General features: G+C 36.4%; 11 protein-coding genes and 1 long non-coding RNA gene across 20 annotated transcripts; 6 read left to right on the top strand and 6 right to left on the bottom strand.

The window, feature by feature from the left end:
• Nucleotides 1–274: 274 nt before the first annotated feature.
• On the bottom strand, nucleotides 275–2245 carry LOC116182516. Its single transcript, XM_031503050.1, has 7 exons — nucleotides 1663–2245; nucleotides 1416–1610; nucleotides 1242–1358; nucleotides 1037–1150; nucleotides 758–987; nucleotides 457–619; nucleotides 275–408 (listed from the first exon to the last, which is right to left on the bottom strand). Exons 1-7 carry the CDS (start codon nucleotides 1913–1915, stop codon nucleotides 311–313), a joined length of 1170 nt encoding a protein of 389 aa, XP_031358910.1. The 5' UTR covers nucleotides 1916–2245; the 3' UTR covers nucleotides 275–310.
• Nucleotides 2246–21074: 18829 nt separating this feature from the next.
• On the bottom strand, nucleotides 21075–23276 carry LOC116182503. 3 transcript variants are annotated; one of them, XR_004147539.1, is made up of 4 exons: nucleotides 22883–23276; nucleotides 22620–22836; nucleotides 21663–22565; nucleotides 21220–21416 (listed from the first exon to the last, which is right to left on the bottom strand). XR_004147539.1 is itself a non-coding variant. In XM_031503033.1 (3 exons), the coding sequence occupies exons 1-3, from the start codon at nucleotides 23022–23024 to the stop codon at nucleotides 22106–22108; spliced, it is 819 nt and encodes a 272-aa protein (XP_031358893.1). In that variant the 5' UTR covers nucleotides 23025–23276; the 3' UTR covers nucleotides 21220–22105. The 3 variants fall into 3 exon arrangements, 1 of the variants encoding a protein (XP_031358893.1); XR_004147540.1 differs by lacking the exon at nucleotides 22883–23276 and adding an exon at nucleotides 21075–21146 and having other exon boundaries at nucleotides 21203–22565; nucleotides 22620–22842; XM_031503033.1 differs by having other exon boundaries at nucleotides 21220–22565.
• Nucleotides 23277–31054: 7778 nt separating this feature from the next.
• LOC116182505 (uncharacterized protein K02A2.6-like) lies at nucleotides 31055–39907 on the top strand. Of its 5 annotated transcripts, none has more exons than XM_031503036.1 (3): nucleotides 31055–31238; nucleotides 31724–32465; nucleotides 36949–39907. In XM_031503036.1, exons 2-3 carry the CDS (start codon nucleotides 31726–31728, stop codon nucleotides 39752–39754), a joined length of 3546 nt encoding a protein of 1181 aa, XP_031358896.1. In that variant the 5' UTR covers nucleotides 31055–31238; nucleotides 31724–31725; the 3' UTR covers nucleotides 39755–39907. The 5 variants fall into 5 exon arrangements, with proteins under 5 accessions (XP_031358896.1, XP_031358895.1, XP_031358894.1 ...); XM_031503035.1 differs by lacking the exon at nucleotides 31055–31238 and having other exon boundaries at nucleotides 31309–32256; nucleotides 32308–32465; XM_031503038.1 differs by lacking the exon at nucleotides 31055–31238 and having other exon boundaries at nucleotides 31856–31996; nucleotides 32308–32465.
• A 282-nt stretch (nucleotides 39908–40189) lies between these two features.
• LOC116182515 lies at nucleotides 40190–41017 on the top strand. The gene has a single exon (XM_031503049.1). The coding sequence runs from the start codon at nucleotides 40190–40192 to the stop codon at nucleotides 41015–41017; it is 828 nt and encodes a 275-aa protein (XP_031358909.1).
• A 126-nt stretch (nucleotides 41018–41143) lies between these two features.
• LOC116182514 lies at nucleotides 41144–41998 on the top strand. The gene has a single exon (XM_031503047.1). The coding sequence runs from the start codon at nucleotides 41144–41146 to the stop codon at nucleotides 41996–41998; it is 855 nt and encodes a 284-aa protein (XP_031358907.1).
• A 453-nt stretch (nucleotides 41999–42451) lies between these two features.
• Nucleotides 42452–44374, top strand: LOC116182506. Of its 2 annotated transcripts, XR_004147542.1 has the most exons (3): nucleotides 42452–43719; nucleotides 43793–43952; nucleotides 44143–44374. It is a non-coding gene; the product is annotated as an uncharacterized LOC116182506 (long non-coding RNA). The 2 variants fall into 2 exon arrangements; XR_004147541.1 differs by having other exon boundaries at nucleotides 42454–43719; nucleotides 43793–44374.
• Nucleotides 44375–49194: 4820 nt separating this feature from the next.
• LOC116182512 lies at nucleotides 49195–51420 on the top strand. 2 transcript variants are annotated; one of them, XM_031503045.1, is made up of 4 exons: nucleotides 49195–49524; nucleotides 49576–49664; nucleotides 49701–49749; nucleotides 49859–51420. In XM_031503045.1, the coding sequence occupies exons 1-4, from the start codon at nucleotides 49227–49229 to the stop codon at nucleotides 51058–51060; spliced, it is 1638 nt and encodes a 545-aa protein (XP_031358905.1). In that variant the 5' UTR covers nucleotides 49195–49226; the 3' UTR covers nucleotides 51061–51420. The 2 variants fall into 2 exon arrangements, with proteins under 2 accessions (XP_031358905.1, XP_031358904.1); XM_031503044.1 differs by having other exon boundaries at nucleotides 49576–49749.
• LOC116182513 lies at nucleotides 50062–53013 on the bottom strand. The gene is made up of 3 exons (XM_031503046.1): nucleotides 52870–53013; nucleotides 52752–52810; nucleotides 50062–52701 (listed from the first exon to the last, which is right to left on the bottom strand). Exons 2-3 carry the CDS (start codon nucleotides 52757–52759, stop codon nucleotides 51174–51176), a joined length of 1536 nt encoding a protein of 511 aa, XP_031358906.1. The 5' UTR covers nucleotides 52760–52810; nucleotides 52870–53013; the 3' UTR covers nucleotides 50062–51173.
• A 598-nt stretch (nucleotides 53014–53611) lies between these two features.
• On the bottom strand, nucleotides 53612–55865 carry LOC116182508. The gene is made up of 2 exons (XM_031503041.1): nucleotides 55718–55865; nucleotides 53612–55636 (listed from the first exon to the last, which is right to left on the bottom strand). The coding sequence occupies exon 2, from the start codon at nucleotides 55622–55624 to the stop codon at nucleotides 53735–53737; it is 1890 nt and encodes a 629-aa protein (XP_031358901.1). The 5' UTR covers nucleotides 55625–55636; nucleotides 55718–55865; the 3' UTR covers nucleotides 53612–53734.
• Nucleotides 55866–56424: 559 nt separating this feature from the next.
• LOC116182509 (putative nuclease HARBI1) lies at nucleotides 56425–59180 on the top strand. Its single transcript, XM_031503042.1, has 2 exons — nucleotides 56425–56925; nucleotides 56986–59180. Exons 1-2 carry the CDS (start codon nucleotides 56714–56716, stop codon nucleotides 57857–57859), a joined length of 1086 nt encoding a protein of 361 aa, XP_031358902.1. The 5' UTR covers nucleotides 56425–56713; the 3' UTR covers nucleotides 57860–59180.
• Nucleotides 57826–58983, bottom strand: LOC116182510 (myb/SANT-like DNA-binding domain-containing protein 3). Its single transcript, XM_031503043.1, has 5 exons — nucleotides 58564–58983; nucleotides 58464–58508; nucleotides 58332–58412; nucleotides 58198–58275; nucleotides 57826–58144 (listed from the first exon to the last, which is right to left on the bottom strand). The coding sequence occupies exons 1-5, from the start codon at nucleotides 58952–58954 to the stop codon at nucleotides 57885–57887; spliced, it is 855 nt and encodes a 284-aa protein (XP_031358903.1). The 5' UTR covers nucleotides 58955–58983; the 3' UTR covers nucleotides 57826–57884.
• Nucleotides 59181–60753: 1573 nt separating the features above from the next.
• On the bottom strand, nucleotides 60754–62213 carry LOC116182507. Its single transcript, XM_031503040.1, has 6 exons — nucleotides 62079–62213; nucleotides 61886–62027; nucleotides 61669–61828; nucleotides 61448–61620; nucleotides 61131–61400; nucleotides 60754–60851 (listed from the first exon to the last, which is right to left on the bottom strand). The coding sequence occupies exons 1-6, from the start codon at nucleotides 62124–62126 to the stop codon at nucleotides 60754–60756; spliced, it is 891 nt and encodes a 296-aa protein (XP_031358900.1). The 5' UTR covers nucleotides 62127–62213.
• Between the last annotated feature and the right edge of the window lie 7407 nt (nucleotides 62214–69620).

Raw genomic sequence — 69620 nt, 5'->3', positions numbered from 1 at the left:
ACTTTACTGAAACAGAACGTGTTTGGGCAGCATTGCTGTTAAACACGTTCTGAATATTAAAGTTTGCTTATAGTTTTTGGCGTTACTATTCAGTTCGTTTTACTCCAACTACCCGACACGTTCCTATACTTCCAGGTGATATATGTAGGAAATTTTTTTTAATTAAAATTGTTTACTAAAAAACCCAAAAGCTTCTCGCTAGGTTGCCTGATGGAGGTACTGATGATATCTAAAACCAAGTAAAATTTTAAAGCAATAAATTTATTCAGAAATTCACAGCGCTACATAAGTATATGAAACTAAAAGGTATTTATTTCTTGGATCTTTCCAAGCACCGTCTTAACCATTTCGTAATACTGCCTTCTACATCCTTCAATGTTGCAGAAGGGAACAAGTGCATTGATGATTCTTTAAAAGAAAACAATAAACTATGGCTTCACACATAGAAATACTTACTTATTAGAAGTTCATTCAATTTGAGTTTAGTAAAAGGTTCCTTTTTGCGCCTTCCCAAAAAGCTAAATGTAGTACCACAGAAATTGTTTGTAATGAGCTTCTGTGTTGCACGAAAAACGAAATCATACGTGTCCTTCCCACCAATATGAGACACTTCTTTAACCTAGCCAAAACAAAGAAAAAGAAATATTAATTATTATGACAGTATATGATTCAACATTTTAATGTAAATATGCATGATATAGTACCAGATATGAAATACAAACTTTTTGGAAAATGACAAACCAAATATTCCACTTACGGCGCTCTCCATATGTTCTGGTGTACTTAAGTACATTTCCAAATCATTTAAATGCTCCTGCGAATCTATTGGTAGATTTGTCATAATCACAAAAAAGGATTCTGCATTATCATCAACGTTCTCTTGAGTTTGGGTACTATTCTGTGATTCCAAATTTGTTATTCTATTACTAATATCCATAAGGATGGATTGCAATATATTTTGTTTTTTAATGATTTGCTGGAGATATTCTTGAAAGTGAAACAATATAATACATTTATAATTTTACTGTAACCTTACTAATTGTTTGAGTTTCATCCTGACCATGGCCGTCACCTTTCCTTGATATTGCTTTACTACTTTGACCTTGCATTGTAGTTTCTACCATTGTATCATCTCTTGTCTGAGAGTTTTCTGTAAAAACATGAGTTAAAAAGGCATGTCATCTGCAGACAGGAAAGTAGATAGTTATGAGAAGACATATACAATGCAATTTAATGCTCACCTTTTCTTTTGTTCGGTGTATGTAATTCAGGTAAAATTAGTTCCTCACACTCCACATCTATTGATGCCGCACTGCAACTACTGTGTTGAGGTTCATCTGCGCGTCTTTCAAACGTTTCTACAAACAAAAGTGGAATAACAACATTGAAAGCAAAAAATGTAATTTTTTCCATACCTCTTATTGTCAGTTTTGGTGGTTCCGGTAATACTGACTCTTCATTTTCCTCGTCAATAGACGAAAAACTAAAGGTTTTTCTGAATATCTTCCGTTTTCGCGATGAAACAGTGGTAGCACCAGCTTCAGCACTTGACTCTAAATCTGAAGTTGTCATAGCAATCTGTGACTTTCGATTTGCTTCTTTGAATGTATCTACGTAAACAAAGGTTTAGAAATACTTGAAAAATTTTATGCAATACAATACCATATGTGGCATTCCTAAAAGGTTCACACGGAAACTCGAGCCATGTTTGGGCGTTAAATGATTCATGCTTTTCAATTGCAGTCCTGGTCAACTTATCGTTATAAGGGGGCCAATAACATTTGTCCTTATGTATCCACGATGTAGGTACAACGCACACCGAATTTTCTTTAGGGAATTTGACCACCGACCAAGTTGAGTTTAATGAATCCATATCCATAATAAACAGACAAAACTGGTGATTAATTAGCGACATTAAAGTTGAAACCCATTATTATCCAATGTTAATCAGAATAATTACACAAATCCTCCTTTGTTAATTACTGATAATAAATTGCGCAAAAGTAGGAGGTGTAGATGGAATATTTTATTTTCCTTTTACATCAAATAAAGTACTTCATCAAATTTGATATCTTCTGATAAAGAATGGACGAATTAAGCAACACTCGTCATTAATTCTTAGAAAATTTATATTCAGTTCTCAAATTCTGAATTAAAATAAGTATTTTTATGACAAATTTTGTATACAGTGTTGGACTCATATGGGAAACTGTTATTATTGGATTTAGGAAAAAGTTATTCTTCATAAAAAGTTCTGCATTATCTAAAACCTAAAATGCAATCATTAGATATTAATTTTTTTAAGCCGTATACGAGGTTTGTCAAAAAATATTAAAAGTACAATACAGAAAAATGTTGTAGTTATTTAAAATTGAAAGTTATATTCAAACATGCAATTACAGCTATTTAGCATGAAAATTTATAACTACAAATAATTTAATAATGTAAAACGTAAATAATCACCAAATCTTAATTTTTATGCTAAATAGCTGTAATTGCATATTTGAATAACTTTACAACATTTTTCTGTATTGTAAAAAATAAAGGTACTTTACTCTTGAGTAAGATTAATATTTTTTTACAAACCTCGTATACGGTTTAAAAAAATTAATATCTAATTGCATTTTAGGTTTTAGATAATGCAGAACTTTTTATGAAGAATAACTTTTTTTCCTGAAACCAATAATAACAAAGTTTCCCATATGAGTCCAACTTAAGTGAGCACACTGTATAAAACAAAAATTAAATGCTTCTACGCCTTCGTACCTGGGCCTTACTACATATCTATTTTTTTAAGCACAATGAATTTCTAAATAAAATTTTAATAATTTTTAAGATTACTTTCTTAAAGACTAAATATTCATTATTACACTATTCCTTTGAATGTAATAATGGTATTACCACAAACCCTTCATTATAAGGCATTTTAAAAAATTTACAGCAAATTAAATTTACATTCCACATTTCCGAGGGGTTGACCGCTGGGCAAATGTGGTGTACAGTCCCGAGGAAATGATGAGCAAATGTAGCAAATGTTGGGTAAATGTAGCGAATGTTCAGGAAATGTGGCAAATGTTAAGGAAATGTAGTAAATGATGAGGAAATGTAGCAAATGTTTAGGTAATGTGGCAAATGTTAAGGAAATGTAGAAAATAGTTTAGCAAATGTTTAAGAAATGTAGTAAATGTTTATGAAATATGACATATCAATGCGAGTATCAATGATTTGTAAATGTAAAGATAAATGTATATCAGACGCTTACAATTCGTGAAAATTATGCAAAAAAATGTGTTTTAACATTCGTTCATGTAGTGCAGTCGTAAATCATGTGCTAGAGTCCTTACCCTATACACCGAAAAAGTAATAGAATGATTGTTACATTTCGATTGCATACATTGCTTTTTTTGTTTTGAAATTTAAGAATCTCGGAGAGACTTCATTTCGAGTTCAATTGCAAAGATTATTGTTTGATACATAATCACAAATTTTTATGAATTCAATCGGATTAATAGAACAAAATTCTTATGGGAATTTTTACTTAGATTAAGTACAGTCAAGAAATACGACAAAGGCTATAACAAAATGTGACTTAATTGATTTTAAATGTTGTGATACACCTGCTCAAATTCAAAAGTTCAAAGAAAATGCCTACGGCTATGTGTAGTCCAAGCTATTTTCGAGAATAATAAGAATTGAAAAGGAAATATTGTTCTACGAATTATTTTCATTTTTATGAAGTACATAGCAACAAACATATATGTATATATGGCAACAAATAACAGTCGTAACGAGGTCGGAAATAAAGGTGGTTTATTTATGAATAGCATTTAACAGTGAGTCACCATGCCTCGCTCTATGCTGTGCATTTTTACTGCGATAGCATTTTCTTGAAGTATCAGTCTGACAATGAACTTCGTTCTTCATTCATAAAGTACCCTTATTCCCGTTTTTATCGTTGAATGCGCGGGTGGGTGTGCTCGTAAGTGTAACAAACAATGGCGGTAACAGCAAATATTGAGACAATCTCTGATTGGGGAGATACGGAGGATACATTTATCAATTCCATTGAACAAAAACTAGAAGTCCAAATTCCTCTATTCTTAAAAAATATAGTAAAAGTGTCCGGTTTAGCAAATAAAATCGGGATTAAAAATTTATCAGAGGACGATATTAATAGGCTAGAGGAGTTTGTAAAAGGCGAACTTGTCGACTTGATCGATAAAGAAGAGTATGAAAACTATTATGGGCCGTTGTTTAAGAAGAAGCCTACAAATTTTAAATTTCTTATGGGACACAGAAAGTTATTACTAGCCATGAGTGAATCACAACGTGAACTAACTACAACTACGTCTCAGCAACAAAATAAACGCAAAGTCAAACCTAGCCGAGAACCCAGCATTGCTTCGACGTGCAACAACACAAACCTTCAAATGGCTGAAAATTTATCAAAATATAGTACCAAAATAAAACAAAACATTGTGTCTTGGGTTTTGTTACTAAAAAAAGAGAGCAAAATCACAGAAGATGAAGAACGAGAATATACCACTAAAATAAAAAGCATAGAATACCAGTGTTCACCAGATGACGACGATTTTATTTGCTGTTATATCCCATGTTTCATTTGCGATGCGAAAGTAAAGGTATGCATTGCTTTTGTACGCTCGATTTTATGATTGGTATTTTATCTTAGCACTTAGAAATCAATTCCTGCATTAGATTTGTTAAAATTATTTTATGTATAAAATTTTGCTTTTGCTTAAATACGTCAGATATGTCAGAATCTATCTCAACATGTAGTTACTACATATATATCAAGTATTATCGGTATTACCCTCTGTAATATCATATGTACTAGGTAGAATAATGCACTCTGATTGACGAGAATTTCGTATACATAAAATAATAACAATTTTTAACTCTTTCCGAGACTCTTTCGATCTCATATAAAACGCTCACTTTGTAATGTCCAGATACCAATTACAGTTTTTGGATACTTTGACACAATTCCAGCGCAGCGAGGATTTTTTTAAAGTATCCTTGGAGTGTAATGTGTATCTGAACATTACTAAGGTACAGAACTATAAATATATAACTACTTGGAATACATTATCAACTTGTGCCCGGCGCCTGTTAACGTGTACTACTTCAATTTTAGGTGAAAAAACTGCCTAAGAATCACAACACCCATTGGTCTTTTTCGAATTTTTATCAACATGTTAACAAACATTTGAAAAATAAGGACTCAAATAAAGATAAATTCCAGGATAACTCTAAGCCAAAATCTAAGCGCACGATTCGCCAACCCACACTACATACATTCTGTTCTGAACCGTCTACTAGTTCTTCCTTTATACCCACCATCTCTAGAGTAGATGAGAAAATAGGTGAAGACGCACAAGAAACAAGATCAGATGTTGAAGTCGTAGTATCTGCTGTCTTATCATCAGAAGAAGAGGATGAAGATATCATTCAACCAAGAAAAAAAGCAAACAAGCAAATAATTTTATCAGACATTGAAAGCGGTACCGAACAGGATTTTCCTCGGGATTTTCAAACAGACGGAATTGTACATGAAGGGGCTTACAGTTCTGTTGAGCAATCGTTACACCAGCCCCAACAACAACCGACTTCGGTCCTTGTTGAAAACAAGTGGTTATCTCCGAAATACTCGCGCTGTGAAAGAAATCGACGTGGCCGCAAAAATTCTTTTGATGATGAAAAACAGCTGCTTATAACCAATTTTTATAAGCCACTAAAAGACATTGAGAAGGTGTTAATCGAAAATAGTCAATTAAAAGAAATAATTCAAGAACAAGCCAAAAAGTTCCGATTATTGGGTGACAAGGTTGGCGGTGCATCGTTAACGGGAGCTCCTGTGTCAATTTTTTTAAATATTATGCTTGATACAGCTGCTGCCAATGCTTCCAAAACGAAATCAAAAAACAGATTTGACGAAAGTGTAAAAAAATTCTGCTTGTACCTATTCTTAATTGGAGGGAGAATGCTATACGAGACATTATATGCAAATTTGAAAAACGTTATTCCTTCAATAACAACTTTACACCGTTCTATTACTAATTCAAATATACAAGAAGGGGAATTACGCTTTGCAGATCTGAGAAGATTTCTTGATAGTCGTGGATTGCCAAGCGTCGTGTGGATAAGCGAAGATGCGACAAAGATTACAGGGAAAATAGGATACTCTTCACACAATAACTTGGTGGTTGGATTTGTTATTCCACAGCATAATGGATTGCCACGTGAGAACTACTTCGAAGCAACTTCGGCACGAAGAATCCAACAGATCTTTGTGGAAGGAGAACGAGCTCAATATGGGTACGCAATCATGGCCCAATGTCCAATTGATAAAACCCCTTCGTTTTGTCTTAACATTTTCGGTACTAATAACAAATTCACGCATAATGATGTAATACAGCGATGGGAACAAATGAAGGTATCTGCACGTCGGTATAACATAGAACTTTTGGGTTTCTCGTCAGACGGGGACACGAGGTTGCTGAAAGCGATGCGGCTCACAACAAAACTTTCTAACCAGGTAACAGAAAAGTGGAAGTGGTTTCACATGCCATTAGATACTGGCAATATTTGCACTCAGGACACAGTTCACATCGGAACAAAATTAAAAACGCGTTTAATCAATCAAAAAGTCACGCTCGCTCTTGGAAATTTTATAGCATCATCGGATCATCTTAAAACTCTAATTGAGACTGTGTCTAAAGATAAACACCTTCTGACCTTAGGAGACCTAAATTCACAAGACAAAATGAATTTCCGATCTGTTGAAAAAATTATTGCTCCTAAAGTGTCTGAACTTCTTAAAAAAAGTGTTCCAAACAGCGAAGGAACTGTTGCATATCTTAAAATACTCAGATCTGTACTTGATGCTTTTCTCAGGAAAGACCTTAGTCCTGTAAGGCGATTGCAACTGATTTGGTATGCGGTCTTTTTTCTTCGTATATGGAGGAGTTGGGTAAGAAATTCCGAGTCATACACAGTGACTGAAAATTTTATAACTCTCAATGCGTACTTGTGTATTGAAATGAATGCTCATGCCCTGATTAAGATCATCCGAAAATTTAGGGAAGAAAAACTTGATACGGATTTTGCCACTTGGCTCTTCAGCTCTCAACCATGTGAGCAAATTTTTCGCGCTACCAGATCACTCACGTCAACGTACTCTACGATAGTTAATTTTAGTTTAATGGAAATGTTGAACAGAATTAATAAAATAGAGACTATTGTAAGTATTATGAGTGATTTGCGCGATACATTTGTATTTCCACGGGAAGGGTCATCTAGAATGGGAACTGCACATAACTCGATTGGTATTGTGTTCCCTTGTGATGAAGAAATCGAGTCAGTATGTATGACAGCATTGCAAGAGGCGATAAATGATTGCAAGTTATTGGGTATATATAACGATCGAGATAACGATGATACTCAAAACCTTTGGGAACAAATTATGATATTTGACGGGAGTATTGATTCACAACCGTATAAATTACAGGATCCAGATGCATTGGATTATCATTGTGTTGACTTAAATTTGTCAGAAGAATTTTCATATGAACCGGCTACGAATGATGTGTTACGCCAATTTGTTGACCAACAGGATGATAGCGAAACAAGCGAGGATCAAGAACAAGATGATGACCATAGTGATTCCTTAATCAACTTCCAGGATTTGAATTTCGCTGACGTTCCTGTTGAAGAACCAATTCATGAAAGAAGCCCCTATGTCAAAATCAAATGCCAAAATGGTCAAATTAAAACGATAAGAAAGAAAACATTGTGTTGGTTTTTGGACGATAATGTGAAAAGGTATTTAATGTGGCAGTTAATTAGTATTGTTGTAAATTGGATATATCAGGGTTGTAAAAACAAAAGAGGAGAAATACGCATTTTTTAGTAGTAATGTCAATTATTTAATTTGTATCGTGAAAAGAAATATAAAACCCAAAAGAAAACGGGTAGTTTTCAGCAAGCTTTGTTAACATTTTATGGCGACCGTGACAGGACACCGGGTTTGAGTGTTTTGGCTACGATATTTGTGTTAAATTGACATTTTAGTGGTGCGTTCGATTTCCGCGAAAAATGGAGCAACAAAGGCGATACCGCGACGTATGTCGTGATAGCTTTATGCGGGCCACCGACAAGCTACGGGGGTTATTAACTAAAACTCCTATAGATAGTGTTGCGTTGAAGGTGGCGGTTGAAATGCTGCGGCTTAAGCATTCAACTTTACAAAAAGCCGACGATGAAATAACAACGCTGTTGATGGGTGAGGCGGCCGACAGAGACGTCCTGGGAGCCGAACAAGCTACTTGCGCAGAATTCATGGAACAGTTCCTTGAGTTACAGCAGCAGGTGAGCGACCTAACCTCCAAGCCATCGACAGCAGCCGTTCCTTCCAGTGGCATCGGTAACAATGGGGTAAATCTTTACAACATACAAGGTAGGAGATTTATTACCGAAAGATTTTAAAAAATTTGATGGGAACGTGCGTGAATGGCTCGCGTTTTGGGCACAATTTGTGAAAATTCATCATCATACAGAACTCGATGAAATCGATAAAATTAGTTACTTAATACAAGCCACAGTTGCTGGCAGCCGTGCACGGCAGGTCGTAGAAAGCTACCCTGTGATGGCCGGTAACTATTCAAAAATTATAGACTCGTTAAAATCGCGGTACGGTCGAGAGGACTTGTTAATCGAAGTTTATGTACGCGAATTGTTGAAGTTGATTATTCAGAACGCGACTTCGACGCGAGAAATTGACTTAGTATCTCTCTACGATAAATTGGAAACTCAGTTGAGAGCGCTGGAGACGCTAGGCGTAACCACCGAGAAGTGCGCAGCAATGTTATTCCCACTTATTGAGTCGTGCTTGCCAGAGGAACTTCTTAGAGTGTGGCAAAAGGGCCGCGAACGCGTCTATAGCAAATTTATCAGATGCAATTCAGCGTGAAGAGATAAAACCTGCTAGGCGTTTAGCCAATTTAATGGCCTTCCTAAAAAGAGAAGTAGAGGGCGAGGAGCGCATTGCACTCGCTGCTGAGGGTTTTGGTATCTCTTCGGGAGGGAAAGCTAGCGTACGTAAACAATCCGGGAATGACTCGTACTGTAGATTAAGTCCTACGTTTAAGAAAAAGGTGATATCGCAAAACGCTGAACCGATAGCGACAGCCGCGGGGTTAGTAGTCCAAGATGGTTTGAGCTGTGTTTTTTGCGATAAAAATCACGAAAGTACAATGTGTGTTAAAGCTCAAAATTTTTCGCTAGAACAGCGCAAAGATATAGTAAAAAAGAAAGGGGCATGTTTTCGATGCCTGCGGGGTGGTCATAGCGTCAAGAGATGCCGCGCCACCGTAAAATGCATTATTTGTAAAAAGGAGCACGTACCCTTAATGTGTTCTACATTAACGGATCTGCAAGTAGCATCAAAACCAGAAGCAAATAATGCGCATGACAAATCGAAAGCGGCTAATCTACCTGAACAAGCCAAATCTGAGGATCTCGCGAATTTCACGTCAAGCCACGTTTTTCTGCAAACTTTTAGAGTCAATATTCGACATAACGGTGGCGAACGTGACGTGCGAGTACTAATCGACAACGGATCTCAAAGATCCTATATACTAAAAAGCACCAGCGACGCGTTAGGTCTTGAAGTAAAAAGACACGCGACGATAGCGCATGGGTTGTTTGGTGGAACAACAATAGAACGTAATCATTCTTGTTACGACGTTACGTTGGTAAAGGGAGATTACTCCCGTACAGTAGAGGTATTGGATCAACCGACTATTTGTCATCCTATTCCGCCGGTATTTTATGGACCGTGGATTAAGGAGTTGAAACGTATTGGGATTTCTTTGTCTGATGTAAAAGATTCCTCGCTGATAGAAATACTTCTAGGCGCAGACGTGGCAGGTCATATTTACACAGGAAAGAGGGAAGTTTTAGAATGTGGAATGGTAGCGGTTGAAACTGTATTCGGATGGACGCTCATGAGAAAAATAGACAGCCAGCGATTTAAATCAAACATGGAAATATCTTGTCTAGTTTCTGACAAAACAGTGACTTCGCTGTGGGAACTCGACGTACTTGGGATACGAGATCCTGTCGAGAAAAAACGAAGCGAGGAGGAGTTTCGAGAAGTAAAGGAGTGCTTCGAGAAAACTCTACAAGTTGACGGAGAAGGGCGTTATGAAGTGCGACTTCCGTGGGTAGCGGATCACTCTCCTTTATCCAGCAATTACGAGATTGCAAAAAGGCGATTGAGTTTGACATTAAGAAATTTGGAAAACACCCAACTACACCAAGCCTACGACCAGGTTTTTTGTGAATGGCAATCGGTAGGAGTAATCGAGACAGTTGTTGGGGAGGTGGATCATCAACGAGGGCACTATCTGCCACACAGGCCTGTCGTGAAGGAAAATTCGACAACAAAAATTCGTCCGGTGTTCGACGCATCAGCGTGTTCGAAAATTTCACCGTCGTTAAATAATTGCTTAAGCAAGGGTGTCAATTTGATAGAATTGATCCCATCGATAATTCTGCGATTTCGTGAACTTAAAATCGGAGTGATTTCTGATATCCGAAAGGCGTTCTTACAAATTGGAGTTCACGAACCGGACAGAGAATTTCTAAAATTTTTATGGGTTGATAAACAGGGCAATGAAAAGGTTTATCGACATAGAAGAGTAGTTTTCGGTGTAAGTAGCAGTCCGTTTTTGTTAGCAGCTACAATCGAACATCACCTAGAAAAATGTCTCGAAAAATGCGACACACCGAATCCCTCTTATTCAAAAGACACGATCACGCGGTTAAATCAGAGTTTCTATGTGGATAATTGCGTGACCAGCGTAAAGGACATGGTGACTCTCGATAAGTTCATAAAAGAGGCCACCGAAGTAATGGCGGAAGCGAAGTTTGATCTTCGAGGGTGGGAGCACACGAGTTTGGACGAACCTCCTACTCACAGCGTTTCTGTGTTGGGTTTGAAATGGCATCGAGAGAAAGACGTATTGACAGTCAACGGCTTTTCAATCAAAGAATTGATCCAATCGGAAAAGTTCCGCGTGACGAAAAGACTCATGTTATCCATCGCTCAGAAACTCTACGATCCTATAGGGTTTACCAGTCCCGTCACTCTAAGACCAAAAATCCTGTTACAACAATTATGGGAAAAACAACTGCAATGGGATGAGGAAGTCGATGAGGTGACGAGAAAAGCGTTTATGGAATGGGCGGAAGAATTAAAATACTTGGAGAGAATTGAGATACCACGGTGGATTGGGTTCGAGTCGAATACATCGCAACCATGGAGTCTACATGTATTTACAGACGCGAGTAAAAAGGCCTATGCCGCAGTGATATTTCTGCGCATAGAGCAAGAAGGAGAGGTAAAAATACATCTCCTAGCGACAAAATCGAGAGTCACGCCTATCAAGCCAACTACCATTCCTAGACTGGAACTCTTGGGCGCTACGATCGGTGTTCGTTTGTGTGACACAGTTAAAAAAGACTTACGGCAACGATTTAGATCAGAGTATCTAGGACAATTAAAAATCGCCTTGAAAAAACGACTCACCCGGGCTATTAAAATTGGCGAAGTAGTGTTGGTCGGTAGCGACAAAACAAAACGCGTAAACTGGCCTTTAGGCCGAGTAGTGGAACTAATCCCCGGCAAAGACGGAATTGTGCGGGTAGTGAGAATCGATACTGCGAACGGGCAGTTGTTGAGGCCCGTCCAGCGGTTGTACCCACTGGAAGTGGATAGTGTAAGCATCAAACCGCAAGGGGAGGACAACGTCGATCAGCCTGAGGGAGAACTGCAAGTTGATACTTCTCATCAAAAAGACAGCGAAGAAGTGAGCGACGAAAGTGACAGTGCGGGAGTGACGAGCACTAAAATGCTCAAAGCAGAGTACCCGAGTTACGTACCAAGTGCGGCCGACAAGTGCGGAAGCCGGCGAAGTACAGACAATGAATGTACAATTTTCTTTAGATTGTAGTTTTGTTCAGTTTTAGTTAGCATGCGTAATTATAGTTATAGTACTACGTATATTTGTCAGATTGAACTCAGTTTGTGTGCGACGCTCATTGATGTCATGACGTCACAGGTGGGAGAATGTTGTAAATTGGATATATCAGGGTTGTAAAAACAAAAGAGGAGAAATACGCATTTTTTAGTAGTAATGTCAATTATTTAATTTGTATCGTGAAAAGAAATATAAAACCCAAAAGAAAACGGGTAGTTTTCAGCAAGCTTTGTTAACAAGTATCATCTAATCTAATACATTCTATTACCTTTTAGGTTGAGTTCTGATCGTCTGCTGCGCGTTAGAGCAGATCAGAATTATAACAGTCGCAGTCCGAGAACTGAAAGTACATCTGAAACTCACCCACTTAAACCGGTTTTAGAATCATATTATGCGGTATACTATTCCGAATCATGGTATATAGGTCGCGTAATAACCCAGTCTGAAGATAAATGTTACAAAATCAAGTTTCTCCAGTCTCAACTCAATACATTCATATGGTGTTGCTGCATACTGTAAACCCGCCCATTTTTAAACCAGTTTTTGTACCTGGATATTAGGGTTGAGGCGCTACGCGCGTCGGACCTGAGGAGACGACAATTAAACGTTAAAGCAACAAGTTCGTGTTTCATTATTGTTCACATGTGAGATTACAGTTCAAGTTTCCTATCTCATTAACATTTTGGTCCTTCGAGCCGGATTAATACAAGTGAGTACAAGTGATAGATGGCGAAGACAACGACCATTGCAGTATCCACCTTTGGGTCCAATGCGGCGATTGCAGCTATCTTTTCGAGACAATAAACCGAAGAAAACTGACGAGTAACGAGATGGCAGTCAACATCTACAATATCTACAATTAACACAGCAGTCTGCAGTGCGGTAGTCGATTTCCAATATCTGTAAGTTTCCTTTATACCTTTCATTACATTAACATTGCCTTCTATTTTTTGTACAATTCAATATTATACTCTCATTATTTCAATATCTTTAACAATGGTTAAATTAGATACCCTACGACAACAGCGAAATACGCTACATGCTCAAATAAAGCGTCTTCAATTGTATTTCAATGATGCAATTAAAATCAATATTTCAAGTGAGGTCGTAAGCGAATTGCAGCTTAGGCTAGGAAAATGTGAACCGTTATGGGACACATTCAATGAATTGCAAACTGCCATTGAAACAGCATGTTATAATGATCCAGAGCAAATTGAGGGTGAACTAGAGGAACGAACACAATTCGAATCCAATTATTATTCAATAATTTCAAAGGTTAAAAACGCAATAGCAAATCACTATAGCAATCAGAATGGCAATTTATCTCATGTTGGTAATTCATCTAATACAAACTTCGAAAATCCAAGATCCGTTAAACTGCCCACTATTAAATTGCCTACTTTTAAGGGTAATTACGACAATTGGTTAGAATTTCATGATGCTTTCAAATCAATCATTCACGAGAGTACAGAAATATCAGATATTCAAAAGTTTTTATATTTAAAATCATCTTTGGAAGGTGAGGCATCACGTCTCATTGAATCAATTGAAGTTTGTGCTAGCAATTACAATGTCGCTTGGAACGTTTTAACAGATCGTTTTGAAAATAAAAAATTAATTGTACACAATTTGTTAAAGGGAATTTTTGATATTCCTAAAATGACTAAAGAATCACATAGCGAGCTACGATTACTTTTCGATACAATAACAAAGAATTTGAGAACAATGAAGGTATTAGGTAGGCCAAGTGAAAGTTGGGACGATATCATAATCTTTTTAATTACCTCTAAATTAGATCGAATTACATTACGTGATTGGGAATCCCTAAAGTATGCTAATGAATTTCCAACAATGCAAGAAATGAATACATTCCTCAGCGATAAATGTAAACTATTAGAAAAAATTAATTTGAACAAAGAAAATCACGAGCAAAAGGTAAATCGAGATGTAAATAGTAAATTTAGTAACTTTTATAAGGGAAAAAATGTCTCAAATGTGTATGTCAGTAATAACGCAAAACAACTTGAATGTTTCTATTGTAGTGGCGATCATGCTATTTATAAGTGTTCGGAATTTTTAAATCTTTCATCCAGGGCAAGAATTGCAAGTTCAAAGAAAAAAGGATTATGTTTAAACTGCCTGGTTCCATATCACACCGTCAAGGATTGTAAATTGTCATGTTGTAAAAAATGTCATGGAAAACACAATACCCTTCTGCATTTAGACAATAATAGCAATCTACCTGAAGCGAGTACCTCGTCTAATAATGAAGACGTTACAATTGCAATGCATTCTTTCCAAAACAGGTCTAAGTCATTTGTATTGTTATCCACGGCTTTAGTCTTAATTACGGATAGCCAAGGTCGTTTACATAAATGCAGGGCTTTGCTTGACAATGGGTCGCAGAGTAATTTTATTACAGACAATCTATGCAATAAATTAAAATTGATAAAGGAAAATGTTCGTTTTGCTATTAGTGGAGTCGGACATTCAATAATACCTTTGTCCGATCAGGTCAATATCACAATTAAATCAACGTGTACCAATTATTCTAATGAGATAAAATGTTTAGTCATAAAACAAATTACAGAAAGAATTCCTTCCTGTTCCTTTGATAAAGCAGATTTAAATTTACCAGATAGCATTAAATTAGCAGACGATAAATTCAATGAAAGTAATACAATAGATATTTTATTGGGAGCATCCGTCTTTTGGGACATCTTGATAAATAAACAAATTACATTAGGGGGCGGTAGGCCTGTACTGCAAGATACAAAGTTTGGCTGGATAGTCGGTGGTAATATGCAATTCAAATACGATAAAGTTAATGTCAATTCTTCTCCAATGTCCATTACTTGTACTAGCATTGAAAATAAATTAGATGATATGTTGATAAACTTTTGGAGAATTGAAGATGTCACTAGTAACAATAATAGTATGTCCATTGCTGAAAAATATTGTGAAGATCATTTTTTGGAAACCTATAAACGTGATGTGTCGGGTAAATTCGTCGTAAGCATTCCATTTACAGAAAATTTACACTTACTAGGTGACTCTAAACAAATTGCATTGAATAGATTTTTATCATTAGAAAAGAAATTACGATACCAGCCACAATTAAAAACGGAATACGTTAAATTTATGCAAGACTATATTAATTTAGGGCATATGTCGGAATCGGATAGTAATACAATTTCAAATACGCCTGAATATTATTTACCACATCACGCTGTAATAAAGAACACTAGCATTACAACAAAAGTTCGCGTGGTTTTTGACGCATCCCAAAAAACAAGTTCAGGTTATTCATTAAATGACGTGCAATATCCAGGCCCTAATTTGCAAAACGATTTAACGTCCATTTTAATTCGTTTTAGACAATATCAATTTGTACTTGCTGCGGACATTTCTAAGATGTATCGCAATATTTTAATAAATACAGATCAAAGACGTTTCCAGAAAATTTGGTGGAGATCAAATCCTGATGAACCATTGAGATGTTACAATTTAAATACCGTTACGTATGGAACGTCATCTGCTCCATTCTTAGCGATGCGTTCATTACAACAAATAGCCATTGACAAGAAAGACAATTATCCAACAATTAGCAATATTATACGACACGATTTCTACATGGATGATTTATTAACAGGTGCTGATAATTTAAACGACTTAATTCAAATTCAAAACGATATTTTTACAATTACGTCAGAGTACGGTTTCGAGCTACGACAATGGCTATCGAACAATCAGGATAACTATCAACAATTCAAAGTCAATGATAAGTTAGAAGCTAATATTTTACAATTAGGTGAAGGCGAAAGTAGCAAGACGCTGGGCATGCTTTGGAATGCTCATAGCGATAGTTTTCAATTACTGAACATTTTAACAAGCGAATTACAAAACGAGCTATTTTATCCATAACTTGCCAAATCTTTGATCCGATGGGATTGTTAGGACCCGTTATAATAATAAATAAAATAATATTGCAAAAGTTGTGGACCTTAAAACTGGGGTGGGACGAAGAAGTACCAAGTTCAATAGCGGCTAAATGGATTAAATTGAAATACCAATTTCCGATTCTAAATACATTAAACATTCCAAGACTTGTTATAGCACCCAATTCTATTTCTATTGAATTACACGGCTTTGCAGATGCCTCAGAGCAAGCATATGGTGCGTGCATTTATGTTAGAAGTTTACAGGAGGGAGATATATACCATTGCAATATACTGTGCGGAAAGTCAAGAGTTGCACCAATAAAACAAATTTCACTACCTCGATTAGAACTATGTGCGGCTGTTCTATTGACGAAACTGATGATAAAAGTACGTACTTCACTTCGAATTACAATTTCAAAAATATTCTATTATACCGACAGTTCGATTGTGTTAGGATGGTTAAACGGTTCTCCTAGTAGATGGAAGACCTTTGTGGGCAATCGTGTAAGCGAAATTCAAAATAATTCAAATGCAGGTGATTGGTACCATGTAAGATCTGCCGACAATCCTGCAGATCTTCTTTCGCGAGGAATATTTCCAAATAATCTAATGAATGCTAGTATTTGGTGGCACGGTCCAGCCTTTTTAATATCTTCTCAAAATATTCAAGACACAAGAAGCAACAATTTAGAGATTTCTTTACCCGAACAACGCCATGTTAGTTGCGTAACATTAGTCGAAGATGAATTCGATATATTTTCAAAATATTCGGTTTTAATTAAGTTACAACGTGTGATCGCGTACTGCTACAGGTTCTGGCATAACTCACAGTACGTATCTAATAAAACATTAGGTCCTTTAACAGTTCGAGATTTAGAATTAGCATTACTTAAACTAACTGTGCTATGTCAAAAACAATCTTTTAAGGAAGATTACATTAGCTTATCGCAAAACAAGCCTTTAAGCAGAAAAAGTAGTTTACTTTCATTAAACCCGTTCCTTGACTCCGAAGGGCTCATTCGAGTCGGCGGTAGACTTCAAAATTCACAATTAGATACTAATCAAAAACATCCAATAGTTCTACCAAAAGCTCATAAGCTAACAAGGTTGATAATGGAAAAGGAGCACAAGCAGCTATTGCATTGTGGAGCACAACAACTTTTATTTGCAGTTAGGCAAAACTACTGGCCAATATCGGGTAGAAACTTAGCAAAAAAGGTGTCTCGTGAATGTGTGATTTGTTTTAAGCACAATCCTAAACCATGTCAAACTATAATGGGTAATTTACCGGATACTAGAGTCAGACAATTTGCGCCGTTTTACAATACAGGCGTGGACTATGCAGGTCCTTTTCAAATGAAAGATAAAAAAACCAGAGGTTGCAAAATAGTGAAATGTTATATTTGTATATTTGTTTGTCTTTGCACAAAAGCAATACACCTTGATGTCGTGTCGGATCTCTCTAGCGAAACCTTCCTAAATTGCTTGAAAAGGTTTATTTCGCGCAGAGGAAAACCTTTAAATATGTTCTCGGATAACGGGACAAATTTCGTAGGTGCGAATAAAATTTTAAAAGAGTTTTTACAATCAATCTCAACATCAATCATTAATACAATGGCTAATGAATCAATCAATTGGCATTTTATTCCACCGCGCTCCCCTCATTTTGGCGGTCTGTGGGAGGCGGGAGTAAAAAGCATGAAGTACCATTTAAGACGCATTCTAGGGGAAACGTTGCTAATACACGAACAATTTTACACCGTTTTGACAAAAATAGAGGCAATTTTAAATTCACGCCCATTAGGTCCCTTGTCCAGCGATCCCAATGATCCTACACCTTTGACACCTAGCCATTTCCTTATTGGAAGGACAATGACCGCTGTACCAGAGCCGAGTCTAGATGGTATTGCAATCAACCGACTCAACCAGTATCAGTTCCTCCAATCGCTGACTCAACATTTTTGGCAACGTTGGCATAAAGAGTACCTTAACCAACTACAAACACGAAAGAAGTGGAAGACAAAAAATGAAGAGGTCAAGATAGGTGATCTCGTCATCGTCAGGGGCGAAAACTCTTATTCGTTCCAATGGCCTCTCGCACGAGTAGTGGATCTCCATAAAGGAAGTGATGGAGTTGTAAGAGTGGTTTCAGTGAAATTACACAACAATGTGGTGAAACGTGCAATCACAAAAATTAGTGTTTTACCATTGTAAATAGTATCGTATATTTAGGAAAAATCAATGTATCTATATCTTATTATTATCTTTGTTTTGAACATTACTTAGTTAGTTCAAGGGCGGCGGCATGTTGCTGCATACTGTAAACCCGCCCATTTTTAAACCAGTTTTTGTACCTGGATATTAGGGTTGAGGCGCTACGCGCGTCGGACCTGAGGAGACGACAATTAAACGTTAAAGCAACAAGTTCGTGTTTCATTATTGTTCACATGTGAGATTACAGTTCAAGTTTCCTATCTCATTAACATATGGCCTAAAGATGATGACGTACAAACTGTGGACCAACAATACATTTTTTTTGGTCCAATAAAGATGATCGGAACAAATAACATGACAATCTCAGAAGAAAATCGTAACGCCATAAAAAGGAAATACAAATCAATTAAAAAAATGTATAAGTAATGTTGTTTATTCAAACTATTTTTAAATTGTGTATGTTTTAAGTCAAAAGTAAACTTTGATTTGTAGTTGGGACAATATTGTATATTGTGTGTTTAACCTGTTCCAAAGCTCACAAAATAAGAAAATATATACCCAGGTAATATTTCAATTACCAAATGACCCGCGGAAATGCTTGTACATATTTAACTGTATGTAGTACCTAAATGATGAGCAAAAGTAACAAATTTCTGGTAAATTTATAGCGAATGTAGTAAATGTTGTGTAAATGTAGTAAATGTGGCAAATTTCTGGTAAATTTATAGCGAATGTAGCAAATGTTGTGTAAATGTAGCAAATGTCTGGCAAATGTAGCAAATGTGGAAAATGGCAAATGTGGTGTACACAATTTTGCCCAGCGGTCAACCCCTCGCACATTTCCAATGGGCCCATACCTGATATAATATAAATGTCAAAAGTGGAAGAAGGACAAGGATCCAAATATAAATCCTTGCAAGAATTAAATTTGCGGCCAATTATAGATAAATCATTATTAGCATCGCATACAATATTTTCAATGCAAACAACAGATTTATCTTTTAATCCACAGCAGCAATCAGCTTCGGTTAGTTTCAATGCAAAATTTGGAAATTGAATACATCTATATTGGGTCATAAGATGATTGCCCAACACAGGACCATTACTATGTTTCATAAGTGGCCTTACTTTATCAACAATATTTCCACTTTCAGGTGTATTTGGGAAGCTGTTTTGTTCTAAAGTACGCTTAACAATTTGTGCTAGAGGATTTGTGCCTTTCCGAACCAATGATTTCAATTTTTGTAAATGATTCTCAAATGGAAAGGCCGAAAAGTTTTGCAAAATTCCAAATCTTTTGCAGTCTTCATAAATATGTAACAAATTATGTATATTATGGGAAGCATGTTCCTTTCCATATAAAACTACAAAAGTCTTTACAAAATACGATAGTAACGATTCTGCATACGCTCCAAAATGTTTCAAAAAAAAGTCATTGGACAAAATAGTTGCACTAACATGTAGACATAGAAAATTGGTATAACGATCAATAGACAAAATAGATTTCAAAATTAATGGACCAGTATAATATAGTAATTGTCTAAATTCAGTAGCTTTAAAGCGTTTTAGATCTTGCAATGATCTCGGTTTTCTGACAAATTCACATGGTACATTATTACGGAGACTAATGAGAAATTTAGAAATACGGGAAATGTCATTAAATGCTAATTTTGTTTTTGGTTTACCATTTACCCATAACATAAGCAACTTTCTAACTACACCTAAACAAATCAAGTGCATGTAATCTAGAGGAATATCGTATACCATGTCAAAATGTGATAGGGTTTCAATTATAGAAGATCCAACATGATGATCTTCATCAAATCTGTTTCGAAATTCCACATCAGATCGTTTCCTCAGATTACTTGTTTCAGAAAAATAGACACGATTGTCAGAAAAGGCTCCTTCAATGTAGCACTTGGAGCATGAACTGTAACCTGTATGACCTTTAGTAAACGTAATAAAAGATTTAGCAGGCGCATCACATATAAATGAATTGACTCGAAATGGGTACGTGATGTTCTTATACTTAAATCCAGTACTTATAAGGGAATTTGATTCTGTTACAAAATCATGTAAAAGCATATTTGCATCTGTTGGTTTCTCAAATCCATGATAGATTCCAATCATTTCCACTGCTTGTGGATTACCTTCCAAATTACACAAAATCGGATAAACCTGACTGCCTGAACTCTTGGAAATTGGTAGCCCATCAACATTGACATTTATTTTAACACTACTTAATGTATCAAAAAATTTATCAATCAACTTAGTAACTGCATTAAAAACCCCAAAATGATAATATTTCCCTGGTTCGACAACTTTTAGTTCACATTTTCTGGGTGTTTTTAATAATGTTCTTGCATCATGTGGTAAAGTTGGATCCAATATATGTAATAATTGCAGTAAAGCGTTCAATGCTATAAGTGGAATTTGAAAATTAATAGCCCATTGAGCTAATAAAACTTGAAAGCATTGTTTCAATGGTTCATTGGACTCTAACGCATCATGTTTAGCAGGAATTACGTCACTTGCAATATCTGCTGTATCGTCGCTTAAATCCGACGTGGAAGTATTACTATCCCTGACGTAGCTACAATCGCTGTCATAGCCATTAGAATCTAAATCAGCTGGTTCGTAATGGTTAGCATCTACCTCGGCATCTACGTTACTTAATTCAACAAGTGAATCGCACAAAGGGTTATCTTCACTTTCGTCTTCGGAAGGTACATTCACACAGTTGTTTATAGAATTAATAGTTAGTTTTGTCCTTTTTAAAGCGTCACGGTAGAGCTTTCTCCTTACTTTATATTTATTCATTTTTTCTAAAAATACTTTTACAAACTACCTACGTATTGTATGTACTTACACAATTCGGACACAATGAGGGATGCCAAGGCCAAGGAAGGCAGGTAAAACGTAAAGTGTTCTAAAAAAAGTAGTTACAACAATTAATTATTGATAATTGTCTAGGTCAATACTTACGATTAAAATGGTGTGAATTTCGGTGAAAAGAGATAATCTCGTTGCTGAGCTGAGACCTGGTAGCGCGGTGCGGTTATTCACCTTCACCTTCACAAAATCCATAAATTTTATCGTACCGAATCGCGTGTTGTCGGTGCATTCGTTAAAATGGTAAAACGCGATTGGTAGCGAGGTTCGGCAGACGTTGTAAGAATTGAAGTGCGTATTGCTTTTCCTATGACGACATGTTTTAGTATTAAGAATACAATATAAATTAACAGCATTCTATTTATTGTAGTGATATCCCAATGCTTATGTTAGCGCATTTTATCTACGGTCTGAACACAAATAATTAAAATTAAAAAGTTACAATGCTTTCATGAAAAATGTACGTACAGTGGATATAAGTATTTAACATACATAGTACGTACTGAGATGTACGTCAAATGTACGTCCATTTTTAGTACATGGACGAACTTACCTAAAATGGACAAAAAATGTACGTCCAATGGACGAAGCGTGCTATATGGGTAAATGCACAGCTTTTGACACCTTTTCGAGATAACGGTCACCTAAACCAAAAACAAACAAAATTTAATGTGTGCCATGCTGCTACTAGATCACCAATTGAAAGAGCTTTTGGTATCTTGAAAGCCAGGTGGAGAAGATTAAATTATTTGGAATTACACAATCCTTTTTATATACCACATGTGATTATGGCAGCATGTATATTACACAATTTTTGCACACAACGTTGCGAGGAAGTTCCAGAAATCATTAATGATGATAACGAGGATGGTAAAAGCCAGATACGTAATCGTTTTTCGGATGTAGACACTAGGAAGGGTAATGATAAACGCATTGCTATTATGAATAAACTGTAAACGTGTAATGTTATATTAAGATATAAGAACTAATATACATTTATTCTTGCTCCTTGTTTAGAATATTATTTACTAATTTTTCTAAGAGAGTATTGAAACGGCGTTTCTCCACCATCTCTTCTTCATGTTGTTGTTTGTTTTGCTTTAATATAGAGTTTAATAAATCGGACATATCACATGACGACTTCCTTTTTCTGTTACTGCTCTCTGGAGTGTTGGACCGTGTATTTCGAGGAGAATCTTCTGCTGACATGGATGGTTGACTACCACTACACACTGTTATCTCGCCATTATTAATTACTACTGGTGGTTGAACAGTTGGATTCCCTTTCAGAAGTTCATCCATAAGATCAAAGTACTGCCAATTTTTGCGCCCTCTGCCTGTTTCATTATTGTGGTCTTTTACATTTTTGTATGTACGTAACAAACTTTTCCACTTATTTTGTATCTGGTCCCATGTGTAAGAACTGGACTCTTCATTATTTATATTGGTAGCTATCCTGCAATAAAATGCACATTAGTACATTAAAAAAATAATAAAAAAATTAAATCACTTTTTCCAAATATGTCGTTTTAAGGAGTTCTTTTTTTCTAAGTCATTCTTATGTTTTCGGTATTCATCAATTAGCATTAATATTGCAGAGTGAGACCACTTTGCATTGTCATTTTCCATCGAAACAGTTGCATTTTCCTTATCACACAAAGCATCTTCTTGCGAGTCTTCTTGTGTTTCTGTTACAACTTCGTCAGGTGCTCCACCAGCAGTGATATCTAAATCAAACCAATAAAAACAAAATATGTTTAAAGGTCAACATACCTTCATCACAATAAATTACATTGTTTGCCCCTATGCTTAATAAACATTTGCCAGCAAAACATCGGTGCTTTTCAACTTCCGTCCACGTTAAATTTTTTGATTTACAATAAAAACAATTAAACACCTGAACTACGTCTGCCATTTTGTCGAAATGTTAGGTTATGACTTTTAAAGCACCACCTGCAGACCTGGTGCTTGAAATGCAAACTCGAACACAACACTCGAACTAAATAAGTAATTTAAAAACGCGGAACGTTTCTGTTCGACTGCATTAAAAAACGCTCTTTTAGTTGATCGCGTACTCGATCCGTTGTTCGAGCTATTTAAAAACGCACTCAATAACATCCTGTAGGCTGTACTCCTCATTTTTAGACGGATTCTCCAAGCTACCACAACAATTTACTCCGCCATAAAGCATTAGACGCAATTAGGACAGAGTTGATGAATATATATATAAACAAGACTTTACAAATGAAGAGATCTCAAAGAAAATTAACAATTTAAGGACTCAATTTATAGAAAACGTTCGAAAAGTGAAAAAACAAGTTCCTAGTGGGTCGGGCAGTGAATCTCCAAAACCAGCATGGTGGCTATACGATAGTTTATTTTTTCTTCTTCCGTATTTAAAAAAAGATAAGGGAATTTCAAACATTAGGACATTGTAGGAGGATATCTCCCAAAACACGGAAGTTTCTGTTTATGAAGTGGCTAACACGGAATTGGTATGTAGTGATTACAAAAGTACTGTCGAGTCGTTAAGAGTTTCATAGCGGTCGGCTGCGCACTTGTCCAAATTTTAAACGAAGGTCGACCTACAATATTTATCACAAGTTGATATGTTTTCACCGCCACTGGTAAGTAATTTCTATAAATATTCAACAGTCGATTCCTGACGACCGCAGCGGAACTCACGATTCACCTGCGCAGTTCCATGCATACTCTTAACGACCCGACAATATTAGCGTAACATTATCAAGTATTTTGTCTGTACATGTACCATTCAATATACTATGGTCTTAGGATGTACCAGAAGGTGAATACAGCATAAACGAAGAGGGAGCACTTTCTCCAGTTAATGATTTTGAGGATCTTACTCCAACTCCTTCACCAGCAAGCATGTCAGAATCAGATCCTGTTCACAATAAACAGTCAAGGACCACTGTTCCTGCCAAGAGTGTTAGAATGTATAGATAGTAGTCGGCTGAGGGTAATTGTCAATTAATAAATAAAATAGAAAGTTATCATTTGATTGAATTAGTTTGTATTCATCTTCCACATTAAAACAAGAGGTTATGGGCTATCTCAGCACATTGTGAAGTGGTTGGTTTTTGGTGCAGTTTGAAGAAAAACGTTTGTGAGCCGAAACTTAGAAATTTGAATTACATTACACATCAATCAAATGGCAGATGAGGAAAAATTTGTGTTCCGACAATTTGATGGACGAGAATTTAGCAATTGGTATTTCCGGCTACAAGTAGTGCTAGAGGACAAAGGAATTGAAAAATGGTTGGAAACAGATGCAGCCAAAGCTGTAACAGAACCTGATATCCGTGAAAATAATGTGGAAATTGCGAAAATCATTAAGGAAGATCGCGCATGTCGTTTACAAATAACTCGTCGTGTTGCGGATTCGCATTTAGAGTATTTGAAGGAACGGAAAACAGCATTTGCAATGATACAGTCGCTTCGTACAACGTTTGAAAGAACAAGTATAGCAACAGAAATTAGTGTAAGAAAGCGAATGTTACTGCTACGTTGTGAAGATTCAAGTAATCTAACTGAACATTTCCTCAACTTCGACAAATTAGTGCGCGAATTAAAAGCATGCGGAGGAGAAATGGATATCAGAAATTTAATTGTCACATTATTTTTGACTTTGTCAAGGAAATATGATATGGTGGTCACTGCTCTTGAGACGATGGATATTAAAAACTTAACAATGGAGATTGTTCGCTCGCGTCTGTTAGACGAAGAGAGCAAATCGTGCAATTTGGATGCAGGTCAAAGTAGTTCAAATAGCATTGCCAGGTATGGTGGTGTAATACGTTGTTATTTTTGCAAGAAAGAAGGTCATAAACGCAACGAATGTCCAAAGTTACTTCAGAAGAAGAACGGTAGATCAAGTAAAATGAACAATGTGAATTTGAAGAAAGGAAAATCGAATTTGGCAATTAGTGAAAATGCGGTAGATGATGTGGCGATTGTTGCTGACACGAGTACATTTGCCTTTGTTGGCCACACAAAATCATCAATTCGCTTCATAATTGATTCAGGTGCTTCTGAACATATGGTGAACGATCTATCATTGTTCAATGAATTATGGGATTTGAAAGATCCAATTATTGTAGGTGTTGCGAAAAGTGGCGAGTCGATTCAAGCATACAAGCGAGGTATAATTCGAGGAACTGTTGTTGTGAATGGGGATGAAAAACGTTGCACACTGACTAATGTACTTTTCATCAAAGATTTGAAATATAATCTGTTTTCGGTAAGCCGATTGGAGGATGCTGGTCTAGAAATGATTGTGCAGAATGGATTGGTCCATATTATGCGGGGTACAAGTGAAGTAATCACCGGTCGGCGGATTGGACGCTTGTATGAATTTGAAATGAAACGCATTTTGAATGAAAACGTACACGCGGTGATAAAATCCAATGGCAGTGTAAAGCAAAGTTTAAAACTATGGCACAGGCGACTAGCACATATGAATTACGCCGATGTAAGAAAAATGCCATCGTTGGTTAACGGTGTTGGCGTATTAGTTGATGACGCGGATACTATTTGTGAACCTTGTATCATGGGCAAGCAATCTAGAAAGCCGTTCGCCAATTTAGGCGGAGCGCGATCAAAGCGTACGTTGGCTTTGGTACACAGTGATGTTTGTGGGCCGATTTCACCATGCACATGGGATGGTTACAAATATATGGTGACATTTATTGATGACTTTACTCATTTTATGGCAGTGTACCTTATCAAAGAAAAATCGGATGTCTTCACTATGTTCCAGAAATACAAATTAATGGCGGAAACGCATACTGGGCAGAAAATAGGCGCGTTACGTTGTGATAATGGAGGAGAATACACATCTAATCGGTTCAAGGCAGAATGCGAAGCATCTGGCATTCAATTACAGTATTCGATTTCGTATACACCGCAACTAAATGGTGTCGCGGAACGAATGAATCGAACGTTAGAGGGTAAGGTCCATGCTCGAAGGTGGACATATGGAACGCATATTTTGGGGTGAAGCTGTATATTGTGCAACTTTTGTGATGAATCGTAGTATAACTCGAGCGATTCAGTCGGTTGCAACACCATACGAGCTTTGGATGGGGAAGAAACCAGACATTTCAAAATTCCGTGTTTTTGGTTCGCCTGCATATGTACATATTCCTGATCAACTTCGTAAAAAGCTGGATGCAAAATCAACCAAGATGGTGATGGTTGGTTATGGAGTTAATGGCTATCGACTTTGGGATTCTTCAAAGAATCGAATTATTGTAAAACGTGATGTAATATTCGATGAATCAAAACGCAATGAATCATCGAACATATTTTACGAGTCAGATCAAGCGAAGAGTGGTGTTGACGAGGCGGAGATTGACGATGTTGGAGATAAAACAACGTGTAAAGGAAAGGATAGTATTGATTCAGGCGGAGTAATAGATGTTGGACGAATTGATACTGAATTTGATAATCAAGAATTATATTCCGGCAATGAATTAGCACGTTCAAAGCGAAAGCGTCAACCACCAAGTAAATTCGGTAGCTGGGTCGACAGTTCGACAATTGAATTAAGATACGATGATGAGCATGAAAATTATCTATCCACATGTTCATTTAATACGGACGAATGCTTCTCTGCATTTGCACTAAATGCAATAGCATTCATTGATGATGTTCCCATGAAATTTGGAGACATTGCAAAACGAAATGATTCTGATCAATGGATGAAAGCGATCAATGAAGAAATGAATTCTTTAAAAAGAAATGAAACTTGGTCCCTTGTTGAACGACCATCCAACCGTGCTGTCATTACTTGTAAATGGATATTCTCAAGGAAGCGGAATGCTGCAGGAGAATTGGAAACGTACAAAGCAAGGTTGGTCGCTCGTGGGTTCACGCAACGAGAGGGGTTTGACTTCAATGAGACCTATTCACCGGTGGCGAAAATCACGACTGTACGTCTTTTGCTGGCGCTTGCGGTTGAGCGAGATTTGGAAATACACCAAATGGACGTGAAGACTGCTTTTCTTAATGGCAAGCTTGAAGAGGATATTTATATGGAGCAACCCGATGGCTTTGTCCAAGGCAAATTGGTGTGCAAATTGAATAAGTCTCTCTACGGACTTAAACAAGCGTCAAGAGTTTGGAATGAGCGTTTTCACACATTTGTTGTAAGAATTGGTTTCTTACGTTCGCAATATGATCAATGTTTGTACTTGATGGGCAGTGGGGCAAGTATGATCTTACTTTTATTGTATGTGGACGATTTAATTTTGCTTGGAAAGAATTTGGATAAGATTTTGATTGTTAAGCGTTTGATTGCAGCCGAATTTGAGATGCAAGATATGGGTGAAATAAAAACCTTCCTTGGCATCAATATCCAAAGAAACCGTGATGCTGGGACATTATATTTAAGTCAACGCAAATATCTCGAAGACGTTCTACGTAGATTCAACATGAATAATTGCAATCCGGTTGCCACACCAATGGAGATTCAAACCAAGAAGATCACACGCAGTGAATCAGAATTCACGAAGAAACCTTATCGTGAACTGATTGGCTGTCTTATGTACATAGCTTATGCAACAAGACCTGATTTATGTGCCGCTGTCGGTTACTTCAGCCAATTCCAGTCATGTGCGACTGATGAACATTGGATTGGTGCAAAACGAATATTAAGATATGTCAAAAGTTCTCTTGATTTGCGATTATTATACAACTGCCATTATAAATCACCAGTATTGGAGGGATTTGCCGATGCTGATTATGATAGTGAATCAAATGAGCGAAAATCGATTTCAGGAAATATAATCAAAGTGTTTGGTTCAACAGTTGGATGGACAGCACGAAAGCAAACGTCCATTGCTTTATAACTACGGAGTCAGAGTACATTTCTTTGGCGATTGCTGCTGCTGAAATTATCTGGTACCGTGGTATATTATGTGAAATTGGTATATCTCTGGATGGACCAACGATTATTCATGAAGACAATCAAGGGAGCTATAAAAATCGCTTTAGGTGAAAAGGTTTCACAACGAACAAAACATATTGATATAAAATATCATTTCATTCGTGATTGCATTGAGAAACAAATCATCAATCTTCGTTATATTAAAATGCAAGAGCAACAGGCCGACATAATGACAAAGGGGTTGTCAAAGAATGTATTCCAGTACATATGCAAGAAAATTGGACTTGTAAATTGATCTGGATATTATTTTTATAGTTATTGTTCTGTTGATTAGATGTAAAGTAAGCGATTCAAATATTTAGGATTAAAATTGAATCGAGGCGGAGTGTTAGAATGTATAGATAGTAGTCGGCTGAGGGTAATTGTCAATTAATAAATAAAATAGAAAGTTATCATTTGATTGAATTAGTTTGTATTCATCTTCCACATTAAAACAAGAAAGAGTGCAAAGCGTTCTAAGAAAAGAAAAGGGGACGATGCAGTAAAGGAAGCTATGTTAACTGCAATTAAACAAATTAATGGAAATTCCGAATTTTCATCCGATATTGAGAAATTTTTACAGTATGTTGGCGTAGGATTGCAACAAATTTCCAATGTCAGTTTGTATCGGAAATGTAAACTAGAAATTTTAGGTATTATTGACACATATCTATTCTATTCTATTCTATCAGGGGAGCCTTTACAGGCAGCACTTAGGCTCATCAACTGCCCATTGTGCTAACCCCCTCTCTAAACAACCAAAGCTTAGAGCCCTTTCCCTTCAATGAAGGATAAGACCCTATTTAGCCTTAGTTTCCTCACCTCCCTCGGTTCCAAGTAACTGTCACCGAGGAGTTTATGTCTGTCCCTGATCAGAGCGTCACAGTAACAGACTACATGCTCGGTAGTTTCCTCTACCTCACCACAAAACCTGCACGCAGGGTCTTCCACAAGCCCAATATTGTGCAGGTGATAGTTGACCATCCAGTGTCCCGTGAAGACACCGACGATCTTCCTAATCTGACTTCTGTTTAGGTTTAGAAGCTTAGAAGACTCAGATTTGCCAAGAGGCCCTGTTAAAAAGGTCTTGGACTGTCTGAGTCCAGCTGCCTGTTGCCATTGAGCCTGGAATTGACTGGTCGCCCAGTTCTTAATCCTGACCCTGACAACTGAGGGAGCAATTCCAAGGGTGGGCTCAGGCCCGACAAGGACCCCACTACTGCCTTCGCGAGCCAACTCGTCCGCCCTTTCGTTGCCCCCTATTCCAGAGTGCCCCGGCACCCATATCAAGCTTACCCTATTAGACACCATTCGGTAGATTTCGTTTTAAACGTCTTCCATTTGGAATTTTAGCAGCGCCAGAGATTTTTCACTCTACAATGACTGAATTGTTCGCAGACATCCCTAACACAGTAGTCTACTTTGATGATCTGCTAATTCACGCACCAACTAAAGAAAAACATCATGAGATATTGGAGCAGGTGCTTAAGCGCGCTAAGGAAATAAATTTAAAATTTAATTTAAATAAGTCTCAGTTTTGTCTTAATAAAGTCACGTACATGGGTCATGTGTTCTCAAAGGAAGGCATGACACCAGATCCGAATAAAATTAAAGCTATTGTAGACATGAGTCAACCAAAAAATTCACAAGAACTACAAAGATTCTTGGGAATGCTTACATATTTGTCAGCATACATCAAAAATTTCTCTGAAGAAACACAGCAGTTGAGAATTCTTCTAAAAAAGAATGTTATATGGAATTGGGACACAAATCATACAGCTACATTTAACAAATTAAAAACCTTAATTACAAAAGCCCCAGTTCTAACTTACTTTGACCAGACTAAAGAATTAATTTTGTCATGTGACGCTTCACAAAATGCAGTAGGAGCCGTTATACTACATGGATCAAATCCAATTGCCTACTCGTCAGCCTGTCTTACCGAAGCTCAAACTAATTATGCTCAAATTGAAAAAGAGCTGCTAGCGATTGTTCACGGTTGTCTAAAGTTTCACCAATTTATCTTTGGTCACAAAATTACGGTCCATACGGATCATAAACCATTAGTGCATTTATTCATAAAAGCATTACACAAAGTGCCACAAAGACTCCAAAGGTTTATGTTCAAAATTCAGTGCTATGATCTCAATGTCATGTACAAACCTGGTAAAGAAATGTATATTTCGGACACATTATCCAGATCGCCTTTGTCAGACTCCATTGTAGATTTACAAGAAGATATCACGTTACACATAAATATGCTCAAGTCATGTTTAGAACATCACCTAAAACATTAGAGTCCTTTCGAAAGGAAACTGAAAATGACGAGGAATTGCAAACCATCGTAAAACTTTGTCAAACAGGTTGGCCGCCCCTAGCCAAGAGTAATCGTCCCCCAGACTAAACCATATTACAACTTTCAAGAGGAAATTAATGTACTTGATGGGCTAGTGTTCAAAGGAAATAACTTAGTGGTTCCGAAAGCTCTTAGGTCAAAAATGCTAACTAAAATTCATACGGGTCATTTTGGTCTACGTAAATGCCTTGATTATGCTAAGAATGCATTATTCTGGCCTAATATGTCAAATGACGTGCGAAATATTGTAACGACATGTGTAGCATGTCTGGAATATAGTAATAACAACTCAAAGGAACCTTTATTGCCACACGAAATTAAAGCAATACCATGGAACAAAGTAGGTGTTGACTTCATGGAATTAAAGGGAAATAAATATCTTATTTGTAGGGGAGACCGGGGCAGGTTGTAACACGGGGCACGTTGTAACACTGCAAATTCTGTTAAACTGAAAAAATCTGGCAACATCGCAATATACATTTATTGAAAGAGCCTTCAAAACGGTTAGTCTGATGTAAGTTGTGGAAGTGTGCGTACTGCCGTGTTCCAGAAATAAGACGGAATAACCTTTTTTGGCGCGTAAGTAAATGTTGCATGTTTTTGGTTTTTTTTTGATTTCCTGGTAGATGCATTTGTACATGTTATGTTGACGCATCCGGTATAAAAGAACGATAACATGTACGGACCGTTGACAAGCAAAATCGCTCTCTCCCAACCCGACTTTCGACGAGTACGTAACAAGGCGTGTGAATAATATACGAAACATTGATTTATGCCTTTTATTTACACCCTGCCATTTCGGCATACATAACACTGGCGACGAGGTAAATATAGCAATTCATTTAAAGGGTTTGGGTAGAGCAAAATTTTTCAAGTAAAGTAACAGTAGTTGAGGTTAAAAAGGCAGTGGCAATGGCGGTTGTCGGAACCATGCCAGTTTTTGACTGTAACGAAGATTTCGTTATTTTTAAAGAACGGATCGTTCAATTTTTTAAGGCAAATTCTATTGCGGAAGCGAAGCAAGTTCCGGTGTTAATTACAGCGTTGAGTAGTTCGGTGTATACGACCTTGCGCGATTTATGTTATCCAGATAAACCCGATACAAAAACTTTTGCCGAAATTTGTAAATTGTTGGCACAACAGTATTCAAAAGCGATATCAATTTTCAACGAACGAAGAATTTTCTACAAGATGCAGCAAAGTGAAGGAGAGCAGATTAACGATTGGTTCGCGCGGGTAAAGAAGCTGGCAGTAAACTGCAAATTTGGAGCCGACTTAACCATGGTTTTAAAAGATAAGTTTGTGACAGGGATGGTGGATGGCAAGGTGCTAGACAGACTGGTAGAGGAGGATCCATCGCAGAAGACCTTAGACGAACTATTTCAAATGGCGGTAAAAAAGGAGGCATCCTTGCGGATAAGCGGTGGTAGCAGTCGACAGCAGCTGTTTGCAATAGACAAGAAGAGGGTTACTGAAAGGCGAGCTGAAAGGGGTCCGCAGCACAAGGTACATTCAGCGAAAGCGTCGGGCTCACAGTCACAGGTGAAGTGCTACGCGTGTGGTAAGAAGAATCACAATTTCAGTAAGTGCACGTACAAAAATTTTAAGTGTAGGTTATGTTTTAAAGTGGGACACATTACATCTATCTGTAATATGAAAAGACAAAATTACCTGCAAAGTAGAGACGAAGCACAATCACATGTTGAAATTCAAAATGAGGATTCTGTTTTAGAGCGTACTTTGTATCACTTAGATAATGAGGTTACACATAATTTTAAAGTAGATGTTTTCATTAATCGTGTTAGGTTGCGAATGGAAATCGATACAGGTTCTGCCATTTCGGCAATATCTTTTAAATTGTACAATGAACTGTTTAATAACTTACCGTTACAGGTTTCAAGGACAGTCTTGAAATCGTATGATGGTACAAATATTTATCCAAAAGGAAAAATTAACGTAAGCTTGCAGATTGGAGGTGATTGTAAGATGGTCGAATTATTAGTCATCGATAATGGTGGAAACCCATTGTTGGGTAGAGATTTATTAGCAAGGTTTAATCACAGATTTAAATATACTACAGATGGATCATGAGATAGGCGATTGTGGAAACGCAACAAACGTTCCAGTTGCTAGCGCACCTATATGAATTTTATTAAATCGAAAGTTTTAGTTTGGGTCTCAGCTTAAAATAATCAGCAGGAGTCTGTATAACGATGGCATAGAAGGTTTTTACTATTGATGGTGCTGAAAAGCAATATGATATGAATTTTTTCTTCGTAATTAAAACAATGGGTCTTTGTATTGTGTGTTTGTGTTCAATTACGACCTTGTGTGGGCGTATCTGTGGCTGTTCTCTCTCCTTTAATTTAAATTAATAAAATCCAAGAACAATTTTTTTCTATAGAATGGTAGTTTCAGTTTCAGTCTGAAAATTAAAATTCTGTAATCAACTACTATCAATCGAGAGTTTTGATATGTCTATACGTTCATTCAAGGCATCGCCAAATGAAATTGAAACCAGGTGTAAAATTCTTGCAGAACAGCTTTTTATAACTACTCGAAAACTTCACTCGTTATCTGTTTGTTTATTTTAACTTAATTTTACTACCCGCATGTCAGTAAGCGAGGTATTGCAGTGGGGTAAAAAATGACCCCTCCCTTTTTTTACGGGAATACATCAAATACATGGTTTGAGGCACCAGGAATCCGGATCAAACAAAATCTCGATGATGTATACAGGGTGATTTATATCAAAGTTCTATTTTTTTAAATAAAACTCACCTATATATTACATATTTCGATTACTTGGTCAATTTTAGTGTGACTTTATTTACACATGATATCTAAAATGAGTGGCTGAGCGTCATTTTTTCAAAAAATAGATGTCCAGTAAAAATTGAAAACGAAGTTTCCATAAAACTTAGAAGACCATGACGCTGCAGTATTACTAATCATCACGTCTGCTTACCTACATACGCCGAACGGTCAAAGTTAAACTTTTTTTGTGCTAAACGAAATCGTCAATTTTCAAAATTTCAATCAAAGATAACTTGATTTTTTTAATTGAAACTACCCAGTTTTTTATTGCATCAAATGTAGGATTTGATTACCTTTTTAACGATATAAGCACGCCGTATTTACCTTTTATACATATTTTTGTAATTCAACCATTTCTAATAATACACAAGGTTTTTCGATTTTCAAAGCCTCTCAGTAATTAATAGGCCGTTAAAAGTTATAAACACCTATTCTAATTATAAAACAGGGAGTTATATTTAAAAAAAGTGCAACTTTGATATAAATCGCCCTATATAACAATTGCAATTTCGTTGAAAATATTTTTAGGTTGTAGCCTGAAGAGTCCTTCAATATGCCCCGACAATGAATTTTAAATATTCTTTTCAAATCCTAAAGTATTTAGTAACCGCGCACTAAGCTGCTGTATTTCGGAGAATTTAATATATATATTTTTTGTAATAAAACCAAATTTGTGTAGGTTAAACCAAGAAAAATAATCTCTTTCAAATAACTAAATAAAAAATTTAGTGCTACTATGTATTTGAAAAAAAAGTTTATTTGTAGTAAAACCTAGCATAATTTGTGTAGGTTGTACACAGAAAAAGAAAGTCTTCCGAATAATTTAATAAAAATTTTGCGTTATTGCTATTTAAAAAAAATAGTACGACGTTTACATCCTTTATGCCTAATCTGCCAACGTATGTACGTACATATATACATACGAGTTAAAACAGACAGTAAAATTTTTTATTCTTTAAAAGTTGCTTAATGATCTAAAACGTAGACGTTTGATGAAATTTTGATACGTCCAAAAACGGTAATCGCAATATAGCCACCCCGCGCTTTTTGACGACCCGTACGGATTTACTACTATCTCAAAATATATCGAAGTACTTTCTTCACTATTTTGTTCCGCATTATCATGTAGCCTTAGAAATTCATGACTATACCAAGAACAGAATGGTTCCACGTACATATCGTGGAAATTGTAACGTCTACTGCGGTACTTTCCCAATATAGGGTCTCAACTGGGATGCGACATTTTCGATCTCACAGAAATTTGGTATCTGCGTCTCTTTAAGAGAAATATAACGAAACCAAAATTGTTTTTGAAAATTCGAATTTTAACTGCAATTCGGGACCAGACATAGGCCTACGGTAGTTTTTAGCTCATTTTTGCAAAGTAGGATCGATGTCAAAACTCTAATTGCATCTTCATTTGTTCTTAATAGAAGCATTTCATACCACTTTGGTCGGCTGACTGGCTGATTGGATGGCTGCAAATGAGGGCCTGTAGACAATCGCATGTAGGAAGACGAGGAGTGTACGTGCCCATACGGGGTCGTGTAATTAACAACTTTAGGGACGGGGCTACATGATGTTGGGACGGCGACATCTGGGCGCCATCCCCACGCGTGGTTTACTAACGTGGTAATTTTTAGTTTTTCCTATCTTCTTCTACAGTTTTGGTCGACGTAGAACCCATAATCACACGTCAAGATACAATTTTACAAGTCGTACGACAAAATCGTATAATGTGAATCTTGAAATATTTGGTTATGGCAACTCGCAAGTCGCAAGAGAAATCGTAATCAAAATCACATAACGTAAATTGCACTTATAAGAATCCCCCATTTACACGCTTCTAACTTGTATTTGAACTGACCACAAATTTTTTTAAAGTTTCGTCAATAAATTACCAGTGGAACGGAGAAGAAAAAATAACTTTTTGTCTCATAGGCACAGCCAAATTATCCCTTAGAGCCTTGGGCGATTAATTTAACAGCCTCAATTGCAGATATGCTTTGTGCCTCGATCTTTAACAGGGCTGCGCGTGTAGAAAAAGCAACCAAATTTCGGAGCTTAAATTTTCAAACAATTACTTCAAAATAATCAGACATTGAGATACTCAAAAAGTACCTAGTGTTTTCACATAACAATATTTTGAAAACTCTTTCGAATGCAGACATCAATGCGAGGCACCTTGTTAAAAGTTTTTGATATTTTCTATCAGCTAAGTCGTAGAACTCTTTGAGTATTTTTCAATGCGAACACTATAAATGTTAAAAAAATAAGTCAATTTTAACAATGGTGAACTCAAATCAACAATCCCTATAAGTTTTGTTTTTATTTCAGGGACGACCTCCATTGCAAAGGCTTTGTTGACACCTTTTACTATTTTTGCCACCAAAATTACCTACAGTTACCGTTGTCTCCACAAAAACCCCACAACTTTTGATTTTAAATCATTTAATGTTAATATACTTCCTTACAATATTCAACGATTATATCCGATTGGGATCCAAACTCCAAGATTTGAATTTGCGCGTCCTTCTGTGGTCAAAAATAATGGACGAGAAACAATTTTGTAGAGCCATGGTTTGAGGCATCTCACTCAGTCCATAATGTTGCAATATTTTTGAAATCCACCATCCATCAATATACCGCATTTTTTTTACAGAAAACCATGTTTTTTAGAAATAAAACCCTGTTGTGATTGTCGTGGACAACCAGGATATATAAGGAAAAAAATCATTAATCCGCATGTGAGCAAAGGCGAAGAGTGCATTTTCAAAGTTGTTTTTTCGATTTTAACAGCCCTTATGGACATTTCATGCCTTAATGAGAATACAAAAATGAAATAATTTTTAATTTCTGATCGAATGACACCAATACCAAGTCTGTAAGTGGTGTAGTTCTGGAGCCTTTGTGACTCAGACAGACAGACAGGTAGACATATCAAGAGCGCCAAAGTGTGCACATTTTATTTTTTGAAAGTGTACTCAAAACGGAACTGTCACGTTCAAAACGGGAAGTTTGGTCACATCTCACATTCGAGTCATATTCGCTACCTTGACTTAAATTCTCAGAGACGCCTATTGTTAGGTACCTATGTTGTTTCTCACAAATACAGGCCTAACACCTTCTCTGATTAATTAATAAAAACTTCGTCTACGTCATAATTGTGCTTTTAGACCGTCTTATCATTAAAAATACTATAAAAATCCAAATACCAGCCCGGAACACGCCAAGCTATCAGAGATGTAGGCATTAGAACCTAAATCGCACAAAATACCGTACCTACTTATAATCAAAAATAAATCAATTATACGGTAAACATCCTGCATAATTACAAATCTTGTTGGTTTGACAGAATAAGGTATAATCAGTCGTCGGTTCGCCCTTCCGAGTTCCGATATAAAGGAATGTGTATGTGTAACTAACATAAACGCATGCTAGCAGAAAAATTGCGAGTGTAAATGGGGAAGGTCAGTTACATACAATACAACATTTGTTGGGCTCTGTGTAATCGGATACCCCTGTTTATCGCAACAGTTCTTGTCTTTCTTATTGCAGTTGTAAACCACGCGCAAGTTATTCATTCTACAGCGCTTCCTTGTGGACGCGGAATAACACTAATTTAGTTTGGATTTAACGCACCAGAGGCTTAAATCCAAATCACCGTTGCCAGAATTTAACATGGCATGATCCATCTGTAGTATATTTAAATCTGTGGTTTAATGTAAGTATGTGTAGCAAAAATGTGTTCGTGTTAAATGATTGTAAAGATAGTTTAGACGTTTTAGTAAATAATTATGCAGAGCTATTTAAAGATGAGTTAGGTCATTTTAAATTTGAAAAGGTGAAATTGGAAGTGGTAGAAGGAACGACACCTAAATTTCATAAACCAAGAAATTTGCCAATTGCTTATAAAGGATTAGTTGAAGTAGAGTTAGACAGGTTACAAAAAGAAGGTGTAATTACACCAGTTCCAGATTCAGTTTGGGGGACACCCTTGGTCCCTATATTAAAAAAAGATGGGACAATTCGGTTGTGTGCCGATTATAAGGTTACGGTAAATAATTATTTGAAAGATGTTAAATATCCCCTCCCATTAATTGAAAATTTATTTGCCGCTTTACAGGGTGGAGAGAAGTTTTCTAAATTAGATCTCAGTCACGCATATAATCAGTTAGAGCTAGAGGAATCCACCAAACTTTTACTAGCGTGGAGTACGCATAAAGGTATATTTAAAGTTGAAAGACTGCCTTTCGGTACAAAACCCGCTTGCTCGATTTTTCAACACATAATGGAGAAAGTATTGCAAGGAGTAACAGGAGTGACCGTTTTTCTGGACGACATTGTAGTGACAGGGAGAAATAACAAAGAACATTTGCAAAACTTAGAGGTAGTGTTTCAAAAATTAAAAGGTGCAGGATTCCGTTTGAATCGAGTGAAATGTAATTTCCTACAGGATAGAATCGAATATTTAGGGCACATAATTAGTAAGGAGGGGTTACAAAAAAATCCTTCTAAAATTAAAGCAATAGTGAATTGTCCAAGACCCGAGAATGTTTCGCAAGTAAAAGCTTTCATCGGTATGATTAATTACTATGCGAAATTCATTTCTAATGTTACAAAACTTTTAAATCCATTGTACAAATTGCTAAGTAAGGACAGTGTTTTTGCATGGAGTAGGGAATGTGAAAATTCATTTATCACAGTAAAAGAGGTAATGGCTTCGGATATAATTTTGGTACATTTTGATCCAAAATTACCTATCAAAGTAAGCTGTGACGCGAGCTCCTATGGAGTAGCAGGCATTTTAGCACATGTATTTCCGGATGGTAGTGAGCGACCTATTGAATACGCATCACGTAAATTAACAACTGCCGAGATGAATTATGCGGTCATTGATAAAGAGGCCTTGGCTATTTATTTTTCAATAAACAAGTTTTCTAATTATTTGTTTGGCCACAAATTTGTATTAGTGACCGATCATAAGCCATTAAAATATCTTTTTGGAGATACAAGAAGTATACCAGTAACGGCAGCAGGACGTTTACAGCGTTGGGCGGTGTATTTAAGTGGTTTTGATTATAGTATCGAATATGTTGAAGGGAAAAGAAATAGTAATGCAGATGGTTTATCTAGATTACCTATAAATTTGATTTTAAAGGAATCTACAGAGTACACGTATTTGAATTTTGTTTCACAAAATTCAGATATCGTGGTGGATGCAAAGGCAATAGAGGAAGAAACTAAAATTGACAAAATTTATTCTAAGATTTTTAAGTTTGTAAAAGATGGGTGGCCTACACAGAATACGGATAAAGATTTGCAACGTTTTTTCAATAGGAGATTCGAATTTAGTATAGAACAAGAGGTAATTATGTTAGGACACAGGGTGGTAGTACCTACAAAATTCCACGACAGTATTTTAAACGAGCTGCACATTACACATGCAGGAATAGTTAAAATGAAGTCGATCGCACGTTCTTACGTGTGGTGGCCGTTAATAGATGCAGATATAGAGAGAGTAGCTAAACAGTGTGTAATTTGCAACAAGTTTAAACCCAATCCTCCACTTGCAGAAGTTTTAGCATATAAACAAGCCAAGCAGGTGTTTGAGAGAATTCATGTAGATTTTTTTGGTCCTGTAAGGAATAAAATGTTTCTTGTAGTGCTAGATGCATGTAGTCGTTGGCCGGAAGTAATTGAAATGTGTTCAACTACTTCCTTAGCAACGATCGAGGCATTAAGATCGATTTTTGCGAGATATGGGCTACCAGATCAGCTGGTAAGCGACAATGGACCACAGTTCCGATCTTATGAATTTGAAAATTTTTGCAGAAATAACGGCATAAAACACACATTGACACCACCGTTCCATCCTGCTAGTAATGGGGCAGCGGAAAATGCCGTAAAGGCAGTCAAAACCGCGTTAATAAAAGCTTTCAGCGATGGTAGAAATTCAAATATTTCTACGAGCTGTTTATTGGCTAGGTATTTGCTCAATTATAGAGCTGCTGATCATGGCACGACAAATAAGTCTCCAGCTAGTATTATGTTTGGAAGGGAACTGAAATTAAGGCTCAGTAATGTCAGACCAAAATATAAGACAGATTCAGAAGAATTAACTATTTGTAAGCCCGGAAGAGCCATAAGTTTTGAACAGGGGGAGGATGTTTACATCCGCGACTATAGCAATATAAATAAAAAGAGCTGGATACCAGCAAAGATTCACAAAGTACTGGGACCTAGGGTTTACCTATGTAAAAATTCAAAGGGAATGTACAAGAGACATTTAGACCAGATTTTACGGAGCATTCCTACTACTACTACCGATAATAAACCTTTGATCTCTACAAATTGTTCAGATAATTTTAAGTACACGATTGTTCCATTACATGATAATACAGTATCAGGTTCAGAAGTGAATGTGGCTCAAACGAATATTCAAATAAATAATCCGGTGTTGACCCACGCTCACTCCCGACCAGTTAGAGTAAGGAAAAAGCCAGATCGGCTTGATTTGTAATTTTAGACTTATATGGGGAGGTGTGTTATGTTGACGCATCCGGTATAAAAGAACGATAACATGTACGGACCGTTGACAAGCAAAATCGCTCTCTCCCAACCCGACTTTCGACGAGTACGTAACAAGGCGTGTGAATAATATACGAAACATTGATTTATGCCTTTTATTTACACCCTGCCATTTCGGCATACATAACAGTACAGATCTGAGTTTTATGTCTTATATGAATCAGAATTCTCTAGACTACATGCTTGACTAGTTCTTTTTTTGAAATATCCATACACTTTTTTGTTGTGACTTGATAAAGAGAAAAATCAACATCGGGGTAAGTTGTAACAAACTCGCCGGGGCAAAATGTAACACGTTACAACTTACCCCGGGTTTAAGAATTAATAATTACCTACCTATATTTTGTTTTGTATAGGTAATTTTACAATGAGGACCTATAAGAAAAAAACGGAAAGAGGCAATACCTCGAAAGAGGACATGGAACAAGCCGTGAATCGTGTTTTAAATAACAATGAATCGCAAAGATCTGTAGCTAAAAGTTTAAACATATGTCATGTAACGCTTCACAGATATGTAAGAAAAGTTCAGAATTCTGGTCATAACGAAGGCCCCGTTAGTCTATCAAATGTTGGTTACTCTAGAAAACCTGTTTTTGATGAAAATCAAGCACAAAAACTTGTGGATTACATTAAACATGCATCGAAAATTTATTTTGGCCTTAGTCCAAAAGAAGTGCGAAAGTTTGCATATGAGTGCGCTCTTACATATAATGTCACAGTTCCTGATTCCTGGAATAAAAACAAATGCGCCGGAGAGGACTGGCTTACACAATTTTTAAAGAAGCACGAAGATCTCTCAATTCGGACACCCGAGGCGACTAGCTTACAAAGAGCCATAAGTTTTAATAAACAGAACGTGTCATCATTTTTTGACAAACTGGCAAGCGTAAGAGACAAATATAACTTTAATTCAGCAACTATCTGGAATTTGGACGAGACTGGAGTGACGACGGTCCAAAAAGTTAGCAAGGTTCTGGCGGAAAAGGGAACTAAGCAAGTTGGTGGTATCACATCAAGCGAGAGAGGTGTACTCGTCACTGTGTTGGTTGCTGTTAGTTCCTCAGGAAACTCTATTCCTCCGCAATTTATATTTCCCAGAAAAAAGTACCATGACTATTTTATACGAGATGGGCCTCCTGGAAGCATTGGTGCTGCAAATGGGTCAGGGTGGATGACATCTGACGAATTTTTTTAATTTATGGAACATTTTGTGTTTCACGTGCGTCCATCTCGAGAAAATCCGGTACTTCTGCTACTCGATAATCACGAGTCCCACTTAGCAATAAAAACTATTAATTTTGCTAAGGAAAATAACGTGATAATGCTGTCGTTCCCACCGCATTGCTCACACCGGCTTCAGCCATTAGATAGGAGTGTGTATGGTCCCTTTAAGAAATATTTGTCAAATTCTCAAGCTGCCTGGCTCAGGAATAACCCAGGTAAATCAATGACCATATACGACATACCATCTTTAGTTCGAGATGCTCTTCCACAAGCATTGACTCCTATAAACATAATGAAAGGGTTTAAAGTGTCAGGTATTGAACCGTACAACAGAGACATTTTTACTGATGACGAGTTTTTGCCTGCTGGCGTAACGGATCAACCATTGCCGAACGCTGAATCGTCAGCTACCTCGCCTGTGCTTCAATTATCTGGTTCCTCAAATGCTAATAGTCAAGACATGTCCCAGCCATCTACTTCTTCTGCTCATTGTGAACAAGTGATCCCAGAAAATGACTCGTTGAGCCCTAAAAATAAACAAGAACATACAATTCAAGAGCCAAAAGAATTTTCTCCAGAATTTGTGCGCCCGTTTCCGAAAGCTGAACAAAGGAAACCATCTACAAGGGGTCGGAAGAAAAGAAAGTCTGCTGTCTTAACCGATACTCCAGAGAAAGACGAATTGGAGGCAGAACAAAACAGCCGGAAGTCGAAGAAAACCAAAGAGATACAAAAGAAAAAGGTTGAAAAGGCAAAAAGAAAAGTTATGGTAGAATCTGATGATAGTTCTGATGAAGAATGCTTTTGCTTGGTTTGCACTGAGCCATTTAGCAGAAGTAAGCCTAAAGAAAAATGGATTAAGTGTTTCCATTGTGAATTTTGGTCATACGAAGCCTGCACTGATGGGGGATTTCCTTATATTTGTCATAACTGCGATTCCGATGAAGACTAATACATAAAATATATAAACAGTTATATCTCTAGTTTGTGATTTTCAATAATATAGTTACATGTGTTTAGTTTTTGCTAAGAAACCGAATGTTTAGTTAATTTTACTATATGTTACAACTTACCCTGAGTGTTGTTACAACTTGCCCCTGATACGGGGCAGGTTGTAACAAATACAACAAGCATTTCAAAAAAAATCCTAGCTTATACTTTTACGTTTTTTAGTATCGTTACTGTGTTATTTTGTAGGTTAGATGTAAGAAAAGATATAAAAAAATATATTATAATTTTCCAAGTAAAATTGTTTAGATTAGAGTAAAAAGTAAATTTTTTGTTACAACCTGCCCCGGTCTCCCCTATAGATTATTTCTCTAAATTTATTGAATTATCAGTAGGTACTTAGGAATGGCACAAACGCAAAAATAGTCATCAATGAGCTGAAATCCATATTTAGTCGACAAGGAATACCTGTCACACTAATTTCAGACAACGGACCTCCTTTTAACGCCGTAGAATTTGCCAATTTTATCAAAGAGTGGGACATTCAACACATCACGACAAGCCCGTATCACTCACAGTCCAACGGTCAAGTCGAACGAGCAATCGGAACTATCAAGAGAATGCTAATGAAAACTATCGAGTCGAATGGAGATCCCTATCTAACATTATTACAGTATAGGAATACACCAAACGATAGCAAGAACAGTCCTGCTCAACTCCTGATGTCTCGTCGTCTTAGATGTTCCCTGCCAGTTCATGCAGATTTGCTTCTACCGAAACCAATAGATGTAAATCGTTATGAAAATTGGGTCGAAGATAGAAACAAGAGGATGAAAGACATTTACAATAGAGGAGCAACCAAACTACCAGAATTAATGACTGAAGACGATGTATTGTTTAAGAAGATTCCATCAGATAAGAAATGGATACAAGGAAAAATAACGCAGGTTGGTCCTGAGCCAAAAAGCTACATCATTCAATCTAGGGATGGGATGCATTATAGACGAAATAGGGTTCACATAACGAAATTTTACAAATCCAATTGTAATCCAGAATATGGTAAATCGAATAATACACACCCCAGTCAACACGTAACTCTCAGTTACATAACTGAAAGAGCTCTACTAAGTAACATTGATATGTTACAGTTGTAACTGAAATGATATGTAACTGAAAGGGCTCTAAAAGGTAACAAAGCTATGTAACAATTGTAACTGAAATGATATGTAACATAGAGGTTGGAATGTTCTATACCAAACACGTAATAATCACTTACATAACTGAAAGGGCTCTAGAAGGTAACAAAGTTATGTTACAATTGTAATCGAAATGATATGTAACATAGAAGTTGGAATGTTCTATACCAAACACGTAATAATCACTTATATAACTGACAGGGTTCTAGAAGGTATCAAAGTTATGTTACAATTGTAACCGAAATGATATGTAACATAGTGGTTGAAATTGGCCCAAACCGCTTGAAGCACTGTTAGGGTCTTAGGGAAGTCAAAGTCTCAAAGTGGCCATTCTAATGATGAGCTATAATGGCATATGAAGGTACATCAAGGTTGTTAATACAAAATTTCTTTTCTTATCCATAAAATAGGTACACCATCTTTTGCGCAGTCTCGTACTGTCGTGAGACGCCATTTCTATCTCCTATGTGACACGCTGTTGATGAACGGAATTTTTGTGGTGTTTATCTACGGTTTTTTGTGAGAAGAGGTAAAAACTTGTTTCTTTTTGATATTAAACCGTTATTTTCTAATACAATTAATTCATATTACCATTTCGTTAGGTGAAGTATATCTGAAAAGAAGTACGCATATACCTCTAGTGAAAAGTAAAGGTTAACGGCTGCGGGACACATAACCTCAACAGTCAACCTCAAGCGAAAGATAAAGTTCTTTTTGACGCTATATTGAAATAAGTCGGTGTTGTTTTGGTTCAGTGTTTGTGTAAGTATAAATTTATATTCTACCTTTTTTATTTGGGGATTAGCTGTTCCCTTCTTGGGAAAAGGAATCATTTTCCGTTCAAGCATTTGGAATTGATGAATAATATTTTAAGTAAGCAACACTATTTTTACATAATGAAAGCTGTTTTGGTGGAAACGCAGTTTGTCTTATAGAACTTTCTTTTATCCAGATGCCGTTCGGCAAACTTTCCCCGACACTACCGAAAGTGCCATTGAATTGACGGTGGGTGAGTGGTTACACTTAAGCACGCTGAGACAGTCAAGAGAAAAACCTCTCCAAAATCAATAATTTTATTATATATTATTAATGAATATTTGAAATGTATCTATTGTGATAATATTCTACATTTTTAGGAATTGTTATTTTGTTTTATTTTATAAGAATATATCTTTATTTTTTCACTGCTGCATTTAGTTATTTTTACATTACTGTAGCCTTCGTTTGCGTTACATAAGGCTCTCATGTATACTAAGATATACATATTTGTTATGTAACTACCATATTTACTGTAACCTTCAGTTGCGTTACATACAACCCCCATGCAACGTAATGTTACATATATGTTACATATTTGCTTAAACCTTCAGTTGCATTACATATTACTCTAATGTAATGTATGTTTGTATATACGATACATAACTGGGTTATTTGTTGTAACATTCCGTTGTGTTACTTATTACGTTCATGTAACATATATATACATGTATGTTACATAGCGTGACGTATTCGTTACGTTACACCGTTACATAACAGTGCTAGGCGTTTTGTGTTACTTGCATGTAACATTTAAGTTACTAGATACATAACGAACCACCTAGTTAACTATTATATTTATGAATCGGTTACGTTACAATGTTGACTGGGACGTAGATCTTAATACCGATTATAATATAGATAATAATTGCAATGATTGTAATAATTACCGTATTTATAGTAATTTTGATAATGTTAATAATGAACCTGCTAATGACAATGGTTCGACTTCGAACCTTAATGTAACTACTCGCTCAGGCAGACAAATTAAGGTACCTAATAAATTAGACTTGTAACTTCCAAAGGGAGATGTTACGGAATTAGTATTAGACGTGGCTGTAGCCACAATTCACGATACATTAGTTAGCACTAGTTGACTAATGACCTTCACATACAAATGTCATGACATGTAAGCAAGCCGTCACTTACAATATACTTACTTAAGTAAATCCTGTGTCATCCTTATTTATAATTGTCGCCCTATAATTAACAATAATCCTCCAAGTGTCTTGGTGGCTGCCTGGCTCTAGTGCTCTTCCTAGTAGAATCGGTGTTGACAGTTGTTTCATCTTCCTTGACGTGAGTAGTACCTTGTTCCTTTTGCTCCTGCGGTTCAACATTTTCTTCCCGCAAATCCTTTTCTGGTACATCTAATATCACATCGCTATCTTTCTGCAATACATTTCTCGCATACAAATTATTTTCATCAAAGATGACATCTCTAGCTGTCACTATCTTCCGTCGTTCCGGATCCCATAAACGATATGCATTGTGCGAGTACCCAACCATTACATACGTAGTACTTTTTGGACTAAATTTACCATCAACTTTAGACTTGGGTATATGGCAATACGCTGTGCTTCCAAAAACACGCATATTCCTCACATCTGGTTTCAATCCATAAAAATATTCTGCTGGCGTCATCTCCAGACTGGCTGTGGGACTTCGATTTGTTACATACAGGGTGATTCCTATAGTACCTGCCACCGTTTGGGAGCGTATAGGGGGTGCCTAGGGGAGTATTTTGATATAGGACACTTGGGGTCGGAAATCTAAAAAAGGGCGCCAGAACCAAATTTATCTTCTGGAATTTCACGCCTGTATGTAGGCAACCCCAACCGACCGACGTTTCGCGCGGAGCGATGCAGAGCGAGTTAGCGCGAGAAGCGACATGGGAGGGAAGGAGGGAAAACGACAGTCAAAAGCAATAACGTTACAAGTGTTCAACGTGGCCACCGTTGTTCTCAATGCACTTCCTACATCTAGCCAACCACTCCCCTCGAACTCGCGTGAAGACTCCTATGTCCTGGCGAACAGCCTCTCCGGCCATGACGACGCGCGCAATTAAGTCCTCTTCGGATTCGACGGGAGTCTCGTAGACGTGCGCTTCATCACACCCCACAAGTAAAAATCTAATGGGGTGATGTCGGGCGAGCGGGCAGGCCACTCCACCGCACCCTCCACGGCCGATCCATCTGTCCGGATAGGTTTGGTCCAAGTGTTCCCTCACCTGCCGCCCGTAGTGAGCAGGGCACCCATCGTGCTGGAACCAGTGGTCCCAGTACAAGTTCACTGGGTTGCCTACCTACAGGCGCGAAATTCCAGAAGGTAAATTTGGCTCTGGCACCCTTATTTTAGATTTCCGACCCCAAGTGTCCTATATCAAAATACTCCCCTACGCACCACCTACACGCTCCCAAACGGTGGCAGGTACTATAGGAATCACCCTGTATGCTGCACACAAGATTGATTCTCCCCACATCTCCTTTTTTAAGTTGGATTCGAGGATCATGGCTCTCGCTTTTTCCAGCAGTGTTCTGTTCAACCTTTCCGCCTTACCATTTTGTTCAGGTGTGTACGTAACGGTGGTTCGAAGTTGAATACCCTTCTTCCTACAAAAACTCTTGAATTCGTTTGACGTGTATTATGTGGGGTTTGTCCTACAAGCAGACTGAGTAATCTCCTAAATATATATTTGATTTTATTTCTCTTCTACTACTTAACAGTTCTATATAGGCGCTTTCCAATGACCTGCATAGCGCGCTTCCGGAGTGCTCCGTAACTGCTCGATTAACTTTTTGTGTGTTCCTTTGCACAGAAGCGCCACACTCTTGAACCGCACATTTTGCATTCCCCTGCCCCCTCAAACACATGCAAATTTTTAGAACAGTTCAAAAGTTTTACGCACTTTTAGGTTAGGATTTTAATAACATTTGTTGCAATGGATATGTTGGTGATGGTAAGTACCGAAAAATATACTTCCTACTTGTATGAACAATGATGTATTTCAGGATCTGTTGACGGGTACCTTATCTGAAACTGATGCATCAGATTCCTCAGATGAAGATGACCAATTTATAAAGGAACCCCCAACCAAGATTACTCGCATTGAAAATTTTGTTGAAGAAACAGTACCACAATACAGTGATTAGGGTTGCCAGATATAAATTTCCAAAAAGGGGTACGTTAGGAGTGAGCATAGATGGGACGTTGTCGCAACCGGGGGGTATTCCATACCCCCCAGTAGGCGGGGGGTCCGGGGGTTCTCCCCCGGAAAATTTTTGAAATTTTGGTAGCATTAAACATGTTTTTAGACTAATTTACGTCTTTCTCAGACCACAAAAATGCGTAGAATATAGGCCATTAAATGCGGCATTTCAAGATTTTAAACACACTGGTCAATTATTTACTCAAATGTTTGAGCATTGAAAGAAATACATTTTTCTACTACTACCTTAGAATCACGTCATACTTGCTTCTTTTTTAACAACAGAATCTCGCCTATTCTCTGCTAGTGAAGTGGAATAATTTCATTCTAGCTCTTGTGATGGAATGACTTAGACCATATAGTACATGGACTGCTATTAGCCCTATGCTTTCAATACAAAATGGATGGTCACGGATAGAGGGCACTGTAGTCGTGGGTATGTGAATCTCAGGGTAAACTAAAGTCGTATAAACACCACTCGGATCGCGTAAAGAGTAGCTTTTATAGTAACCGCGTAGTACGGGAAGCTTTCAATCCTCCTGATTATCTTCTATACGTCCACAAATCGCAATAAGTTTGCTTTTTTTGGCATATCTAGGCGATTAATTAATTGACGTTTGTTAATTTATAGGTTGACAGTCTCAAATCGTGTCTAATCGGACAACTTCGGATAGACTCGTTTACCCTGAAACTCGCATACCCAGGCGATGTCCTTGACTATATTTTCGTTACAATTAGCAGTCCATGTACTATATGGTCTAAGTGGAATGAGCACATGTGGCGACATCTAAAACAGGACATCCTAAACCACAATTCTTAAACTGTCAAAATTTTAATTACGCTTGCGCCAGATATTAAATTTTAAGGACCGGTAGCGCGAAAATGAATAGCAGTGGCCAGTGAGGATTTAATGGAACTTTCAAATTCTCCCCCGGAAATCACCGTGGAAGCAGAACACGCAAAAAAATTTACTTCCCGACAAACTAAAAGTGTACGAACATACATACAGCAAATTTTTGGAGTGGAGGACAAGAAAAAAACCAACTCATTTTCAGAGAACGTAGTGCTTACTTTAGCAAACTATCACAGTAAATTAAAGCATCCACATTGTGGAAAACGTATTCCATGCTGTGCTCTACGATACTTTTGAACAATAATGTAGATATAAGCAGCTATGCTAAGTTGCAGGCCTTGTTAAAAATGCAATCCAGCGGCTATTTCCCTAAAAAGTCAAAAATTCTATCAACGAGCAAAGTAAAAATGTTTATTCAAAAAGCACCCCCGACAGTTCATATCTACTATAACATTACACGTTCAAATCGTTACTCGTTACATCATATTTATTTTACATTTGCAGGTTGCTCTTATAGTTGGCATTAGTGGTGCTTGTCGTAAGCACGAATTGTGGAACATAAAAATCGGTGGACTTAGGTGGAACTGTAATTAGAATACCCAATACGAAAACTAATGTACAACGAAAGTTTACAATTACGAGGAACCCGTACGTTGGTATACCTACAACCAAACATCAAGTTGCATATTCTACAATGAATTAATGTACCTCACTGCACTATACAAAAAGAACATCCATATCAAAACAGTTAACGTTGTTGGTCATCCAGAACACATTTCCTCCAGGAAGTTTTAAAACTAACCTAAAATATAATGCTCACTAAAATGTTACCTACACTCGTAGATACCTACTTACATACAAATTTTTCGAGTAGTGCTATGATGTTTATTTCTAATTTGCATCCATAACGTCCTCTTTGTAGCATTTTGTATTTGAATTTATACACATGAATTGGCCTTATTCGATTGAAGAAATGCATTATGGGAAATCTGACCCCAGTTCTATGATTCCTGTTTTAGCGACTCCCATGAATTATATGCATTTGCAATTAACTAACTTCACGATGTTGTACGTAAACATAATAACGTAACCTCTATTTTGTGTTTACGTAGAAATAATACCCTTTGCAATAAATATTTCATGTGCTTTAGTTGATATAATGTCGAAAGTGAAAAAAAAGGGCCAACGGTGTTGTGTACCAGGTTGTCAATCTGATACAATCGCAAACCGGAATGTATCATTCCATACATTTCCAAAAGACTCTAGTGAAAAACAGATTTGGATTAATCGAATTAATAGAGTTGGAAATCGTGGTAAATATTCTTTGTGGCAACCCACACAATACCATCGCATCTGCGGTTTACATTTTAATAAATCTGGAAAAAGGAGATATGAGGACAAATATCCTATTTATTTTAAACACAAGACATATGAACGATTACAATTAGTACCATCATGTAGGTGAAATAACCTATGAAATGCTAAAGGTTAACTTAAGTATGTTGTAGCATATGAAGCGATCCAAAATGTACAATATGAAGAGATTGTTCCACACTGCGAATTTGAAGGTAATATGCAGCAGGAACCCACGTTGCCTATTCAACAAGCGTCGCCGCATGGGCCCACTTTGCAAATTCAACAAACACCACGATACACTTACAAACAAATGCCTTTTAAAACAAGTTAGTAGCATTCATTTATTTATTTACTGTAGAAATTAATAATCATTGTGGCTTTTATTTCATTTTAAGACCCAAATAGATAACTAAAAACTAAAAAGTTTATTTTTAGTGCTACCATCTATCACGGACAGTGTGACGGCAAGTAACGACCACAACTATGGCCTTCCTTATATGTGTGGAGAAGAAGTGTCTGCTTTAATTAAAACCATGAATGAAGAAATATTACTTTTAAAAGAACAGCTTGCAAAATGCACCTGTATGGAAAGAAACAGAGAGCTCAGCAATATCCAAAATGAGTTAGAGACGCAAAGAAAAAAGAATATTAACGTAAGGCTAAAACTGCAAATATTAGAACATCAAATGAAGAGCTGTAGACAAGCAATAAGTTTTAATTTATCAAACATACTTAATAATGAACAAATGTTAAAGTTTTATACTGGTTTCAAAAGTGTAAATAGATTTAAAATTTTGTTAAAGTTCATGTATTTGCCATACAGAAAAGCAAAACGTAACATTCCAGGCAGACCCTCTTCGCTCTCATATAAGGAACAAGCACTGGTATTTTGCTGTAGGTTACGGTTAGGCTTATTAGAACAAGACCTGGCCTACCGATTTTGTATAAGCCAAAGTGCAATAAGTAAGATTGTGATTTTTTGGATAAATTTGTGCAGTGTGACATTAAACCAAATTAATATATGGCCAAGTAAAGATTTAGTTTGTAAGTATATGCCTATATCATTTAAAAATAAATATCCAACCACAAGGGTGGTGATCGATAGTACCGAATTATTTATAGAAATGCCCTCAGATTTTATTGTTCAAAGTTACACTTATTCACAATATAAATCTCATAATACGGCCAAAGGATTGTTAGGTATTACCCCTAATGGTTTTGTATCCTTTATCTCAGATTTGTATCCCGGGAGGAGTAGTGATAAGGAAATATTCAACAGTTGTGGCATTTTACAATTGTTAGAACCTGGCGATTCAGTTATGGCCGACAAAGGGTATGTCATTCGTGACGAATTGGAGGCACGTGGAGTTGCATTAAATATACCACCTTTCCTTGCATCAGATTCGAAACAATTTTCTCCAGCAGATGTAGAGAAAACAAAAGAAATTGCATCGTTACGAATTCATGTAGAAAGAGTAATAAGCGAAATTAAAACCTTCAGAATTTTAAAATTTGTGTTTCCGAATAGTGCACATTGCAGTTTAAACCAAATTTGGAAAATTTGTTGCCATTTGCAGAACTTTATTAATGAACCTTTACTTAATAGAAAAGTATGCAACATAAATAGAAATAAGTAATCTACAGTTAGGCTTAATATATAGACATAGATACTACACAATACTTTAACATTACAAACTAGAATTAAATAAAATAATACACATAAGTAATATAATAAAAATAGGTGTGAACATTACAAATTACAAGATTTATCAAAATGTAAAAAATAAAATTTCGTTAAACTTGGTAACATTAATGTTTTCCATAAATGTGGATCAAAACTGATTCTTTCAATAAAAAAACTACTTCCACTATCAACCACTAAATCGCATTCGAAAATACCACTTAAAGCCATTTGACCCTGAACTTGAAAATGCTGCTTACTGTTCTGTTTTAATGCAATGTGATTATTTTCGTTAAAATAAAGATAGTTGCAATAATTTTGTTTAATACTTTCTGTTACAGACAGTTCAAGTTTCATCGCTTTTGTTAAAGTTTTAATTTCTATAAGGACATTATTGCCAGATGTAAATTGAACTAATTTGTCAGGCGTCGCTCCTAAAAATGGGCACCCAGGATTAACTACTAATCCTACATCAAACACTTTACTAATTTCTTCGCCCACAAGATTCTTCGATATCTTATATTTCTCTAGTGCTCTCTCCTCGTTTGCCAACCCAAGTGCCATATCTGCAGTTTGTCGTATTTCTGTACATTTAAAAATTTTATTTACAAACGCGTTTGTAACACTTGCTTTCCGTCTAATGATTTCATAAAAATTGGAAGCAGTAATTCGTTTACTCCGTTCTTTTTTCCACCTTTCTGATACGCTTTGAGTAGTTGTGTTTTTGAAAAGATCCTGGGCTTGACTTAAGTTTATTTGGCAGCATTCTAACAACTTCACGTTATAGTTATTTCTTCCTATTATTTCACCTACTTCATTTTTCCACAAATCTAATATTGGTACTTGTATAGCTTCATGATTAACATCGTCACTAGGCAATAATTCAGCTTCTTTAGGAAAAAGTGAGGGTAAAGGGGAATTTTGCTTTAAATGATTTTCCTGCAAAACATCTTGAAACATTTCTCCTATGCCATTATCTGCCAGTCCTTTTTTTAATATTTCAATATATTTTTTGTCAATCCGAACAGTTAGTTGAATGTCTGCCAAATTTTTTCTCCGCTGTAATATCAAACGTTCAGTGTTCTTTGCCTTTCTTTTCACATCGTGCTTTATAAAATTCAATTCAGCAAATTTGGTTGCACTTCTAGGAGTCCTACTTTTCGCTCCTATACCCCACTTCCGTGGTAATGATGTGCACGCTACTTCTGTTAAGTTACTTGCGTGTGTCTTCGCAATATCAAAAACGCTCCATAACAAAGTATATATATGTTTACATGCACCACTAAGACCAGCTGGACACCCACATGACGCTTTGACAATTTCTACTTTCAGATGCACATATATTAGTATTTTGCACAGATATTTTTTGCTTAACGTGAAAGAAGCTTGAACGTTAGCTTTTACAAATATCTTGTTACCATCATTTGCAATAAAAACATTTGATGTTTTATGTGCTTTGAACATCCTATATCCAAGGTTCACACTTTTCTTGGAGTTTGAATCTTGATTGTAAGTTAAGATTACATCTTCAGTAAAATTTATTTCATGTAGCCTTGTCAAATTTTTGGTCCATGGTGCATTTGGTTCCTCTAATACACTAAAACATTCAACAGATATAGTAATCCTTATACATTTAGCAATCTTTACCTTGCCATTTTTATAAATATCAGTTTCTAACCTAGTTTCTGTTACACGTTACACCCATCCTATAAAAAAGAATCGAATGTTTAACATTCATACAATCAATCGTAGAATTCACACAAACCTCCCACATATAAACAATACAGCATTTATGGCATACAAAGTCAATAATTTCAAATTGCCAAAACATCTCATCTCATTGCGATAACACGTAAACTATTTTCCCGCAAAAATTGATGGTCATACCCCATGGTTCCTAAAGTAAACGTTAGATGGCTCCGACCTTTCGAATAAGGCGTATTACATTCCGGTCGCAATCTCGAATACGTTTATCGCTTATGGTTATGTTTATCTAAATCTAAATGATCCACGCCGATACACTGCGCAGGACAGGGCACATTCAATAAATGTGCACATTTGTAAATAATATCACAGAAAAGTTAGTTTTCCTTTTCTGGGATAATATTGAGGGAAGAGAAATTGTCGAGGAATTTGTTTATACAGCCATTTAGACAAATCAAATCAAATATGCCACAGGGATCTGTTATACCAACCCACCGTACATAGACGTCCATACTAATGTGTGAATTGTCTATAGTTAACCCTGCTTGTTTTACATATTTTGCAAAAATTCGTCGTAGTAGTAGAAAAAATTATGTCTATTACTTGTAAGGAATAGGTATTCAACGCTCGTGGAACCGTCACACTCGCCTTCGGCTCGTGTGACGAACTTTCCACTCGCGCGGAATACACTCTATTCCATACTCGTTATAGAATATACTATTATTCAACTTCTGGGGATACCAATTAAGAAAGAAGACTTTGTGACATAATATGATACCTTACAAAAACTACTCGTATTTACATTTACAAGACAAGAAGACAAATTTTATTTAAAAAAGGTGTATAATACATTGGATAAAAGCGAAAAATAATTATAGGTATATACTTATATTAAAACATGAACTACTTAGCTAGATATTAAAATATTATTCTACGTATTTTTCATTGGATGTGATGGTTTTTAGTAATTTTTCATTTTCTAAGACATAGTTATAGAAATCTTTGCAAGTTTTCCCATAATTATGTTTCACCATGATTTCGGCTTCAATGGTTTTCAAAGATAACCGGTTTCTATCTTTTCGCCAAGCTTGAAACATCAAACTGAACATTCGTTCACTCATTGCATTTGAATGAGCCAGAGCAAAAACAAAATTAACAATTTTTTCAAAATTAGGTACTTGACAGGTATTTAAAAATGTTACCCACTTTTGTTCAAAGGAAAGATTTTCAAGTGATGGAAATTTTTGTTTTAATATGACGTACTCTTCAAAAAGAATATCAGTGTTAATATTTTTTATAGGAAATTTTTGTAGTAATTCTAAAATTTTCTCAAAGGTTGGCATAGTTTCTAATTTAAATAGTTTTAGGATTTCAAAGCGATTCTGGGTAAAATCAAATCTTTGCTCTACGTAATCTACAATTTTTGAAATAAATGCTTCAGCTCTCTTCTTAAACAAGTTGACCTCATTGAAGTCATCACATTTTTGCATTGCTTGATGTGCTATCATTCCATAATATTTTTGCTCCAACTTTGATTTTAGTGAATTGCGCAAATTTGACAATAGATCATATATCTCTATTATAATAGGTCCTTCGCCCTCTAATTTTAAAATTACATTTTGAATTAATGTGCCAATATTTGAAACTAAACCTAGGTATGCTTCAGCTAGATCATTTGTGAAAAAATCATGAAGTAATGCTGGACAAGAAGACATTGATAGAAAATAACTTTTTATTGGCTCAAAGTTTTTATAAAGCCTATCTATAGCTGGTACTAGAGAAAGCCACCTAGTAGGGACATGCCTCAATAATTCACTGTATTCCACATCACAAAAATCATAAAATTCCAATAGTTCTTGTTTCCTTTTAGAATGAGAGCAAAATGTATTATATGTTTTCATAATAATGCATTCCAAATCAAATTTCAAACAATTTGAAGCATTTTTTATGGAATTATTCAGCACGTGGCAAAGACAACCCACATCAATTAATTCAGAATTAAATTTTTGCAATTCAACAAAGACGCTTTGATTTTTCCCAAAATTTACACTGGCATTATCTGCACAATAACTTATTACATTTTGGGGATTTAAATTAGCCTCCTTTAATTTTTCAATAAGGCAGTTTGCTATAATTTTAGATGTTTCAGAAGAAGAATCAAAAAAATTCAAAAGTTTGGTTTGAACACCAACATCTTTTTTGAAATATCTCACAACAAGAGGGAACATTTTTATATTACCTTTATTCGATGCATCTGTGGCCAAACTGAATGGATGATTTCCCGAGAGATCTTGAATGATAAGTTTACGAGATTCCTTTGCCAAAACATTGGTAACAACTTTAGTCAATTTTGTTCTTCCACAAGAAAATGTCTGGGCTATTTTGGAATCAGGAAAAATTACTGAAAAAAGTGAATTGCTACAGTTAGCAGAATTATAACTATGTGCATGTTGTACAGTATGATACGCAAAACAAGCTTCTGCTGCTGCTGTCCTGTAATTATTCTTTGTAGATGCCGCTGTAGATGTAGAATTGAAAAATGATAATATATTTGGGGTTCTTGCTGAATTTTCCACTTGTTTTATATGTTTTCCGGTTTTCATATGTTTCTTTACATCATAAACTCCTCCATTGGCAATGGAAAACTCAGAATTACAAGCAATACATTTTGCAGTGCCTTCTTCTTTGCGTTTAAGAAGCCAACTGTAAGTTTGCTGCCAGTCATTATTAAAATAATTTCGTCGTTTTTTGGATTTTTGCTTGCACTCCTCCCTTTTCTCACTTTCCGTATCATAATCATACTCGGATGATGACATTTCATTGACATTCTGTAAAAAATGTTACTATTAATTAAAATGTACTTAATCCAAAATCACATGTTCATGGTATTTAATTATAACTATACTTACAAATAACGTATGAGTAGGTATGAGCCCTTCTACTAGGTAAACTGCAATTCCTTCTTTCACCACGAAGGCACGAAGACAATGCACAAGCACAAAATAATTTAATTTTATTGTTTACGCTCTCCGCGACTCACCGATTCACGTGCTGTTGTTGGCGACTAACGGGTGTAGCGGCGGCGGAATGCGGAACGCAATACCTCCCCGCGACGCTCCCACCACATTCCATACATAAGCACAACTCAACTGGTTAACTGGTTTTGACGAATCATACATTCATACTGCATTTTTTATTTGGCGCAAGTAAATGGGGTATTTTGCGTACCCCTTTTGGAATTTTTGAAAAGTGGCACATTTGACAAACGCGTTTAAAAATGGGGTATTGTACCCCATAAAGGGGTACGTCTGGCAACCCTAACAGTGATGCAGTGTTTCAAGAACATTTTAGAATGTGCCGGAGAGTGGTGGATTTTATTATAGGTAAATGTTTGTACCATCATCTAATAAATACCTTCTAACTTCACTTTTCTATAGGATACTTTGCACAAAGTGCATATAAAGCTGCAAGCATTGGTGGCCGTGACAATGGTGGGTTTATACAGTCATTAACACTAACTCATTAACATTAGCTCACTAACATTAACAAGTTGAAAGTTGAATAATTAATGCAACCGTTTATACGGCATTAATTAAGACATTAGTTCACTTAAGCTAAAGCTTTTAACTTCTTAGGGCCGGTTGTACAAGTATAGCTTAAGCAGAGTTTAAGAATTAAGCTGAGTTTAAACACAGTTCAATTTTTTAGAGTGTTGTACATACTTCACTCAACAACTAAACGCAACTTAAGTTTTGTTTTATTTAAGCAGCCGATTTTGTTGGTTTAAGCTTAGTTTTGGTTCTTTGCGCATAGTCACCGATTTGTTAGTTTTGTTAGGTTATAATTTTATGTAATACCTGTTACCATTGATTAACATAATCAATGCTGTTACCCTCCAAATTGTAATGGAGTTGCATGCACTAACAGATGATGAAGATTTCCTAGAAGTAATTAATATAATTGGACGCAGAAGAGCAGCAAAGATATATAGGCACCGAGATAACCACTTTACAAAGTGGAATGATAAGGAATTTTTAAATAGATTTAGGTTATCCAAAGATTCAGTTCGTTTTGTAATTGATTTAATACAAGAAGAAATATCACATCCCACAAACAGGTATAAAAACGACCCTATAGTGTAGCTACCACCCAACCACATCGTATAATTTCGTTACAGAAACTTTGCAGTAAGTGCCGAGTGTATGGTATTATTGGCACTAAGGTATTTAGCAACTGGCTGCTTTTTGTCAGTTGCAGGCGACTTTATTGGCATCGATAAATCTACTGCAAGCAGACTTACTACAAAAGTCTGTCGAGCCATTGCCAGTCAACACCGCATTTTTATCAAAATGCCTACCACAGAGGAAGAAATGAGAGAAAGAAGTAGAGGCTTTTACATGATTAGTCGTTTCCCCAAATGCATTGGTGCTATTGACTGTACCCATGTGAAGATTATATCCCCCGGTAACAATGCTGAGATTTTTCGAAATCGGAAAAATTTTTTTTCTTATAATGTGCAAGCTGTTTGTGATGCAAGCCTGAGGATTCAAAATATTGTATGCAGATGGCCTGGGTCATCTCATGATAGCACAATATTTTTACATTCTCAAATAAGAAATCAATTTGAGAATGGAGACTTTAGAGGGTACTTATTAGTTGGAGATGCAGGATATGCTATTAAGCCGTATTTAATTACTCCTCTAAGAAATCCGATCACTCGTACTGAAAATTTATTCAATGAATCCCAAATACGCACACGTAACCCAATAGAACGGTGCTTTGGTGTGATGAAACGCCGATTTCCCATATTGTCATTTGGGATTCGACAACGCGCAGAAAAGGTCGAGGCTATAGTAATTGCAACTGCAGTATTACATAATATAGCTAGGAACTTTAATGATGCACTGCCAGACATAAATGAGGAAGAACAAGAAGCTATTGCAGCTGCTGAAATAAATTTCGAAGTGGAAAATGTTCCATATTACAACAATGGACTAAATAATGCTGTACGTCATCACCTTATTCACGAATACTTTAATCGCTTAGCATAGTGTACAGTGTATATTACGAACAAACTTATTGTTTAACATTTTTTAATAACATATCTTTTTGTAACTTCAAAATTTCCATTTTTAATTTGTGTTCTTCTTTCATACATTCTAGTTCGAACTCAGATTTTGTCTTTTTTATTTCTAAATTTAACTTATGTTCCTCTTCCGTATGTTTTAATTTTACTTTTTGTTCTTCCAAAACACCTTCCATTCTACTCTCTTCCAGTTTTGTTTTAGCCTCTGCCCACTGCGAAATCTTCTTGTTAATAACACCCTGGGATGTATCTAAAATTTTAAAATAATTAGTATTTATAGTACATTTCTGAAAGTGATTTTACCAGTGGTGTTTACACAAAGCGCAGCTGATTTTTTTCTTTTAAGCATATTAGGTGTGTACTTTTTCCAGTTTTTATCACCTACAAATTCAGAAGGAACTTAGATTTAATACTTTATGACCAGTACCGTATACTACCATTATTTTCGATATCATCTGTTGCAGATGGTTTTACGGTCGAACTGTAGTCGTGATCGTTAGCAAACTCTACTATCATCTCTGTAACGAAACAATATTGAACCACACACACACTTGGAAGTCCTTATTTACCATTACTAACTTGCAGGTCGTCTGTTTCTGGTATTTCAATTTCAACTGGAAGTAGTAAAATGTATGTAAATTGTTTATAATGTACACATTTTTTACTTACTAGCATCCCCATCAAATTGTGATTGAAATCCCTCTGCTCTTGGGCCAAGTATATCTTTAATGCCCTCTTCGGTGTCATTTAATGGGGTGTCTTTGTAAGGACCACCCCCAGTTCCCATTGAATACGTTTTATTTTCAGACAGTTTCTTTTTCACCCTTTTCTTTAGATTTTCGAACTTCTTTTTTAACACAGCTTCACTACGGTGGCTGTCGTTTACTACATTGAACTCCCGAGCAACATTTGACCAGGCTTCGGTCTTTTGTTGGTTCGTAACCGCATCTGTTTTTTTGCACTCTAAGACATGTTCATATTGTTTTACTAAACTGGTTAATATTGCCTCTTCTTTCGCGGTAAAATTGGCTGCACGCACTTTTTTTTCGTTAGAGCACATCGTTATAAATAAACTAGTATTGATTGAAGGTTAAGTTTATTCACAACAAATATCCAATTAATTCTTTATGCGCATGTTTGCACGTTGCCAACAACAGAAAATTGTGGTTTTGGTAAACGAAGTTTGAACGCAGTTTGTACAACGAGGTTAAACGAAAACTACGCTCAAAACTTGGGCGTAGTTTAGTTAAACCATCCCTGAACTTCACACTTGTACAACCGGCCCTTAGTGTTAATGATACTGAAAAAGCGAAATACGCAGGCGTGTGATCTTAAATGCGTCACAGAATGTAAATAATAAAAATACATAACCTCCATTTTATTGTTTGATTTTCAATCTGTGCTTTACTACCTTTCATTTATTTGCCTTTGTACGTTTTTGTGTGACCGGTGTTTTGTGATTTTGTAAACTTGTTTAAATTTAGGTGTACCTGTATATAATAGTTCTAGTTAATTTACTTTTCGTTTTATAGTACTTGGACCTTTTTTGTGCACCCGGTGTTTTGTGTTTTTATAAACTTGTGTAAATTTAGGTGTACCTGTATATAATAGTTCTAGGTAATTACTCTTCGTTTCATTATACTTGGTATGTTTTTGTGCTGCCGGTGTTGTACTTGGTTAAGCGTTCATTGTTTTAGTAATATGGATGAAGAAGACATGGTTTTCTCCTTCTACCTATTGGTATGTTGCGCTGCACTTGTGCATTTGAAGCACAGGCGACACCGACGCTACAAGGTGAGGCCTATCAACCGGCAACGGCATCGCTATGGGCATTTTCATCGGAGAGTGCAGTTGATGAAGACCCTTCAGGATGACGAGCAATACGTGAAATTCACGAGGATGTCTCCTGCAGTGTTTGACCATTTATTGGGGATTTTAGGACCGGCACTTCAAAAAGACGTGACAAAATGCCCTATTTCACCTGCAGAACGGTTAACAATAACTTTGCAGTGAGTAATAATGATAAATATAAATGCAGAACCTTTCAATGATATTTTGTAGTTACTTGGCAAAAGGCTGTTCGATGCAGAAAGTGGCGACAGATTTTTATATTGGCAAGGCAACTGCACACTGTATCATCAAAGAAACTTGCTCTGTCATTTGGGATAGTCTTTCGTCACTGTATTTGTCTCCACCTACTCATGACGAGTTTATTAAAATTTCAAAGGGGTTCTACAACAGGTGGAACATGCCAAATTGCCTCGGTGCTTTGGATGGTAAGCACGTTCACATACAAGCCCCGAAGCACAGTGGTAGCGACTATTTTAATTATAAGAAGAGTAGTAGGTACGTAACAAAGAAACTGATACATTGGTGTTTGCATATGAATACTTTCAGTATTGTGTTGATGGCAGTGTGCGATGCATATTATAAATTCAGTCTTGTCGACATCGGTGCATATGGGTCACAACATGACAGTCTCGTGTTTTCGGACTCGCCATTTGGAAGTGCCATTTTGCACCGGCAAAAGGAAATTTTGGATCTTCCCCACGAGACGGCTTTGCCCAATACCGACCGAAGACTACCCTATTTTTTCGTGGCGGATCAAGCGTTTCCGCTACATGAAAAAATTATGAGGCCATATCCAGGGGAAAGACTAGGTCAAGCCAAGGAAATATTTAATTACCGGCTGTCTCGAGCAAGGCGAACGATTGAAAACACCTTTGGGATTTTGGCTGCACGTTGGAGGGTGTTTCGGAAACCAATCGTTGCAAATGTTGAAACATGTATAGCGATTACAAAGGCGTGTGTGGCGCTGCACAACTTTTTACAAAAGGGAGAGGAAGATTTACCGCTAGATCAACGACGATACTGCCCCACCGGATATGGAGACCACATTCGCGCAGACGGAGTTGTAAACGAGGGAACGTGGAGGTCAGGAGGAGAACAGCTCCAATCTGTGGGACGATTAGGTTCCAATAAATCAACAAGAATTGTAAGAGATAATCGTGATATGCTGGCAGCATATTTCACCAGCCCGGAAGGAAGTGTTCCGTGGCAGTACGATGCAATTGCACGTGGATCGTTGCCTACTTAACCAAATTGTTTTATATTATATGAATTTTTTTATTAAAGAAATTACATATTAAACATAATTTTTAAAATATCTTGTTTTTTTCTTTTTTTTTCCTCTGGCGGCATGTCTCTTAAATGCAGGCCAATCATGCGACCGAAACTTATATCACTGTCGACTTCTTCTAGATTTTCTTTGTCTTCGGCTTTCTTTTTTAGGTAATCCTCCAACGTTCCCAACGACGTTTGGAGGACATCTTCTAACGAAGTGGCCACTTTTCTTTTCTTCCCCCTTGCCTCTGCAGCCCGTAGAAAGGCTGTCTGCTGGGGTATGCTAGTGGAAGGCGCTTGCCTGCTGGTGGAAGGCGCTTCCCTGCTGGTGGAAGGCGCTTCCCTGCTGGTGGATGGCGCTTCCCTACTTTCAGCCAGCTCTTCTAAAGTAATGATATTAATATTAAGAGCTATACTTCACCCGAATTACCTTGCGACTGTTGTGTTTCTGTGATATGGGACATCACATCCCACACGTTGCTATGCCCTACATCGGCATCCTCCCCTTCGCCACCGTCATGAGAGGGGTGTCCCTCTATTTCAATTGGTGGGTGCCCTTCTGCACTTGCAGCACACGAGGACCGTTGGACATTTGAGGTCGTACTAATAAAATATATTACAACATTAAATACAACAGATCAACGTTCTTACTGTCTGCTCTTGATGAATCCCAATAGAAACAGCATTTTTTTGTATAAGTCGGAGACTTCCACACCTCCTCCAGCACCGGAAGCGTTTAATGCTGCCAGCCGCCTCTTTTCAGTAACAAATCTATTACGCAGCATCGCGAAACGTTGCTGGCATTCCTCCGCTATTATACAATTATAATGTAAGCACATATTTACAACGCTATGAATAAAACAATTACCATTTCGTTCCACCATCTGCCCAATGGTCTCCCAGGCATTCTTTTTTGCCTGCTTATTTTTAAAGTCGTGGTGGCTCTTGTCGTAAATGTGCCGAAACAATTTCACGACGTCGATGAGCCGCTCATCCTCAGCGTCAAGCATCTGTGGATATTAAATGTTTTTGGGTGTTTCTTGGGTGGTAAGATTACTTACGTTGGGACTTTCCTCTGGCTCAAATTTCGAATAAAAACGTATGTACATGTACACAATTTAGCAACTATGGAACTAGGAGAGGTTAAAAACTACTTAGTACTTAGGAACTAAAAACTACGTTAAGATCTGGGGAGGATTAAAAAATATTATGTTACAAACTAGGAAGGATTAAACTACGATAGAAACTAGGGACGTTAGGAAATAGGAAAAAAATTCACAAAGGAAGCAACGAGTATAAAATGCACGAGACGGTTAAAAACGGTTTGTTATGAACAGCAAAGCAAACAGCGGTTATGTCACACGACCAAACAAACAAATGCGCAAGCGCTTGCTTTGGATTCCTATTGGTATTAGTGACTGTATAAATCCCATCCTTTTGTCTTTAATTATAATGACGCTCTTAATGTTAATGAGCTAATGTTAATGAGTTAGTGTTAATGACTGTATAAACCCACCAGTCGAATGAGAAAGCAATATTGTTATCGTTATGGTACCTTGCCAATACAGAAACATTTCGACAGGTTGCGGATCGTTTCAATGTGTCTTTAAGTTCAGCACATAGGTGTTTGGTGCGTGTAATTACTTTTCTGACATCCATTAAGCATGAATATATAGTATGGCCTTGTAAGAACGAAGCGAAACATATTGGTGAAGAATTTGAGAAAAAGTAGGGAATCAAAAATGTTATTGGGGCAATTGACGGCTGTCACATTCGAATAAATAAACCCAAACTCAATCAAGATTCGTATGTTAACCGAAAAGGTTACCATAGTATTTTGCTTCAAGGTGTAGTTAATAACAGAAAAATGTTTATAGATGTATATTGTGGAGAACCTGGGTCTTTGCATGATGCCAGATTGTTGCGTAAATCAACATTATATGCAAAGGCTGCAGAAAATGAAGACATATTTTATAATATGTTTTTGTTGGGAGACTCGGCATATCCATGTCTTAATTGGATTGTCCCACCGTTTAAAGATAATGGCAACTTAACTGTACAGCAGAAAAGATTTAATTATAAACATTCCAGCACTAGAATTTGTGTAGAAAATGCATTTGGCTTGTTGAAGGGAAGATTTCGCAGGTTGACACATTTTGAGAATTTAGATATGCATCTAATTGTTAAATGCATCATGGCATGTTGTGTTCTTCACAACCTTTGTCTTAAGGAAGGCAACGATTGTGAGATAACGGAAGTAAATATTTCTGAAGATGTGTCTAATGATCCTCAAAGGCAAGATAATTTACCAGTCAACAACAGAAGAGAGCAAGTATTTCTTTTATTGAGAGATCAAATGTAAATATTTTTATGTCTTACTAACCTATCATAGCACATTTTATATCTGTGATACGCGGGCATAAAGTACCACTTTATGCCCTAGGGCATTAAGTATCACCATAGTAACTCATTTAGGTATACTTAATGACAAAACGAACAATATTTGCAGGTCATTGAAAATTAGAAACTTCAATTACCTATTAGTTGTCAATACCTACTAAATCACAAGATTGGCCTTATTTCGTATAGTTTCTGGAACTTCTTGCTCATTCACGATGAATTGAATTATTTAAAATTACGTTTGACGTTTGGATGGTTTCAATCACATTAACAAATTCGAACCACGCATACTCGATCAAACATAATGAATTATTTTGTAAACGAATTTTGACGAAGAAAACTATTTGTAAAACATAAAATTGTGTATGTACCACGGGCATAAACTGATGTTTATACTCTCGGGCGACTAAAAAGCTCTCGGGCTATAGGCCCTCGAGCTTTTTAATTCGTCGTCCTCGAGAATATAAACATCACTATTATGCCCTTAATACATAAATAACTATAATGTAATGTAAAATAGTTTATAATAATAAGTAATCGATTATTCAGTTTCTTCCAACTTTAAATATTTTTCTAGTAGTTTTAACTTCTTATTTTCAAGAGCCATTTTCTCATCATGGCGGATTTGTCGTTTCTTATATTCTTCTTTTTTCATGTTAATAAATGATTGAGATATTGTTTGTTTCCTTGTTTTTTTTGTGGTGGTGCTGCTGCTTCATCATTTTCCGGGACAGGTGCATTGGGGTTTTCGTTTTCCACATCTACTATTTGAATGTCTGGACTTTGAGAGTTAATGGTTTGGGGATGTTGTACGTTGTCTTGGTTTTGGAAAGAGGTAGATGCAAGGGCATGATTACATGAGTTAGCAGGTTTATCTCCCAGTATGTTATCTAATTAATCGAAAAACATAAACCTACTAGGACCTCGTCCACTTCTAATTTTAGTGTCTTTTGCAGTTTTATAGCTCCGCACTAAGCTTTTCCATTTAAGCTGTGCTTGGTCTGATGTTACAACAAAGCCTAAGCTTAGTAGATCATTTGCCACATCATTGAATACATTTTTCCTTTTCCTTGGATGATCAAGGTTATCCAAATGTGATGCGATAGAGTCAATTAGAGCTTTCGTTTCATTATATTGCCAAACATGTTTGCTTTCAGTTAGAGTTCCAGAAGATTCCCCTAAATTGTGTGTTTAATTATTCTGTAAGGTTTGCTATTAGCAAGGTAAGTTAAATATTGTGAAGTATCCATACCTTATCATTTGGCATTAATTCCTCATCATTTCCTTCAGGATTATCATTATTCCCATCTATCATACCACTCACACTAGTGACACTACAAAGTAGTGCACGTGCAAATGATGTATCTACAATCATTTAATAAAAAAATGTAAATTGTGAAGTAATTTTGTGTACTTTACTGCCGTCCTAAGCAAGAAGGCAGTATCTCCAATTTTTACCATTGTTGGTTTTCTACTTGCTATAGGTTCCTTACACTATTTTACCGGTCCTTGCAAAGTTAGAAAGCCGTAAGTGCTCATGCATTGGTGTGGTAAATGATCGACATTGCAGTATCTCCACTTGTTTTTGAATATTCCTAAGCAAAAAGATAGTAAGAACCATATACAAGACTTAAAGGTAGTATCTCCCACACAAAATGGAGATACTGTTTTTTAATCTAGCAACTGCATGACCTTATCGCGAGATGCCCCACCAGAAATGTCATTTGCGCGTTTAAGTTGAAGCTTGTCTTCTTTTTCATTTCTTTATATAAGCTGTGGTGGTATTGGTGTATCATAATTACAGTTCCTCCAAAAAGCTGACAGAATTGATATGTTTAAAAGAGTTGTGTTTTGACAAAGAATAAACGTTTTCAACGAAACCTTTGTCGCAGTTGGAAAAAAAACAGAAAATCAAGCCCTTTGCGTGCCTCTGGCATGAGTGCATAGCAGGACGTAAAAAGGAAGATTTGATAAGCACAATTCATGCATTTATGTTGCACATGCGTGATGTAGAAAATATAATAATTGGGCTTGATAACTGTGCAGGCCAAAACAAGAACTGGTAACTGTTCTCTTACTTAGTCTACATTATCAATTCTAATGAAATTTCAGCATAAACAATAACCCTTAGATATTTTGAACTAGGGCATACCTCCAGTTTCCACCACCAGGTGGAACAGTCTTTGCAGCGGATGAAAAAAGTGTATGACTTTTCTGATTTTGTATCTTGCGTTCAATCAGCTAATTCTGGAAAAGTGGATACCAAAGAAATGAAGCTGGAAGATTTCTTTCTTTGGCCTGATAACTCGTCAATTTACAAAATAAATCATACAACACATCGGCCCTAGTTAAAAGATATGGTTGAAGTTGTTGCTCGACGAGGTCTCTTTAATTATATTTTATAAAACAAGTTTCGGTTCAAATGAAACCAAAGAATTACATTTTTTGAAATTTAAAGTAGCCAAAGGTGGCTTCAAACCACCAACAGTGATTTCCAAAGCAAGAGGGATTAAAGAAGAAAGAAAGCAAGCGATTTTGCAAAATTTGTTAACATTGATACCTGAAAATCGCAAACAATTTTGGCAGAATCTTCCCTTCAATGATACAGCTGCCGACTTAAGATTGAAAGTTAGATGATATTTAAAGGGTTTTTTTTGTTTGTTTTTACCCTGGTTTTTACATTAATGAAATTTTGATTGAATTTTTAATTTTGACTATTTTGTAACACTTACTGATAAGAAAATTCTTTAATAAAGTTAATAAAGCGAAATGCGTTTTGTTGTTATTAATGCACTCCGTTGGGGAAAATACTACACTAAAAAGCAGTAACCGCATCAACTAATAGGATTTACTGATTTTTTGTGTACATCATTCCCATCGTTTCTAATAACATACCTAGCTTGAAAGCAGTAACCGCCATTTTATTTATAATTTATGGAAATATGATATCAAAATATAAACTTATTCAATATTAAGGAGATGAACCACAAAACAGTTCAACAGTTTGAGAATTCACAAATATTTTCATGGTGGCCCAGGTCTATTTACTAAAATCTGCATTATCTCGTAACTAACATTTGTGGAGTTACTGCCTTCTTTCTTAGGACGGCAGTTTACCTGTCTTTGCTTTTTGAAAATCTACATAATTTAAAGTACCTAAATGTATGCTCAAAGTTTGCAGTGGGGTCTAACAGCGTAATTGTACAGTGTGAGCAACAATGATTGAAGCGTGCGTCATCACCGCTTGTTCCTATTAATATCAAAACTACCTTCTTTGTATGGAGTTGTATACGAAAATGACGTTCTGCGCTGTCACAGTGACGTGCGTCTATTCGTATTTCGTATCTTGTATCAAATCAGCATATGCTATGAGCGGCACATTGCCAATTTAGCTGAAGCGGCACGCTTCAATCTTTGTTGCTCACACTGTATATAAATCATCGCTCTCCGACTCCGTAGAACACATTTTCAATGGAATTGTTTTTATTTTTAAGTTTATTTGAGGTTATGTATCATCATTGAATAAAAACCACATAGAAGAACAACGGCATACAAGAAAAGGTGCCAACTTTTTTTATCTATAAAGTAGTGGTATCGTACGGAGAGTAGTAAAACTACGAACATGTAGTTACAGGAACCTCTTCAACATGTTTATAATTACCTCTATAATATAACTGGCTACTGACTGGAAATATGAGACGAGCCACGAGAGAGAATGCTTTGACTGCGGTGATAGCGCATTGATAAAATTATACACTTAGGTAACTTGATAGCCGTTGATACAACGTTCATCTAAATTTAGTTAATGTTAATATCCTACCATTGAGTAATTTTCACTCAACGATCCTACTTAATTTTGTAACTACTTATAATTGTTATGATTTTATGAACATTGAATAAAAACCCACATTCATTAAATGGATAATATTTACGTTTTGCGGAACCTCAAAAATCAATGATTAGGTACAGGACAATAATTAAACAAGAATATGTATATAATAGGTAAATGTGTCGTAGCCCTGACGTAATTTGTCGCGATATACTTAGGTAACAGAAGGTTTCATTCAATATGATTGACGGTTACGATTTTAGCGTTTTTACTCTTGAAATGCGCCAATGCATAATAGCTTTGTTTCATCAAAGCAATGCGTTTTTAGCGCATTTCCACAAAAATAAAAAAAAATGCGCTATTGTGGCCACTTTGTCCGTCCGTCCGTCCGTCCGTCCGCTAACTTTGCGACGCTAAGAGCTATTGTTCTACTTTTTTCGCTATTTGGTTCGTTATGGTGTCGAGTTTTGTACCAAGGAAGGAATTTTTTCTGTACCGCTTACAAAAAAAGTTATTGTAAAAAAAACAAAAAACCGTTTTTTACATGTTCCATAATTTTACACGTTTGCCGTTTATTAACGATCCTAGAGATCGTTTATAATTTTGCATTGCTATCTGTCGCCTGCCGGTTGGTCTCTCCGTCTGTTCCTTTGTCTGTCTGTCCATCTATTTGTCCGTGTGAACGATAACTTTGTTTAGAAATGTTCGATCGCTTTTACATCTCCGTTAGTTATGAACTGAATTGCATGAAATTCAATATGGGCATAGATTTAGCCATATAATACGCAATGCGAAAAGTCGAATCGAATCGATTCAAAATTCACAGTGCCCTTTTCGCATCTCGACCATTTATAAGCCGAATTGCAAACTTTTTTACTTATAAAAGTATTTGAATGAAATTTGATACATAGGCCCTTGGAATAAAGGAAAATCAAACGCCAATTTCAAAATTTGGTTTTGCGCATGCGCAGTGCCAACTTTTTTATTTATGGAAGAATTAAACGAAATTTGATACATAAGCACTTCGAATAAAGGAAAATCAAACGCCAATTTCAAAATTTGGTTTTGCGCATGCGCAGTGCCAACTTTTTTATTTATGGAAAAATTTAAATGAAATGTGATACATAGGCACTTGGAATAAAGGAAAATCTAGCGCCAGTTTCAAAATCTTATTTTGCGCATGCGCCGTGCCAACTTTTTTATCTATGGAACTATTTAAGTGAAATTTGATACTTAGGCGCTTGGAACAAAGGAAAATCTAACATTAGTTTTAAAATTTAGGTTTGCGCATGCGCAGTTCCAACTTTCTTATTTAAAAAAGCATTGAAATGAAATTCTTCGCATAAACTGAAATTGAAGTAGCACGTCAACAATGGATTGCCCATGTGCAACGCTATCTTTCATATTTGTGGCCGGATTTCTACGATTTTAACAGAAGTTGCATCTTACAAATGGGAAATGAATGCAAGTGGAAATGCGCTTTATGTAAATCGTTTACGATTACTTTTTAACTTGTTTTCGTTTCCCCCGCGAAATGGTTGAATAAATCCATGTCTACAAATGATGGGTAATTTCAGGAGTTTCAGGAACCCTTAATCTTTTAATTTATTAACGTTTAAATGTACATTATATTTCAGTGTTATATTGCAATTTATTTCATGACCAAATGGTGTACAAGTCAAAAATACATTATATACACATAAAACATATAAAACATAGTAAGCACACAAAAATTATTGTAGAATAACACATTTCAGTAAAAACACATAATGGGAATGGTATATTAAAACCGTTTATAGGATTGGTGGTTTACATCACCAATTTTAAGAATCCCATTTTGAAAAGAACAACACAAATTGTTGACAAGGGTCTTATATTAATTACCGATACAATCTATAACATATAAGTAGGTACTTATAATTATTATAACTTACTTTGCAATGTTTTGGGATAGCATCATTACTAAGCAATGTTTTAATCGATTGATGGCCGTTTGCACCGACAAATTTAAGTGGAGTTTAGCTTAAGCGTAGCTTAAAATCTATGGCAACCACTGTCTCAATAATCGTTGCCATGGATTTTAAGCTGCGCTTAAGCTAAGCTCGGCTTAAATTCGTCGGTGCAAACGGCCATAAGTAGTAAAGCACTTATCGGAAGTAATTGCACAAGTGCATCAAAATTACCGATTTTTCTCAAAGCTGGTTATCAAAAAACTGCATTTATTTACATATTTTGGCCAAAGACCTGCGGTGTAGGGCTCTTTAAACATGCTTGAATAAAGAATTGTCAGGTTCATTTTGATGAACGAGTGTAATTCGGTAGAATATTTCTGGAATAAGCAACTTTCTGATTTCCAAAGCGTGACATTTTTGAA

Source organism: Photinus pyralis, unplaced genomic scaffold (genome assembly GCF_008802855.1).
Source record: "Photinus pyralis isolate 1611_PpyrPB1 unplaced genomic scaffold, Ppyr1.3 Ppyr1.4_unclustered_Scaffold5730, whole genome shotgun sequence".
Taxonomy (NCBI): domain Eukaryota; kingdom Metazoa; phylum Arthropoda; class Insecta; order Coleoptera; family Lampyridae; genus Photinus; species Photinus pyralis.
Note: the sequence above shows the minus strand (reverse complement) of the source record. Positions and strands in the feature narration are given on the sequence as shown.

Coding starts and splice junctions, on each gene's coding strand:
- LOC116182508 (XM_031503041.1), bottom strand. CDS start 55,624: ATGTCATCATCCGAGTATGATTATGATACGGAAAGTGAGAAAAGGGAG.
- LOC116182510 (XM_031503043.1), bottom strand. CDS start 58,954: ATGTGCTCTAACGAAAAAAAAGTGCGTGCAGCCAATTTTACCGCGAAA. Junction 58,276..58,331: donor AGATGATATCGAAAATAATG/GTAGTATACGGT, acceptor CTGAATTTGTAG/GTGATAAAAACTGGAAAAAG. Junction 58,145..58,197: donor GCTTTGTGTAAACACCACTG/GTAAAATCACTT, acceptor TTAAAATTTTAG/ATACATCCCAGGGTGTTATT.
- LOC116182514 (XM_031503047.1), top strand. CDS start 41,144: ATGCTGTCGTTCCCACCGCATTGCTCACACCGGCTTCAGCCATTAGAT.
- LOC116182507 (XM_031503040.1), bottom strand. CDS start 62,126: ATGTACATACGTTTTTATTCGAAATTTGAGCCAGAGGAAAGTCCCAAC. Junction 61,829..61,885: donor GCAGATGGTGGAACGAAATG/GTAATTGTTTTA, acceptor ATTGTATAATAG/CGGAGGAATGCCAGCAACGT. Junction 61,621..61,668: donor GGATTCATCAAGAGCAGACA/GTAAGAACGTTG, acceptor ATATTTTATTAG/TACGACCTCAAATGTCCAAC.
- LOC116182509 (XM_031503042.1), top strand. CDS start 56,714: ATGGAGTTGCATGCACTAACAGATGATGAAGATTTCCTAGAAGTAATT. Junction 56,926..56,985: donor ATATCACATCCCACAAACAG/GTATAAAAACGA, acceptor ATTTCGTTACAG/AAACTTTGCAGTAAGTGCCG.
- LOC116182503 (XM_031503033.1), bottom strand. CDS start 23,024: ATGGCAGACGTAGTTCAGGTGTTTAATTGTTTTTATTGTAAATCAAAA. Junction 22,837..22,882: donor TGTAATTTATTGTGATGAAG/GTATGTTGACCT, acceptor GGTTTGATTTAG/ATATCACTGCTGGTGGAGCA. Junction 22,566..22,619: donor AAACGACATATTTGGAAAAA/GTGATTTAATTT, acceptor ATTTTATTGCAG/GATAGCTACCAATATAAATA.
- LOC116182515 (XM_031503049.1), top strand. CDS start 40,190: ATGAGGACCTATAAGAAAAAAACGGAAAGAGGCAATACCTCGAAAGAG.
- LOC116182505 (XM_031503034.1), top strand. CDS start 31,327: ATGGCGGTTGTCGGAACCATGCCAGTTTTTGACTGTAACGAAGATTTC. Junction 32,466..36,948: donor GGTAGAGATTTATTAGCAAG/GTTTAATCACAG, acceptor TTTAAATCTGTG/GTTTAATGTAAGTATGTGTA.
- LOC116182512 (XM_031503044.1), top strand. CDS start 49,227: ATGTCGAAAGTGAAAAAAAAGGGCCAACGGTGTTGTGTACCAGGTTGT. Junction 49,525..49,575: donor ATTACAATTAGTACCATCAT/GTAGGTGAAATA, acceptor AGTATGTTGTAG/CATATGAAGCGATCCAAAAT. Junction 49,750..49,858: donor ACAAATGCCTTTTAAAACAA/GTTAGTAGCATT, acceptor GTTTATTTTTAG/TGCTACCATCTATCACGGAC.
- LOC116182516 (XM_031503050.1), bottom strand. CDS start 1,915: ATGTCGCTAATTAATCACCAGTTTTGTCTGTTTATTATGGATATGGAT. Junction 1,611..1,662: donor TTTTAGGAATGCCACATATG/GTATTGTATTGC, acceptor TTGTTTACGTAG/ATACATTCAAAGAAGCAAAT. Junction 1,151..1,241: donor TACACCGAACAAAAGAAAAG/GTGAGCATTAAA, acceptor ATGTTTTTACAG/AAAACTCTCAGACAAGAGAT.